At 41.9% G+C, this 71350-nt stretch overlaps 5 protein-coding genes across 5 annotated transcripts; 3 read left to right on the top strand and 2 right to left on the bottom strand.

The window, feature by feature from the left end:
• The first annotated feature begins 30089 nt into the window (after positions 1-30089).
• On the top strand, positions 30090-43306 carry gtf2e2 (general transcription factor IIE, polypeptide 2, beta). Its single transcript, XM_071531729.1, has 8 exons — positions 30090-30283; positions 30906-31070; positions 39203-39285; positions 39949-40056; positions 40634-40816; positions 41228-41321; positions 41927-42042; positions 42262-43306. Exons 2-8 carry the CDS (start codon positions 30911-30913, stop codon positions 42379-42381), a joined length of 864 nt encoding a protein of 287 aa, XP_071387830.1. The 5' UTR covers positions 30090-30283; positions 30906-30910; the 3' UTR covers positions 42382-43306.
• smim18 (small integral membrane protein 18) lies at positions 34297-34611 on the bottom strand. The gene has a single exon (XM_071531731.1). It carries the CDS (start codon positions 34609-34611, stop codon positions 34297-34299), a length of 315 nt encoding a protein of 104 aa, XP_071387832.1.
• A 148-nt stretch (positions 43307-43454) lies between the features above and the next one.
• LOC139654611 (dynactin subunit 6-like) lies at positions 43455-46323 on the bottom strand. Its single transcript, XM_071531730.1, has 7 exons — positions 46198-46323; positions 45932-45996; positions 45654-45759; positions 45423-45511; positions 45252-45299; positions 44644-44786; positions 43455-43833 (listed from the first exon to the last, which is right to left on the bottom strand). The coding sequence occupies exons 1-7, from the start codon at positions 46299-46301 to the stop codon at positions 43741-43743; spliced, it is 648 nt and encodes a 215-aa protein (XP_071387831.1). The 5' UTR covers positions 46302-46323; the 3' UTR covers positions 43455-43740.
• Positions 46324-47274: 951 nt separating this feature from the next.
• Positions 47275-56152, top strand: hgsnat (heparan-alpha-glucosaminide N-acetyltransferase). The gene is made up of 18 exons (XM_071531734.1): positions 47275-47449; positions 48321-48436; positions 48572-48708; positions 49150-49268; positions 49409-49478; positions 51135-51204; positions 51789-51892; positions 52166-52242; positions 52417-52447; positions 53102-53262; positions 53398-53513; positions 53700-53818; positions 53986-54112; positions 54339-54425; positions 54560-54637; positions 54838-54908; positions 55466-55578; positions 55886-56152. Exons 1-18 carry the CDS (start codon positions 47356-47358, stop codon positions 56065-56067), a joined length of 1872 nt encoding a protein of 623 aa, XP_071387835.1. The 5' UTR covers positions 47275-47355; the 3' UTR covers positions 56068-56152.
• A 1494-nt stretch (positions 56153-57646) lies between these two features.
• On the top strand, positions 57647-66353 carry LOC139654613 (recombining binding protein suppressor of hairless-like). Its single transcript, XM_071531732.1, has 11 exons — positions 57647-57714; positions 58545-58583; positions 58754-58849; positions 58986-59151; positions 60387-60561; positions 60763-60900; positions 61136-61248; positions 61486-61626; positions 62315-62470; positions 62628-62731; positions 62824-66353. The coding sequence occupies exons 1-11, from the start codon at positions 57695-57697 to the stop codon at positions 63176-63178; spliced, it is 1503 nt and encodes a 500-aa protein (XP_071387833.1). The 5' UTR covers positions 57647-57694; the 3' UTR covers positions 63179-66353.
• Positions 66354-71350: the final 4997 nt, after the last annotated feature.

Genomic DNA, 71350 nt, shown 5'->3' with positions numbered 1-71350 from the left:
GGAACCGCTTACACAAAACATCCAATACAGCAACAGTAATCGAGCGATGTGACCTGTTGACCTGCCTGTGAAGATCTGCAATGCCACAAAGTGGACTTGAACACGTTGGGTTCACTCATCTGGTATAGGAACACAAAGACTCCAAGACTTCTCGGAAGTATTCCTTTCCAAGCCTGCAGAAAGCAAGTAAAAGAAGTGAAGTCTTTCAAATATATTGAATCTCCCAGGCAAAGTTTACTGTCAGTGAACTCCACCAACATCGTCAACATCAAACCTACACACGCAGAAACACGCATGCATGTGCACAAATTTGCAAACTGTCTTTATCTCTCTCACGCATATAGATGTACACACACACACTCACATGCACACACACAAACAGCCACACAAACATCACCGTGGGATGTGCAGATTGATTGATGGCTCACAGATCTGCTGCGCTAAGCTTCAAATATTTATCACATGCTCTTGTGGTCTCTCATCTACTGCCACATGTTCATCGACCCAGCACCCCTGCTGTCACTCTGTGCGCGTGTGCGTGTGTGTGTATGTGTGTGTTTGTGTGTGCACACGCTCTTGTATGTCAACTTTTGCCATCATGCTCTTCTGGATATTGCGGTAGCAGATTGTTGCTGTGCTGTATGACATTTGTGCAATCATTTTTTAAATGTATTGCGTGTTTTAACATCAATAAAACAATTCCACCTACATTCTGAGACATTAGTAGAATCACAGTAAACAAATGAGACCATCATCAAGTAGATAGTCAACCTCTACCAGCCTTTAAACTGCATCTTACATTGTGTTCCACTGGATTGGATTGCGCAAGAAAACGGCTTCATTGCTTTATGGCACAGATTGCATCATTGCACAAAACAGGGACAATTTTTACTTTGCAAGTGATATAGAACTTAATTCCAATTCCATTATTGTAACTATAGTTTCTTTCTTACCCCATCTGAATGCATATTCACAGTTGTCAAGGGCTATTATTGTCTCTTATCCTTCTTCTTGCTGTTCAAAACAAATGCACACCAGGAGGGGAAGGCAAGGGGACAAGTAGCGACAGCCTCTTTATAGCAGGAAGCAACGGGGTTTATGGGAAATGTAATCTTCATTTTAAGATACACAAAATGTGACACGTACGTAGCACCTTTAAAACACAACAATGTCCTAGAACTCCGTTACCAACTGTGTGTGAAAGAAATCGTTCCAAAGTGTTTGACACTGCTAACGTCACTTCAATGCTCATTCACCCGACTCTGTGACCTCGTTATACAGTGCAGCAGGAGAGAAACGATTTTGTTCTCTGGTGTGTGTGTTTGCACACATACATGCGTGCATGTGTGTGTATGCATGTGTGCTGGAGTGTGTCTGTTACAGTGCCAGCTTTAGGGGCTGCATGCTGGTAGGAGCCTGTGGGCCCAACATCTGCTCACTGTTGGTGGGAGAAGTGCAGCCCATCGCTGGGTCTCTAGCCCACCTCTCTCCTCTTTCATCCATTAGCACTTCTGCACCTCTTTCCTTTCGACATTTCTATCATTTAACCTCAGATATTGTTGTGTCTCTTCTTCTCCATGTATGTTCCCTTTTTTCTTCCCTCTTTCCATCCTTCATCTTTCCATCCCCTCTTTAGTATTCTTCTTTGTCTTGGTCCCTCTTTCTATCTCAATCTGTTTCCGCCTCCCCCTTCCATCCCATGTCTCCCCTTCCTTGCTTTATCCATCACTGTTCCTCCTTTTCTATCTCTCTTCTCTTCCCTATCCCTTCTTCCCCCATCAGCTCCTAAATCCTGCATTCCAAAGAACCATTTTTCTAATGAAGCCATGAAGCAAAATGGATTGGAACACAGCATTAAGACTCTAAACAGGCTGTGCTTTAGGATTCACTGGAAGCAGGTGACCTACCAAATTCACATAAGCATCATTGAATACTGAAATGAGTATACATAGAGTATACACTTGTTAGGCTTGACCTGATTAGCGGCTGGATTCACAGCAAAATAGGCGGTGGTACGGTGCAACCAAAGGTGTTTATTCACCCACAAAAATGACATAAGACAAAAACAAACTGGTTGACAAAAATGAGAGGCATGGCTGTGAGCAGCTCTCCAGGGTCCTACCAACAGCAGAGTCAGATAAACACTGGCAGCCTTTTATACTCTGCCTCAGATAATTACCTGGATGCTACCAACTATAGGGGTCAGTTAAATAGCATTCAACAATACAATATACTTCCCCTTTTAAAATACCATTCTACATATTGAATAACATACTGTACAGTTTAACAGATGTTGCTCTCAAACAATAAATACTGCAACATATAAACAATATACATTTTAGTTCAAAAAAACACACAACACCCCCAAGACAGCACAGGTAAGTGATTGCATGAACCAACAATTAAAAGCCTTACATTGCACCAATGTAGTATTGCACTTAGAAATACAGTATATATTGCACTTAAGTTATATTGCACTTAGAAGTATTGCACTTAGAAATCTTGCACTTGCCCATACCAAATCATGACATTCAACCAAAAAACGAAAACCTATTTCATGTCAGGTTAAGTATTGAACGGTACTGAACTGTTTGCTTCTATAGGTGGAGCTTATCGTTGCCCATGCTGAGTAGCTGATCCAACAGGACAAGATAAAATAACTCACAAACAAACTTAAAATGTTTAGTAAAATATATCCAATAAAATACTTAAATCATGACTCGGTGTGCAATTATTAATGCTGTGCAAATGTTACTGTGCAAATTACGCTGTGCAAACTATGCTGTGCAAACCATTCAATAAATCAAGTGTACAAAACAAATGTGCAAATAGTGCAAAGGATTAGTAACGCATTGCGCCTTCGTTACAACACTTAAAAAACTATTTGAATGTAGGCTCTGTCTTTACATTGTTCTGGATCTTAAATAAAAATGCTCCAGGGAATAAAGGATAGTATACATTTCACAAGAAGCCATTGTGAGTTGACTATATCTAAAATTCTATAAACTGTTATATTATTATTTTGGTTGCATTTTCTTAGCCAAAATTGTACGTTTCAGCTCCGAATACATTTGATATGAAATTGCTGATGAAATATTTTTCCTCATTCGCATAATGTTTCACATCATTCACATTTTCACCCTCCTTTACTCATTTACTGTCAAAATAAGTCATCTTCAACCCCTTTATCAGCTACCACTCACCAAGGCTGCAGATAAAGTGCCTCTTGCCTTTTAACATGCATTTTATTACTTATGTGTTCCCAGTAAATGCAGCACAAAGATGAAGATCTTGTTGGCGAAGGTCACTGCTCCAGATATGCATACAATTACACTTTTTGTCAGAAATATGAATAATTAGAGCCTAACTAACTGGCCAGCCAAGTGGCAGCTTGTTATTTGATGTGATCAATCAGTAGTGCTGTTATAGATAACTTCTGGAATTATTCCTAACTCTGCTCTCTAGTATTGGAACAGTGTCACAAAATGAACTTTTCTCTCCTATCACATAAAAAGAGACTTAAATATTATGAACTATCACAAGCACAGAAAATATACTGGTATAAAAAAATTACATGATCACAGATGGAACTGTAACCAAACAAACACATAGATACAGATAGATTTGATCATACACAATTAGAAATGATCATTTCAATTACATTCCTTTACGCCTGTGGGAAGAGACAGTGGGCACTCAGTCTTTGGCTCCAGTTAGCAGTGAGATCCAGACGGGGGCCGCTGCCTCCAGGGATGAGATCCAAGCTCGGTGGTGCGCGACTCCCAAATTTCTCCCAAATTTCTGGAGTTGATTCCGACTCTGGGAGCTGCTGGAAATGACTCCTCGACTCCCATAGATTAAAACCACAGAAATCTACATTTGAGACGGCTGTGTATTTACCTTAAATACATGGAGTGAACTCTTCACACTCTCCATCATACCATTCTAATCGATGCTCAGTTCAGCATCCATGGCTGCATGTCAGCCTCCCTCTGCTCTACAGATGTGCCACAGAAAACAGAAAGGCCGTGGGATCTTTATCATTGTTAATGTAAAAAATCGCCACACTATGGAGGTAGAATAGTAGACTATACACAAGTAGCTTCATGTTAAAGCAGCTGACCGATTAATTAAGTGGCATGCCTCTTGAACAATTAGCAATTTTATGTACACAGACAAAATCCTTGGTCGAAAAAAGTGTAATGGACAGATTTTAACAGCTAACACTGCTCAGTTTGGACTTCCAGACTCATTGGCTGAGAGCCGTCCCCGGCAAGCTTGTTAGGATTTCAGAACATTTGGAGCTCAGCCCAGAGGAAGCTGGAGAACCACAGTAGGGAGGTCCGGGTCATCGTCCCAGAGAAGATTTTAGACATTTCAACAGCAAAAAGCATAATAGTCTAAGACGTGAACACACACAGGTCTAAATAGTGAACAGTTTGAACAGCCGTCTGTACAGTCGTATCTGTTGCTCTCTCTCGCCTCACTCCTCCCCATCTGAATTTTTCTCTTGCCTTTTCTCTTCTATTTCTTTCCTTGTGCAAAAGATAGACAGAGACACAGTTATCAATGAATATATAAAACTGTATGGGGTATATACTAGAACCAAAAGTACCAGGTTACCTGGTAAAATTGATTATAATCCCTGTTGATTTTAAGACAGTGTCTATGTTATAGGTGTCATAATGCAACAGTATGAAACTTAGCATAACCCATGTATGATTGTAAAGAGCATGCACACACACACACACACACACACACACACACACACACACACATACACACACACATTCTGGTACTCACTGCTGCTCACCCATCATGATTACCCTCCCAAGATAGCTGCTGCACAACACTATAACCTGCACAGATGGCTATGCACCATTTTTTTTCTCTTTCTCTCTCACGCTATCCATGCCTCCCGCCCTCTCTTTCTCACTCTCCTTCTCTACCTCTCCCTTTTTCTCTTACTCCCTCTCCCCCGTCCGTTCCTCTCAAACACCCACATAAGAGCACTGCACGTTCCCTCCCACCCCGAGTTATCTGTAATACTCCACATAAATTCGCTGCATGGTTAAAGAGAGGTGGGGAGTGGTAGGAGAGAGTGAGAGGGAGAGAGAGAGAGAGAGAGAGAGAGAGAGAGAATGCAGGTAAGAAGGATAGAACACCCACATGTATACATAAAGGCACCAGCACAGACTGGCATACAGACACCCACATCCCTGCTGTCACACGAGAACCTTACACCGGTATTGACATTTTTTCCCTTGATATGACAGTTTTCATAATCCTTTGCTGAGACAGTTTTGTGACACTGTGACCAATGAAATCTAAACACACACAGACAGACAGACACACACACACACACACACACACACACACACACACACAGACACACACACCAGCACACACACACACACACAAACCAGGGGAAGTTTAATAATGAAAGCACAGGCTTCACTGTCATTGTTGATCTCAGTGGGCTTCTCCCAGAGCAGTTGGTCCATCAACACCACATCAAATGCACTCATATTGAGATTAAAGTTGCAAAGCAGATTTGGTTTTCTAGCATTCATGTCTGTTCTGGTTATGTGTCACACAATCGGTCCATGTGTCTAAAGCACGGACAACAAATTTGAGAGTGAACAACATATACTGTATATATATACAGTGGTAATCTGAAAGATCCTTGTATTTACTGGTGACAGTTTATCTTGACTAGTTTAAAGTAATAATTGATGACATTTTCATATAAATAAAATTCTGTTTTGATACTCTTTATTGCTGATTGACAGTGATTCAACCACTCAGATCATGAAACCTTTTACATTTGCTGTTCTAAGCACCTATTAGGTAGCTCTTTCCTATGAAAAGATCCTCTGGCACTCAGAGAGTGATGTGTTTTGTCACCATGGCTGAACAGAAACTCAAACTGCATCAACAGAAAACCAGAGGAAAATGAAACAGATTAATCGCTCTGAGGACGGCAACTTCAAGCCAAAACTAGAATGATTACCTACATTGCCTTTCCAAGATGAAAGGCACTCAAAGATGAGAAGGGACTGAGGAGTGATGCAGATGTGTCTCTTTTCATTTCGGTCTGGCTGGTTTCACCATCGTTTATTAGTCACAGTTTAGTAACTTTATCGTTATGTTGGGTCAGTGCCTAAATTGAGTTGCAGCTTGTTAGATCTATTGCTAAGTACTAATGTAGGTCTAATGTAACATACTATAGTGTTACTTTAAGCAGTCACTGTCTTTTGTCAATATAATGTTAGAATCAGTTCAGTATTTGCTTGCAGCTATCAACTGTAGCATAATGTAACTGAACAGTTATCTCATCATTTTATAAAACAAGTTTTATACACATTTAGATATTGTAGATTACTGTCTCTGTAGATATGTAATCTACTAATGCTTGGTCATAGGCATCGGCTTAATTCTGGTTATTTGTCGTTGCTTTACTAGTCTCAGTACAGCAGCCCATGCGTTTGTTTTGGGGTGTGGCAGCAATGATCATTTATCACTTAAGATTCATTAAAATAAAAAAAATAAAAAAAGAATCTTGTTTAAGATTAGGTAAACAATGCCATCTGAATTTAAAGCTACAATATGCTACTTTTTGCCTCGAGTCAACAAAGTGTATTGTTAGTTTCGCCTTCCTCCCCCTCACTTGGACAAGTTCACGCACAACAAAGGTAATGAAGAAGCAGATGGCAAACAGAGGCAATCTGCAAAAAAAAGTCAATGTTTTTGAACGGATCTTGTCTGCCGTACATTTAGCTTCGCTGTTGTTTCAATACTCACTGCTTTCTACCATTATTGTTGTAGCTATGACTTTCCTGAGCTGGGGCTGCACTGAATTGCCGCGACCCAGCTCACCACTAGACACGCCCACAGTGAAAGGTATATGCTCCAAGACGTCACAATTACCACTGAAAAGCCAATTTCAGGCAAACAGCGGGACTTAGTCATGTACACACAGGGTCACAGAGACACACACTGATAATCTATAATATATCCTATTTATTTAATGTTATTTTAATGTAAAAAAAAAAAGTTGCATATCGCAGCTTTAAAATCAGTTCTTTACAACACACAAATTAGTGGTAACATTTACTTAAAGACTAGAAAGCAAAATTCCAATTTTAATAGTGAGAGCATTGGTGTGACCCCCCACGGAAACATGGAGGTAATATAACTGGACTGGGGCGGGTCTGCAAAATCAAAGCGGAATAGTAAGAGTATAGAGGGAGGCAGGGAGAGAGGCGGAGAGAGAGAGAGAGAAAGAGAGAAAACACCCACGCTGCACCTCATTAAACTTCTGAAAGGGAGGGATGAAAAGGAGGACAAAAAAAAAAAGAAGATGGATAAAAATCAGTGCCGGGGTTTTTGACAAAGTGTGCATCTGCTTAAGTATTTACTGTATATGTCTGGAGGCGCTTCTGATATTTGACAAAGAAGAAGCCATTTTGTCGGAGATCACTTTGTGTCATGGTTTGCCAGGCAGATTGAGCTTTTTCCTGCTAGTGCTTATGTTCAATTTATAGCATTTCCATAGGATTTGCATATTATAAAACACGCATTGTCCTGTATATAAAAACAATACCCTGTGGTCATTTAATCTTATTGAAGTTTGTTATCCCACTGCTGGCTGTCCCTGTATGTGCACAGAAGATGTTATGTTATATGTCATATGTGTTAACGGGAACAACAGCGACTGTCATATGTAAATGTTGATGATAAAACAAAGCCGAGTCTTTGGCTGGGAAGGCTTTCTGTTTGTCGAGAGCCACTTCTTCACCTCAAACCAAGAGACAATCAGAGGCATATTTGCATCGCTGAGTGCCTAGTGGAATTTAGAGAAATTAGCATAATCCAGTGCTGTTGGCGTATGTGCGTGTGTTTGCCTGTTTGAGTATATGTGTGTGTGTGTGTGTGTGTTCACTGAAACATTAAGTGGGATTCACCGTGTGTTGTTTCCCCTGACAAATCCCCCAGGTCGACAGTTTTATTATGAGACGCTCTCGCTCTCTCTCTCTCACTCACACACACACATACACACATACACTCACATGTATGCATGCACTCACACACACAAATACACAAATACACACATCCACACAGCATGGCGATAGTTGACTCACTGATCTTCCCCGCTCTTTTGTTCCTGATACACCTGCTCAATTTACCACCTCCCACACACATGCATGCACACACACACACACACACACGCAGACAGACACACACAAACACGCACAAACTGACAAACACTCACAGCACCTCCAAACAACCCAAGCAACTCAGAACTTAGTTCCCATGAGAGCAGCAGCGGGGGGAGAGAAATAGAAAGAGGGAGATTGAATGAAAGCGAGAAAAAAAAGGAGAGAAAAAATCTCTTTTGCTCCTCTGCGCTTGTCTTTCTGGCTCCTTTCCTCTGTTCTCTTCTCCTCCTTCCATCTTTTCCTCGCTATACACTTTTCCTGTTGCTCTCATATCTTCTCTTCCTCACTCCTCAGCCCCTCTATCTTTCTGCTTTCCTCCGCTCTCCTCGCCTTTCCACTTCTGTCTTTTCCTCCTCCTCTTCCATCCATTTGTTTACCATTTCTCTCGAGGTCATATTGAGTTTTGCATTCTTCCAAGAATAGTGTTTGTGTATACCACTGGATCTCCAGAAAGTACCCATGCTATATTTAGCTCCCTCTCTCTCCATTCCTCAGGATAATAGGACAGATATGAACATTGAGAGAGAACCTTGCTACAGCCAGATGTCATCCATTTTACATCTGCCACTGTGGCCAGCTTCTCCACCATACGTGTGTGTGTGTGTGTGTGTCTGTGTGTGTGTGTGTACATTTGTGTGTGCATATGTGTGTGTGTGTGTGTAGCCACTCCGGCGCACATGCTAGCCTGGCCCATTCGCTCCGCTGGCTGCCAAACAGTTAGATTTGCTCTCTGAGCACAGACGTTTTCCCTTGCCAGAACAGTTTGTCCCAGTTTCTCGCTGAGAAACTCTTATAGAGTTTGCCGGGAAGTGGTGTGCATGATTGCATGCGTGCACGTGTGTGGGCATGTACAGGCTTATGAGTGTCTGTTTGAGTGTCGCTGTCTGTACACTCATGTGTTGCTGTGTGTGTGTGTGTGTGTGTGTGTGTGTGTGAATGACGTCAGGTCTTGGGTCCCTAGGGGATCCGGCAGAGGAGGCAAGCGGCATCGCCTGCCTATGGATGAAAAAGCCAAAGTCTCAGAAGCAGACAACATAAGCATCGGCTGGCATTCATGGTTTGGGGGCTGTCTGCAAGGCTTGTAATTATGATAGGCTTCCGTCCATATAAATCCCATCCTCTGACACTACCTCTCTCCCTCTCTCTCTATCTCATACACACACCCACACAAACACACATGCTTACACACGCACACGCACTCTACCACACACATGCTTGTGCTGTTATATTTCTGACATACATTCATCTCTTAGCCCTTGCCCCAAGCTTAGCTCACCATGGGTCCAAGTCAGACATTGGCTTTAGCGTCACACAGTGTTGATTCCAACCCTGGAGTTACAGTACATGCGAGCACATGTGGCCTCCTGCAAATGTGCATCTGCGCTGATGAATGCGTAAATCAAGGCATGTCCACCTTCACATTATGATCCACAGATTCTGACTTTGACTTAAGTCCAGTGCTTAATTTGTAAATGATGAGGTCCTGGAACACCAAGTGGTCGGTGTTCTAGTGAGTCGGTCTGGAGGGAAAAGGTTCCGGAACATGTCAAGACAACAAGCCCATTGGAGGTGGTGCTCAGTACAGCTTACTGTAGACCTAACAGCCTAAACATTACTAAATGACCAACTACATGACCTAGAGCTCTGACTACTGGGGACCTATAACAGTATTTGATTATTGCACAGGCTAATAATGCTCATTTTATCCAAACCGATGGGTTTTTACAAACCTGCCCTTCAAGTAGTGGACTAGATATAGATATAACTGCGCTGTGCACAACATAAAAATTCCCGCATACTTGGCTGTGAGATATACTAATCATACATAAACACATCAAGGAAACTGCAGTGGCTTCAACCATTTACCAGACAAATTCTGGCTTGAGTAGTTACACATCAATATTCAACACAAATACTTTCATAGGATATCTACTTTAAAAGTAGGAAACAATGTCAGCGAATAATGAAATGACAGCAATAAAACGTGTCATGGTCATACCATGCAGCTAGAAGTCAGCCTAGATGCGATACTCAGCTGGACTGCGCTGGTTTTGAAATGCCCACATTGATGTGGGGCTTACAGCCCTTCACTCAACCAATTATATTACCAATTATTTCTGGACACTCAACATAACATGCGCAATTGCCCACATATTTAACTGTGGGACTTACAGGTCCGCACTCCAAATAAGTTCTGTTTTCATCTATGCAAATATGAATTTAGATGTTATTGTCCCAGCAGAGAACTGTAACACGTTTACAAAAAAAAACATGCTTACCTTGTCTAATTTTCCAAAAATAGTCCACAGCAAAATTCAACTGTCTTTTAGCCATGACGATGTCTGAAGTTTACCATAACACATTCTGCAGAGCAGCTCACTCATGTGACATCATTACTATGCGCTTGCTGCTACTTTCTAATAGGGTAATCACCTGTCTTCATATGGAAATGAGCCAATTCGGTTTTTGCAATGGAGGAGAAAGGAAGAGTCAACTACTGGGATTATTACATGGCAGACAAAAAAAAACAAACTTTCATGCCACCAGAGGTGCCGGGTCCACGCAAATAAGTACCAGAATGCAGGTAGTCCAAAACCGCAAGGTGCTGGATCCTGTTCCGGCAGGCTCAAATGAAGCACTGCTTAAGTCCATTTGTACGCTCCTTTCTTTACGCGCCCGAAACCCAACAACACGTCTATAGCGCTGCCATTGGCTTGTTCATGTAGAACAAGCAACCTGAGGGAAATGAATTAGACTGTGCAGCACTGTTGATTGGGCTGTGAATAATTGGAATGGTATTTAAAGCAATTTGACACCTTTTCACAACCTACGCGAACAATATCGCGGCGTTTATGTGTTTGAGTTTTTAAGGGCTCGTCAAAAAAGAAAGGCAGTGAGAGGGTGGCAATCAGGAAGCATTTAAATATGCAGAGTTTAGCAGATGCCCGGTGCGTCCAGCGCTTGCACGTGGATTAGGCCTCGATTTGCACAGCCAGATCTCACATTCTATCCCGGCGGCAGGTGCTGCGTCAGCCGAGCAGGGCGTCTGGGGATGTTGTGGGAATATTTCAGGCCTCTGTTACTCCTGCCGCCTGGAGCAGAAAAGACAACGTTCAATGAACCTTCAATTGCGATGTGATGCAGACAAATGTTTGCGCAAAGTTTCAATGCAATGAACAATGCAATTGGATATAAGAAATATCTCAAGGATTTCTTATAGGTGGAAAAGGAAGAATAGCTTAAATCATTTCAGAATGGAATAGTGGAATGGAATAGTCTGAATAGGAACATTTCCATGGAGCTTCAAGTGTGCCAACCTAATTATTATGGACTAGTTCAGTGATTAATTATTATTGATTAATTAATAGATACATTAAAAACACTTTATGAAGTGATTAATTAAATTCACATTTAAATGACCCAATTAAAACTGTTAACAATTAATAACATGTTCATTAAATGTGTCAATAACTCCATATTATTCTGTTTTTAAGTGATTAATAAATTGCTGAATTTATAAATCAATGTGTAAAACAATTTGGTTTTTCCATTTACTAACGTGTTTTTCTAATCATTTTCTATCTCACAATTAATTTGTTTTCTGCTTTACCATTTATACTTTCTGCTCGGGCCACACTGTATTTTTGGAAGTGTCTCTTTAATTAGAAGACATGTAACCAGTGAGCCAAGCTAAAAATAATGTGAATTCTCCCTCATACTATCTGTACAGTCAGTAGATTACAGCATGTTGCTAACACATTCAAGGTAAGCATAATAAACCCTTTCCAAGTGGGTAGAGAAGCTAATTTATGGGAAACTATTGCCTTCATTTTTAGAAAATACACAATTAAACCTGGGCTATGGCCAATATGAACAAAGTAACATCAGGACAGCAATTACAGAGCAGCAAAAATTGTCTGTTCAAGCTGCACAAGACAAATTCGTAGAGGCAACCGGAGCTTCTCACACCTCAAAGAATAGAGCGACCCATCAGCCGAGTCACTCGCAGTGTGACGCCCTGTAGGGTGACCGCAAAAGGAAGAGTTACCCTATTTGTGCTGGAACAGATGGCTGCCACTGTCCCTGAAATTAAAAGAAAAATAGACTATATCCTTGGCAAACAGACAAGTAGCTACATGTTAGCCTTTTGCTGCCATTTAGCTCCGATCAACTTTCAAATATGGATCATTAGTGATTTCAGTATTGCAGCAAGCTTTCCTCAGAAATGCTTTTGACAGAATAACACTCATTTTCAGTGGCAGCCACTCATTTCCAATTTTAAAGTTAGCTATTTTGAGATTCTTGTGGCCACATTATCATTATATCACCATAGATGTGTGAATGGCACAAAGTTACCCGACATGAAGACATTTCCCTTAATTTCTGTAGATTTGTGACATCACTACTCCCTGCTGCGAGCGCCGCCAAACTGCAGAAGTGAGAGTGCGGCTTTAAAGGCAACGGCTGTGGAAGGAGTTGCTTCATTAAAACCAGCAGAAACCTGGTAAACTTCCTGACTATCCTCCATAAAGGCACAGCACTCTGAAACAGTTTGCCTGCAACTTCAATATGCGATGTACTTTCCTGAATGTAACTCTAAAATTAGGTATGAAATAGCTGGAAATGAGACAATGAAAATGCAGACACACAGAGACACACAGATGCACGCATGCATGTGCGCGCGCACACACACACACACACACATACGGTGCTGACTGCAAAAAAGTCAATAGAGTGATGTTCTTATTAGGCTAACTGACTATGTCTGCCTCTCTCAGCAATATTCTTTCCTGTTCTCCTCTTCTTTATCCTCCCTCTCTTAACCAAACTCAACCGCCTTGTGGGTGTCTGATTGTAACCGTGGAGATGAACTTAAATGACCCTTATCGGCAGGAATGCTAACCTTAGACAGCCAAGCACAGCTGGCAAAGAATAACAATATCAGCGCAACCCCCCCCACACCCCCACCCCCACCCCAACAATACACACGCACGCACACACACAAACACACACTGATAAATTGCATATGCAGTGAGGGAGAGAGAAAACTGCTACGTGTGTTTATTCATCTCCATACTGCTGCAGCGTGAAAAAATCACTCCCCAACATCCCTGCACCTGACCTTCGGCGTTATTAAGGAGCCTTCTTTACTCCTAACACTCTCACTGCTCTTCCCCGAAAAAACCCCCCAATTCATCCATTTTCCAATAACTTCCCACCCTAGGCAATTATGTCTGTTTTTCTGCCACCTCTCCGCCTCTCAATAAAGTGCTCATAAATGGGGAGGGCAAAGATGTGAATCAAGGAAGTGATTTTGAAAAGATTGCCGGGTGTGTGAGGAAATGAGACAGTGAGAGCGTGAGAGACAGAGAGGTAGTTGCGTTAGGAGATGTGAGAAGATAGCAGAAGTGAAAGTGATATTAAAAAGCAGGAGTTAAAAGGAGAGAGAGAGAGAGAGAGAGAGAGAGAGAGAGAAGAGATTGGGTGGGAGGAGTTGTGAATTTGACACGTCTGAAGCATGGGGACTGTGTTCGGCTCTGAAATTGTTTTAGCGATGCATGCAGTCACAGAAAAAGAAGTGTGGAATTGAACCTGTTCCACATTTTTGAAAATGAAGCCTTTCCCAAATAGAATCCCCCGCCAGTTCCTTATCAACTCCCACAAGCACCCCTTATTGGCTTAGCTAAAACTTCTTGACAATGGCACAATATCGTTTACATTCCATCCAGGCAGTCATTAATGAAAACAAATTAACTGAATGATCAACAATACAGTATCAGAGAATATGCAACATAAATTTATCACTAACCTCACATTAAGGACATGGTAACAATAAAGCTAAGGAAACAGATATTATGCTAGATTACTTGATCACTTAGTAATTATAGTCAGAAAGCAGTTATAAACCTAATTACTATTTATGAGTCCTTACCGGTCCATTATTCTGAAACCACACTGTAAGGAGGCACAGGAGATTGATTATTTAGTGTCATAATATCATACATTATTCAAATATTTACAGGTCAGTATTGGTATAATTATCTAAAAGGAAAACTACTGAATAATTTAGATTAACTTTAGGTAGGTGTGTTTTCATTTTGAACAATTTTCAGATACATTTACCGATAATTAAGCTGTTGGTAGATCTGTAACTACAGGCTCATACTAGGAGAATGATAATTGAAATTACAACACTGAAGTTAATGGTATATTTACAGTGACATTTAGAAAGTGTAATGTATATGACTGCTGGGGCTACTTTGTGTTGCTAGCTTTTAGAAGTAGGAACTTCCCACACATAGAAAGGAATTTGAAGTGTTTCCTATATTGTACCATAATATCATTACCTCTAAACATTGTGCTGGAATGCTATCACACAGAACTGGAGCTGATTCTAAAAGTGGAAATGTAGCTTCTACCATGGTTTTCCTTTGACCTATTCAGGATGTCATCAATGTGCGATACAGACGACATGGGCACTTAAAGACGAGGTTGGAACTGCAACGTTAACTAGCTAGCAAACAAAGAGAAGAGTAATTTCTAGCAGATAATGTTGAAACGTGACTCATCTAATCTACTAATCTAAATGTATCACATCACGTTAGCAACATTTAGGCTTAAGCATTGCTGGGACATTGTGCTGTAACCATCAGACCTGTTTGGATCAGAAAAGCAAGAAGCACAAATTGGCATGAGCTGTACAGATTTGTCACCAAATGTTTTGGGAGTCAACACATTAACATTGTTCCCCATGGTTGGAAAAGTCATTAGATTTGTCAGTAGTCGCTTCGGAGAAATAAAGTCTCCATGGGGGGTCTGAAAAGTCGCTAAATCTAGCCAAGTTGGCAACGGTGGTCTTGCATACATCACACGTTCCTAATGTAGACTGCAGCACAGAATGAAATAGGAGCGTATTGGCTCTGGCACTCGCACATCTCACACATCCCCAAAAAAATGAATCAAAAACGCATCTGGTGTAGATTGGCCGTTAAACCACTTGTGTGCAAACTCTTTGATTTTACATTGCCAGTTGTAATACAGGGTTACAGCCAGACTCAAGATGTGTGTGCAGCATTTTTTTTTCCACCAGCACAAACCAGATGATGCTCACAGCAGCCACTTATGCAAATTTTGTTCTCAGCTGCAGTGATAGTCTCATATTTTTCAGAAGAGGGTTAAAAATTTAAATGACAATATGTCGATATGACTGTCAATATGGCTGTATTTTGCATTATGTTGTGCTGCATGACATTTTTATCTTTGCATGATATTCTGTATGCTGTAACAATGTATTTATATTGTCTGTAGTGACACATATGCAGTTACATACTTTGAGATGTAACTGCGATTTGATGGACAGATGGACTAGCCTATGAGGGCAGCCACTGTTTCCTCTCTGAGCTAATGGGGTGGGAGTAGAGGCTGGCCAGTCACCTTTCCTCCAGGATATGAACGGGGACGGCGCCAAACCACCAGGAGAGCCGCAGAAGAGCTGCAGGACAAAGAGAACCTTGTTCTGCTGCCACTACGCCAAGCTGTGTCGGAGCTGATGGAGTGAGGAACCAGAGGTGCAGCGGAGCCAGTACCCCCAAGGCCTCTTCCCACATATCTGGGCCGGTAGGCTGCAGGGAGCGTGCCACCCAGGAACACTGTGAGTAAAAGAATGCATGAGTTGTATAGAGCTAACAGTTGAGAAGTGAGTCGGTGGATGCTTGGGGTGGTGCCAGCTGCAGGTCCTGGAGGTAGCCTCCATGATTGGTGCCTGCGGTGGTGACTCATGGTAGTTCTGCATTATAAATTTACTTCAGCTTTTGCACACTGTGCGCAGGTGTCCAGAGGGAAGGAGTAGCACCAGGAGCAGGGGCCAGCTTGCAGTTGAGAAATGTCCAGGGCCAATTTCAGGTAGAGGGATTGCTCAGGCTTACCATGGTGCCCATGGCCCAGATGAACCGGCTGTGTTATTATCTACTCTGGATGAGTGTTTCTGCCATTGCTGCACCTAAGTGCAAGGTGAACTGTTTTTATTGGTGATTGAAGAAGAGGAGAGTTCGTTCCCTTTTTTAACTTTTGTTGTGGATTTTTTTTGGGGTTTTTTTATCTTTTATGGACTTTTTAGGATCAAGAGGACTGATAACTTACTTTTTTTTAGTATTGCTTAACAGACCTAGTGGTTGTTTTAATTGTGTTTAAATGTGTTTTACCCAATAAATTGGGCTGAGCTGCCCCAGACCCCTCTCCCTTTGGTTAACTGAACACTGCTCCCCCTGGTACTGAACAGTTATGCAAAACAAGTTATTGGGGTTCCTTGGACCTTTAACCTAGGACCTCGGGCTCGGGTGCAGACCAAGGAACCACACCCGAGTTCACCTGTACGTACGTACCTGTGGTACGGTTTGCATCAGTGAGAACGCAGTATACGTACTCATTCAGGAGATAAAAATGAGTGCAGCATGAAGCACGTGAGGCACACAGGTGCAAGGCGTACATTGTTCTTCATTTGAGGAATTTGATAAAGTGCATTGGCAAACATACCTCAGTTTGGTAGAATTATAACACAGTGTGAACCCAGACCACTGATGCCAGGCAGCTGGGGAACAATCGAACTCGGGTTCGGACCCAAGCAAACGTACCAAGTGTGAAAACGACCGTAGTCAGCCCTGGTACATCCCAACCCCAGGAATTACTTGCCTGAGATAGAACTGAGTCAGAGGGTTGAGTCAGAGCCTGTGAGCATGTTGAGCATTGAAATGTATACAGTATATCAACAAGGCAAGCGTCGTTTCTTCTCAGCCTCATTCTCCGCACCTCATTGGCTTATCATTGTACTCGCTTACTGAGCAAAGACCCTGTAGCCCTGACACCCCCACCCCACCCCCACCCACCCCCGCTTGTATTTGTTTGTGTCTGGAAGGCTCATCATTAATCACGTCGCATGATTGCACACACGTGCATGTCTGTGCATGCACGCAGCAAACACAGGCTCACAGGACACACACACACACACACATAAACACGCACACACAGATTCCCCTTCCCTGCCACTCCCTCTCCTATATAGAGGTGAGCTAAGTTACATGGCTCCAGCCGCTGATTAAATAAAGTAATGTCTGTGATCTCGGCAAACAGAAGATTAAGCGTGTTTGTGTTTTAATATACAGTATATCTCATTGTCATCCCTGTAGTTATTTCCTCATTAGTTCACTAGTCCCACTGCCTCCCTCCGCTGCCCACGTCTCACAGTTGGTCTCTGCTCCCTGTCTGACAGTGGTGCGACTAGCTGTTTACAGGTAGAGCTCTCCAGAGGGACTAATAATACCCAGGACGGAGATATCACCACTGCCTACACCACACAACTAGGATGAGCTGGGGGGGAAGAGAGACAGACAAAGCAGAGAGAGAGAGAGAGAGAGAGACAGCGAGCAAGAGACAGAGAGAGAGAGGAGTAGAAGGAAACATTTGGTGGTGTTAACTTTGCAAGAGAGGAGAGGGAGAAACACTAAGAGAGTGTGAGAATGACACAATAGATGAAACGTATTTCAGTGGTATCATCATTTGCTTTAATAAACATCTAATATGTGGGGGCAGCAAGCTGTAAGCTGACAGATCCTTTCTTCAAGAACACGTAAGCCCTTGTTTTCTAACACCTTTTCGAAGCATAACACTGCTTTTCCTAATCTGCTGATTGAGCGTGTATCCATCAGAAAGAAAATCCCACAACACAGCACATTGTAAGGTTAACCGCACGCATACACGTGCCCACGTACATACAGATTGGCATGTGGACACGCGCACACACCCAACATTCATGTCCACTTCATAGCGTCATCTATTGATGCCAAAGTGCCTGGTGATTGCTGGGACTTAGCTGGATGCTATTTCAGACCTGGGGCGTCTGTGTGTGTGTGTGTGTGTGTGTGTGTGGTGTATGTGTGTGTCTGTCTGTGTGTGTTCCTCATGTGTGTTCATCTGTGTGTGTATCTGTGCGCGCGCACACACATACACAGAACATATCCACACAGCAGAAAATGAATGGTTATTGCAGTGTGTTATGAAGGATCTGCAGCTGCATATACTCACCTTGCAGTGGAAGCTCCAATAAAGACGGATGAAGGGAGTGAGAGGGAGGGAGGGGAGGGGACGGGAGGGGAGTGTGGTAGGTGGGAGGATAGACTGACAGAGCCTTATCATGACTATTTAATCTGGCCCAAAATGAAAAAAGAGGTTGAACCTCCACATTCGGCCTCCAAGGCCAGAACATGAAATTTACTGGATTCTCTATATTATGTACAAGCAATGACATGCACTATGTTCTTTTTATGATTCTCTTCATGATCTATGTATTGTTGATTTGAGTCTGGCTCTAGTCTATAACCATGTTGCATGTAATACTCTCTTTTCTTTCTGTGTACTATCTCACAACATGACTCAAAGGGGCATTATGTATATAAATATATGGGCATAATCTATGACTTTTATCGACTTTTATGTCAGTGTGTTGAAATTCCAATGGGCTGAGAGTGTTTATTCCAGATCAGAATACAGGCTGTAAAGTGAGTTTTGAAAGCTAGAAATCGCCATTGATATTGATCAACAACCCCCCGCAGATCTATTATGGTCATTTTGTGCCACTGGACAGTAAAAGTCTCACTTATTGCAGCTTTAAATATCATTGTAAAATGCACAGAGACACTAGAATATGCATCTATCTCTTTTACAGACTTATAAAGGGGATAGCTTTTAAATTATCCATATAATGTCCAACCTAAACAGCCTATTAAGCTGCCCTGTTTGCCTCATTAGTGGAGAGGATAAGAGGGAAGTATGTGAAGTATTGTATCAGACAGATTGTACCCCATAATTCAATTGGTTTTCCATTTTGGTCTGGGAAACACTTATGAAAAGGAAGGGGATTAGGGGAGAGGCTGGGAAAGTAACGTGTGCCAGTTGATATCAGGGGAATTCCTGAATAAATTAAGCACACACACAAACATGCAGGCAAACACACACGCACACACACATACACACACACTCAATCACACACGCACACAAATGACTGACCCTTAGCGTTCCCACGACATCTGCTACCACAGAGTCCAGTTGGCCGAGTAGGAGCGCCACAATGGTCCATCGTAGAGCAAAAGAGGAATTCACAAGGACGTGATAGTGAGTTGGCCCAGAACAGAAATAGATCAGTGGACACGAGTGGCTTTCGTGAAACTGTGGGATTTCATTCTCTTTATTAAAAAGTGATTACTGCAGCGATACTAAGGATACAGCAGTGATGGAGCTAAGTACAAGGCCTTGTGCCAGCAGCAGAGGATGACATCATCATTTTTCAATTGTCTAATACCCAAGTTTCGGGTGTGAGTCATTTAACCTTGTGTTCTTTTAACATCTTAAAAAAACACAAGTGAATAGCTTTATATTTCATCTTGTTCTCTAAAGCAGACTTTTTTAACACCTCAGCGGTGCCTTATCTGCGTCTTTTAATGATGTAGTAGCGTCACTTTGGACATGGTTTATTCCCCTGGAAAACTTACAAGGTGTGGTCAGTTGAGTTCAGTGTCTTAATCATGTAAAAATGATAGGCCGACTACGAAAGAGGGCAACCGTGTAGTGATATAATTATGATTGGGAACTATTTTATATACTGCATTTGGCCTGTTTGACATTGTGTAACCCCCTCCCACACACCCACACACCCACACACATACACACACACACACTGTCCTCTGCACCGAAACCACCCCTACTCCACCCCAAAAGTAAAACTTATAATCGTAGCCTGTGCGTTTGTTGAGGGGAGTCATGTTTAATCTGCTGCTTCAGGTGGGGTAAAATGGGTAAATAATTCAAATCACAAATTCACAGATATTGCAATAAAAATGCCCCAGTGAAAAGTAAAACTGGATAAAATATAATTTATTTATTTTACATTAAGAGACCTATGCACTGTCAAAAAACAAGGAAGGTACAGAGGTGTACATGTAGTTTGATCTGCTGCCTTACTATAAGATTTAGTGAAAACAGTAGTGTGCTAAAGGGAAAATCCTTAAAGCAGAGCATATGTTACACCTATGTTGGGCAGCTTAATCAATGTTTGTTAACATGAACAACTCTCTCCCTCTCAAAGGTAGAAACCATAGAAACTACAAGCAAGAGACGAAACAGAAAATGAGGCAGCAGTGGAAGGAGCGGAGAAGGAATATATCACACTGTACTTGTTTGTAGATGTTCATTGTCTTATGTTTTACTCACTCTCAGCAAAAAAAAATAATGGTATACTGCTGAAAAGTCCCTATGACAAACAGTGTTATAAAACAATGTTTGATATATAGCCTACATTTTCTGTTTCTTTTTTGCAATGATGCATAACAATTCTCGAGCAAACGATGTTACTCTGCTAATTGTTTTTGATGCATGGACGGAATAGCAGCGAATGGTGACAGACTGTAGGCGTGCAATGTTTGCCTGGATCTACTGACATGAAGCGCTCATTGTTGTTGTCACCCACACAAGTCACGTGGTTAACGAATCAATACGAGTGAAAGCAAAAATGGGGGAATTCATGGAGCTTAAAGCCAGACTAGTACAATGTTTGTTGGTGTTAATACTGATACGTGCATACCGAGCAGGATTTTCCCCCTTGAAATAGCATAAACCACCCAATGTTCATCCTACTCATTACGGCCCATTGGTAGTCTGTGACGGCGTCCCTGTCTGTCCGTTTTATATCTAAAAACCATGGCTACAGTAGTATTAGTAGTAGTAGTATACAGAGTAACTGGAGTTCTGGTCAGAGCTAGTGTGGGTCATGAGCTGGCGGCTAGCTACCGCTGTTAGCATAGCTTCGTTGTAGTAGAAATGCTGATACCTAGCTAGCTAAGCTAACTGCCACCTACCTGTCCAACAGAAAACAGGCCAACTCTGCATCGCTCTTCATCCCCATCCTCTCCAATACTCGCCAATGGGTGAAAGCCAACCCAAGATTCACTCTCGGTTTGGAACGAGTCTCGTCTGCTTGGCGTTTTGCCTCGCTGTACTTGTGCACTTCGTGTCTTGATGAGCTGGGGAGGAGAGGTCAACTTTGAAAATTGTGTTTTCAAGTGACAACTGGCAAAATCCTACTCAGTATGCCTTTGCACCTGTGTTTTTGTACACATGTGGAACCATGGTTTCATAGCATTACCGAAAATAGTGCCTGATAGTTCTGCACCACAAACCCTTGAAAACTCAACCTTGCCACAGTCACACTGTAATATCAACAAGGTTGGGTCTCTATTCACTGTGAATGGAACAGCTGCAGAATGTGGCGCCGGATAACCTGACAGGAAAGTGCACTGACTCTGGTTTCTAACTTTGGGAGACATGTTCATGTACACAAATCAAGACTTAACTCTAAAAGACTGGGACGAATATGTGAATTCATTTTCAAATTTTGCGTGCAGAGGATGTTGTTTTAGATGCAATAAGAGAATAGAGAATGGGACACTGCGGAGAGAGTTACACACAAATATGCTGTACGCACAAACACGTGTGTACATATATACCTGTGTACACACACAGACCACATACACACACACATCACTGATGTGTTTGAAGGGCTTAATAGTAAAGGTTTTTAATGAAACACACACACACATCTGCCCACCCACATTATAGTCCCCCCTCCTCAGGAGTTGCCCCTTCTGTGACATTTGGAAAGGGCAAGAGGTGCACCACTCACACACACACACACACACACACACACAGCTCTGACCTCCACACCATCAGGTGTCAGCGTGGCCCCCCATACAGACGCTCAATACTCAGATTAGCATGAGAAACCAGGATTAGCTCACCCCTGCAGAGTTTGGACACCACACAGTCATTTCACCTGGCTGTCCTACCGCATAGTGCCACCCACACAACCACATCTCACTAACAGATGCGTGCATGTGCTTGCAAACACACATACACACACACACACACACACACACACACAGTTAGTGTTAGGTTAACGTTAAGGTTAGTTTAGGGTTAGGAATTGGGTTTAGGGTAAGAGTTAAGGTTTGGCATGTAGTGATGAGGGTTAAGGGTAGGGAATGAATGTAGTCAATGAAGGTTCTCACAAGTATAGTAGTATAAACGTGTGTGTGTGTGTGTGTCTCAGAAAGAAAGAGAGGAAGAGCCAGGAGGAGAACCGTTAACCCTTGCTGTATACTCATGAAAATTCTCCTTCTCCAGTTACATAAACAACACAACGCATTAATGCTGCTCCTCATCCCAGATTCACAGGCCTATAGGGCTCATTCTGGGACACTAATTCTGCAAGGAAAAAGCAGCATACTTGAAAAACTGCCTTGGCAACAAATCTCTGCCCCATCCTTGAGTGTCTATACTGTCTTACATAACGATGCCTCACCAGCTATCGCCCAGCAAGCGAGCGAGCGAGCGAGCGCGCCCTGTTCGGATTCCTTCAGAAGCGCCTCTTCCTTCCTATGAATAATCCCAGATTTCGCAAAGGATGGCCTGCATTGGACCAGCGCGGGCTCTGCAGTACGTCACTCACACCAATCAGTCAAAGTCAGATCATTGATTTCTTTGAAGCAAGGTTTGAAGGGAGGACATGCTGAAAAGTGTTACAGCCTACTGGCCTGGTTTAGACTGGGAATTCTTTGCCTCCTCTATTGAACACGCTTTCTCCTATGATCTTATCTTATTCAACTAGGAAATGTAGATTCTTATGCGGCCATGGTTTACTTTTTAGTTTAGCGGCTGAGCTCTAGCCCTAAGACTGGGGTCATTACAGCAGGTTTGGCTGTTTCCATCTCCTCTGTCTGTCTGAGAGGCTGCAGCGTCTCTGGCTGGATGACTCACTCACTCGGCTAGAGCAGCAAAAATGCTGTTCTACTGCCACCTTGTGGAGACTGTGGCTGCAGGAGGTCAGTTCTAAAATCACTTCTACTTAAAAAAAAAAAAAGAAAAGACATTAAAACTCTGCGGTGGTATTTTTTCATTCCATGGTAAAACATTTGCTAACGAAAAACTGACAGTCTAGAGGTTTTAAACTGCATTGCTTGAAATAATGAATTATTAGCATTAAGCACATATGAACTATTTAATAATGTATTCAGAATATAGATACCTTCAACTTTAATTTCATTTCAGTGCTGAAGATTTATGACACAAACCCTGAAATGATGATGAAATGTGTTTTATTGCACATATATTTGTCATACACACCACACCTGGCTGACATGGATGCTGTCTGCAACACTGTGATGAATGTGTATTAATAACATATATTATGCCGGTCAGGTTTGTCAAGTATTGTGATTATGATTTCCTGCTGAATCACCCTCCACCATAGTTCTCACTGACCCAGAGTTCATTAGTCATAGCCATTGTTTCCTTTGACTAAATAAAGGATGTGAAATGCAAGCTAACCCCTTGATACACACTGCACCAACAGATCACACTCACAGATAACACTCACAACACACACACACAATATGGAGCGCCTCTTCTCTCTGTGGCGTTTTAGACCGACCCATACACTTGAGCATGGAGGAGCATGTGTGAAAGAGAGAAGGAGAAAGAAAACAAGTGAGAGAGACAGTGTGTGTGTGTACGTGTGCGTGTGTGTGTGTGTGCCTGTGCATGAAGTGCTTTCATTCCAAAAGCTGTGACACCCAGTCAAGTGTCAGTGAAGCCCAGAGGTGCTGACAGGTAGCACACACACACGCACGCATGCGCGCGCACACACATACACACACACACACACACACACACACACACACACACACACACACACGCTCTCTCTCTCTCTCTCTCTCTCATACTGCTGTAATTGAAAGCTGTCACTTTGAGATTTCCTCCTCCACGGGGATTTGCACTGGCTGGCTGCAGCTCCAGGACTTCACTCGTCTCTTCTCTTTGATATTACTCCTCACCTCTAGATTAGACTGTTGACTCTCTCCCTCTCCCTCTCCTTCTCTCTCTCTATCTCTCTCTCTCTCTCACCACTGCTAAAGCAACTCTCCCTCTCACACTTCTCTCTCACACACACACAAATACAGTAACGACTATCTTTTAGAATTTCAGAGGTGAAAAACAACTTATGGGGAGCGCTCGACTTCTACTGACTCATAAGTAGGACATGGGGACTACTACAATGGATCAGATTTATTCTCCAATTCCATAGCGACAGCATTGGTCTAATTGGCCACGGTTATCTCTTGACTAGGCCAGGCTGTTGTGTTTGCTGCGGCTTGGAAGTGATTGCAGTTGAACTAATGGTGAGGTCGAGCCATCCGAAGCGGAATAATTTATGTTGGTCACTTCATAAGTCCCAGCATTTTCTGATGTCTAAAAAGTCGAAAGCCTCTCTCCCTCTGTCCCTCTCTCTGCTATGACTAAACAGTGTAATTCATTCATTATGGATTAAGCCCTAAATTAGGTTAGCACATATTTAATCATTCATGTGGGCTCTCTTCTTTGACTGGCCTGCTGAATCATTAATTAGGAGTTTTGGAGATGCTAATTTGTTCTATGATCTGCATGAACATCTGAAAGTTGGATGAACTGATGTCTGTGTTTTGATGTTGTGGGTACCTGCACACAAGGAGCTTTCTGCAGCATTTGTTGTTAAGGACTGAGCATGATTCTTTGAATAACACTCGCAACCAAGGACTTGTGTCCACCCGCCCACGCACACAAACACATCAGAGGTCAGACGAAGATTTTTTAATACCAACATCTCATGCATTTGATATGAGATGCAGTACACACAAGAACAGATGGAGGATGCAGTATAAGAGCCTCATAGCCTCATAGTTTGTCTCATATGATTAAAGTAGCAGGAGTTTCACACCAGAAATTACCAGCTAATGCAAAATCTAACACTTACACACACATTCACATTTTCATATCCCTAAGCAGCTAATGAAATACTTTGTATAGTGTAGTGCATTTGTATAGAAAACTCTAGCAAGGCTCTTAAATGCATACAATATACATAATACACATCAGAAACAAAATCAAACAAAGCAATCAAAGGACTGCAACAGCCTGCGTAAATGCAAATAGCAAAAGCCCTTGTAACAAATACATGAAAGCTGGAGTGCATAATAAAGGTAGGCTACTGCAGCAGACCCTGCTTTAGTTTTGAACAGTTATGGAGGCACATTGCTGTCGTGTCGTGGTCCGGAGGGGGCGATGCTTTTTAAAGAGGACATTTATGTAAAGAAAAGAGACGGTTGCGTTCGAACCAATAGTTTTTTTGGTTGGTCTAATTGGTCTAAATCAGACCTGAACTTTGGACAAACTCTCAAATACACTTGTGTGTGTGTGTGTGTGTGTCTGTGTGTGTGTCCGTGTATGTGATGTATGCATGCATGAATTTCATTGTAGACCTGCTGATCATTGAACAAATGTGTGAGTAAAACTAATCATGTTATTGCAACTAATGGTTGTAAAGAGTTTTAAAAATGTTTTAATAAGTGCTATTTTGTTTGGCTACTTCCAAGAAAGAAAAGTAAAATATTGGGTCTTAATGCACACTATGAACACAGAAAGTAGAAAAAAAGTATAGAAAAATGTCATAAAAAATGTCACTCAGCTTCATTTAATGTGCAATTCCCAATTGCATTGGACTATGCACTTACCATTGTAATCACCTTAGTTAAAAATATATAACCATTGTGAATTGCAGTACCATAGAAGTCTGTCCCTGTTTTAATATATTCCTCACAGTAAATTGTATTTTTTCAATGCTCTTAGGAATACATTTGAGCTGTGAACTATTATTAGAATTACTGATAATACTTGGAATAGTGTAATGTCTGTCTGCCTGTCTGTTACGATTTTAATTTTCTTTACATGTGCTGTGCAAGTGGAGATAGAAAATGTTGTTTTTCTCACTCACCTGGCCCTCCGCTGATAAAGCCGCTGACACTGAGCTTGTGATTATCTGCTTCAGTGCCGACTTGAAAGTTAGAGTAGACAGCTTCTCCATAGTTCTCTTTAAAATCCCTCGTATGAGACAATTTCTACACACCTAACAAAAACAACAGCCAAAACAATATATGGTCTTGTGATTTTGGAGTTGAGCCTTCAGTGAAAGCCAGAGGTGGTCATACTGGACCTTAGCTGAAATAACCAGTACTCTCCAATTTCCAATCCAAAACCATTTGTATACGTCTCCCAGGCCTATATGTCAATTGTGAGCATTTTCAAAGAATTTTCAGAGATGGACAGAAGCTAGAGATGTGCAGAAAATATGTGCTTTTTCTTCCTTTGGAGACATGAAAAATATGACTTAACCCACCAACCTCTCTCCGCTTTCAGATGCATCTTTTTCAGCAATTAGTTCCTCTGCAGGGTTGGGGTGAACCAGCAGGGGGAGTGCTGCTAGAGCCAGAGTCCAAATCTGTCAGGATGACTGAATAGGAGGTCAAGAAAGAGAGGAGCGGAATAGGTGTGGGTGAGAGATGGAACAGCGATTCAAGAGAAACTGCACACAAACACCAATATTCTGTGTATTTTTTGTAAAAAAAAAAAAGAACAAGTTGACAGAGAAAATGAAATGTTAAAGGTACTTTTAGTTTAGTTTAGTTTAGTTTAGTTTAGTTTAGTTTGGTTTAGTTTGGACCAATCTTCAGAATCATATCTGTGAAAGAATAGTGAAGTTACAACAGTGACATAATTACCAGTTTCAAAAGACAGACATTGATGGCATGGATTCAGAAATTTGGAAATTAAAGACAAAAGCTATTCAGTACTATTTAAAAAAACAACAACTATATTTTAGATATAGATGATCTGCTAATGAAGTTGAGAGATCACTTGCAGATTTGAAAAATTATACTTACCAACTGTTTCCAGTCTAAACTTCAGTTTTAGTGCAAATATGCAAGGCGTTCAGAGTATCTTTTATAATGAGAAGCCTTGGCATCAGTAGAGACTGTGACTAAGTCTGTCAACATGTTGCTGCAATCGATTCAACTTTATTTTTAAGCAGATTTCTGTGGGAGGCAGACTGGGCTCAAGCCAGAATCCCTCATCTGGTCCCGCAAAGTTCACACGAACCTGCACCAGCCTAGATTCCCGATCAGCCTGCACACTCTCAGTTCTCTATATGAGACAGAGGAGATCTTGACTAGGGAAAATAGTCTCGTCCGAATTGCCTATGAATCTGCATCTCTCAGCAACGTCAAAATAGATTAGTTAATTTGTGCTTTTTTTTTAAATAATAGGCTACTTTTAATTTAAGGTTCAAGTAGCATGCATAGCAGTCAAAACAACAAAAGAGAATAGCAGAGCATTGTACAGCAGCAATAAGTAAACACAAGACCAGACAATTGAAGGTACATCTCTATTACCAATTCTTTAGTATTGCGACAAGCTGTCTCACCCAAATGGATCAACCATGTTTATTTATAATAAACATATAAATGGTTGCCATGCTTTGAAAATCCCTTTAAAATTGTTGCGTAGACCAGTGATTCTCAACCTTTTTTGTATCAAGGACCCCTAATTTAGTACACATTAGGGCCACAGACCCCTATTTGATGAGATTTTGTCTGTCAGACCCAAATCTGAGAATATTTTTATTGTTAGATATGATTTTGTCCAGAATTCCATGACTGTCTGTATTGTAGGTAGAGAGATAACAGAGATCATAACAGTCATTCTTCTACATTGTCTTCTTGTGTTAACTTCTTGTAAATGAAATAATGGTGAAGTTTAACAGTTCATCATTTTGCTGTGGACCCCCTGGAACCTCCTCAAGGACCCCTGGCAGTCCCCGGACCCCACGTTGAGAACCACTGGTGTAGACTATAGGTGACATCTGAGGAGTTCTCCAATACTGATTTCCACATTTCTTCTTCTTCTTCTTCTTCTTCTTCTTCTTCTTCTTCTTCTTCTTCTTCTTCTTCTTCTTCTTCTCACCCAAGTCACGTTGCCATTGCCTCCTCTATTCAATAGAGTGACTGGACTTAAGGCAAAAAAAGTTTTACACATGAACAAAATGATTTTTTTAAGGAGTTGGCTGCGTGAGAATCGTTTCCAAAAACGATGTGTTTGGAGCCGATGTATTCTCGAGGATAAAATTTCTCACTTGGAGGTAGCGGAAAAAGTGTGAATTTGAAAGTGAGAACTTGTTCTTAAAGCCTTGGAATGGGCGCATGGTGTCACCATCAAAGAGCTTTGAACCCTTTCTGCTGGCAGTCTTTACACACAGTCATGCATCAAAGAGGGGGAAGGCTGGGTTAAATGCTGCTGGTGCAAGAAGGGATACATGGGCCTTTAATTTGAAGTGGAGTGTTCGAGATATTTTGTACCTCAGACTTTCCCTTTTTGTTGCTGAGAAAAGGAACATCCTTTAGGTTAAGTATCCCACAATTTATTAACTCAGTATCAGTCCATGTGTTTTCAGGACTGGAGTTTATCCATTCAAAAATAAATTGTGCTTTTGGAATTTAAATGATTTCCATTGCTTCTGATTCTTGCATATTTGTTATAACATTGTTTTTTTTCCTCGCTGTTCTCCTTTTAGTTCATTTATGTGTCTGCTTTTCACCTTTATTTCTATATTTTTGTGTGTTTCTTGTGTTGATCTGAGGTGAGAGGTTGGGTTTTTAGTTGTTTCACCTGCAGAAGTTTGTATTTATTCTCTTCATTCTGTGTCTTATCATTTTGTTTTATAGCTTTTTGGTCACTTCACTACTGTAGTTTATTGCTGTGCAAATAAAAAAAAAAAACAATCTACAGTTGTGATAGAGCTAGAATTAAAAATGATGCATTTTGATTGTTTGGTTTAGAAAAAAAAAAAGACTAGAGACCAGTCAACAAAGGCTTTTTAATATGTGATGTCAATAAAAATGATAAACTGGAGCTGCTGCATTTTGATTTAATTTGACTGACTTTGGCATCTCAGGTCATTTTAAGAATTTGGATTTGAATGAGGTTTTAACCAGACAATGTACCGTGTCATTTCACAGCCTGAGTATTGTCACTGTTCAGAAACTCTATAAGAAACATTCCAGAGACAAGTCTGCACTCAACACTCTTGAAATATTTGAATTCTCCTTCAGAATAGACTTTTGCTGAAAAGCCTCCATCTGAGATGCCTGTATATTCTTTAAAGTCACAATGAAATTAAAAATGACTTTCCACCTAAGTTCTATTGGGACAGTTTTTGATGACAAGCTGACATTTACATAAACCGCAATTTCATGGGTTCCGAGATTGCATAAACCACACAGCATATAAAGAAAAGCCAACAAAGACTGGACTGACTGTATGAGGCAGTTCATCTCCTTTGTGCTTCCAGGTGTTATTTATGTTTTATCAACTGAAAAAGCTTGATTAAACATACACCCTCAAAAACAGATATTATCTTCTCCACAAAGAAAAGCAACAAAACGTTGTCACCATGAAAAATAAAATGTATTCTCTTTACCATAAATGGCCACTTTGGCAAAATATGAACAGGTAGAGCAGCAGCAAAATGGCACACAAGACACAAGAAATAATTTGGTACACCATTACAGTGGGGACTTTGAAAATTACTAATTTTTAAAAGGCTGAATTTAATTTAAAGAGGGAACATTATTGATATTAGAATCGTAGTAATTTTGTTTTTTACATGGTTCATATTGTTGCATCTCTATGTATATTTGGCAATACAAATGTATGTGTGTGTGTGTGTGTGTGTGAGAGAGAGAGAGAGAGAGAGAGAGAGAGAGAGAGAGAGAGAGAGAGAGAGAGAGAGAGAGAGAGAGAGAGAGAGCGAGAGCGAGAGCGAGAGAGAGAGAGAGACGTCATGACGCCATGACGGCGAAGGATTAGCTGTCGATATCCGAAAAATTGAACGAGGAACGGAAGTGCAGTATGACAAGATGAGCTAGCATGATGTCTCAAGTTAGTTAGCTAACGGTAGCTACATTGTTTAAAAAGGGACAAAACAAAGAAGCAATTGGCGCAAGGAACAATATTCTCTCTGGTTTACAACTGGTGAACTAAGCTTTCCCCCATCAACTTCTCTGGAAACAGGAACAGTGTCTCAGTGTCAGGTAATAGTAGCTTGCTAAGCTAAACACATTTACAAGCTAACGCCGATGTTTCAGAACTTGTGACGTTCATTTGCTGTGTTATGTTGTTAGTAAAACACCCAGCGTAGTCAGCTAATGATCGCTAAGAAGACATTAACCAGCTAACCTGCTATTTCGTGAGTTTATAGTTACATGGTAACGTAAATTGAAAGCCAAGCCGACTCGCTCGTTGGTAGATAGTTGAAAGTGATACCGTAGCTACCAGCTAACGTTAAGTTACCTGTGATATTTTATTTTAGCAGTCATCTCTCTAGATTTTCCTTCTTATCTGTCATACGAGTTATACTTAATACAATTGCACCGATTCAGATTTGCATATAGCCTATCGTCTGTTTACTATGTGCTGGCAACAATTTCAATGTAACTAGTACTTAACGTTGGTCTATCCAAACTTCAAGGCTGTGTGATTTAAAAGAAACTTTGTAACTGATTTGTATGCGATCACTTCCTTACCTTCTGAGCTCTTTCACCAGAAAGACAGTCGTCTTGAGAAGAGGCTATTTGAAGAAAAGTTATCAAACAATAAGGTTCGTCTTTTGTTGTTGAAGTTATAGCTGTTTTTATATTCGTTGTGTGTTGCCAGTCAGGATGGATCCAGCCCTACTGAGGGAGAGGGAGCTGTTCAAGAAGAGAGCTTTGTCTACTCCGGCTGTAGAGAAGAGACCAGCTGCCTCAGACTCTGGCTCGCACAAGAAGAAGAAGGCCAAAGTCGACAAGGAGGGTTCCTCAGGGTCCAAACACAGTGCTGGTAAGTGTAGCAGACTCTTCATCTTGGAATGGATCCTAATATTGCTGACTGCTATGGTGAAGGGCTTCTTTCTGGTCTGGTGTTTAAAGACTGCATTACAGTAAAGTCATAGGCGCCTGAGCAATGGAGCAAGTGGAGCAAATGCATCCCCATAAGTTATGGTTTTGCTACCCCACTTTTTGTCTTTTTAAAAATAAACGTATCATCATACAGTCCCCGCAATCAGGTGATTATATTTAAGCAGTCTATATCAATGATCATTTTACTATTTTCAGCAACTGACAAAAACAAGTAATAAAAAAAATCACATTTTTGGACCACCCTTTGAGTTGGTTCAGTCGAACCCGTCGCTGATCGTTTGCCACAACATGCTTTGGCTGTCAATCACAGTCTGTCAATGAATCCACACAGGAGTCTGTTACAAAGGTAAGAAACATGCCATTTAGCTCAACTGCGATCATTGACTGAAAATAGAACATAGGAAAAGATAGACTAGCGTATGTTGAATGAACCTGCTTGGCCCACTGACTCCAGCCAAACTTTAAACTAGCTAAAAGTAGGATTGAACTGTCGCCGAAATGCCAAACCGATTTGCAAGTCAACGTTAGCTAACTTTGCCAATCAAACATGTTTAATATTATCGGAAGGTAGGTGTGCTCTCTCCAGCACCAAACAAGCAGCAAACCGGGTAGTTACTTTGGTAACGGCCGACAAAACTCCTCAAATACCGTCACACACACATGATAGACGGTGAATTAACAGTGAGTTATCACAGTTATGAGTCGGTGTTTAATTCGGCGTGTTTCTGATCCCCCAACCAGCACTTATTTCAGGGAGAAATCTAATTTTTGAAACGGTTCGCCTCTCATTCCCACGGTCTTCTCCCACTAAAATAGCGCAGCTAACCACCGGAGGCTGGTAGCGAGGTGAGCCGACAAAATCCAAAATGTAAAGTTTGTATGGAAATACAGTTTATCTTTATGGATTCTATTGATGCCGAATTGACAAGAAGACTGTCTACATATGACGCCTTTTATCTTCACATCTGTTTCTAGAGTTATGTGTTTTTACGGACACGTAAGGAATTGTTAATATGTCATATTTCTTAAAGGGAGTTTGACGTAATATTTTCCCCGGAGAGCACAGGGAGCTTCAGTTTAATTCAAACTGCTAATATGTATATTTTTTTACGTTTTGTCGCCACTACAGAAATACTAGGTAACTGCTAAAGTATGATAAGGTTGTCTGACGTTGACTGCTGTTAGTTATTGGTTTGATTAATGGTTTAATAATGTATGTTTGTATTGATTACTGACGGTGGCTGATCAGGCTAATTATCAGCTAATTGTACTCAGTTTGGCTGTTTCTTGACTTAATCCAATAGGTTAGGTGGTGTAGAAATGCAGGAAATTTGTTTTAAATTACAATTTTTTTTATGGGGGAGGACCCCCAGACCCCCCTGCCAATTGTGTATCTTTCCAAGTTTGCTCCCCCATTTTTAAACATAACCAGGTGCCCATGAGTAAAGTGATGTAATTTTCTGAACTTATCAGACTGTTCTAGCTGTTCTATTATTTGCCTTTACCCACTTAGTCATTATATCCACATTACTGATCATTATTTATCAAAAATCTCATTGTGTAAATATTTTGTGAAAGCACCAATAGTCATCCCTACAATATTGTCGCAATATCGATATCGAGGTATTTGGTCAAAAATATTGTGATATTTGATTTTGTCCATATCGCCCAGCCCTACTTACAACTGAACATTTAGCCCACTTCGTAGAAAATACCGAGATATATATCGTGTATCGCCATTCAGCCTAAAAATACCAAGATATCATTTTTGGTCCATATCGCCCAGCCCTATGACAGCCTGAAAGGATTTTGTCCAAGTGAAGGCCATGTTGTGCCATGTTGAAAATGTAAAGCAATTGTCCATTGTTTTCACTGAGCTTTTCAATCCACTGAAAACTCAATTTGTGTATAGCAACATTTATTTGGTTTTCCTGACACAGATGAATCAGATAAGTTTAGTAACAGAACAAACATTGATTTTTCTCTCAGCTAGCACTAGACTTCTTTCTGAAAAACACTCTATGTATCATACTGCTTCCATTGTATGTCTCTGATTTTGTCAGAAAAAAAAGGCCAAAACTTCACTACATAATTTCTGTGACCATTTATTAGGCATGTTGTGTTAAGGCATATGAAATCATACAGTGTGCTCAATATGACGTGGCAAATTACATCACTGTGCAGCATCCAAGTGTCACTTGTCAAAGGATAATGTTACAATGCTAAACATGTTGACAACACTGGCAAACAGAACAGAGAAAAACTTTACCCAAACTAATGATGATGTCCACCAAAGCTTGATCAGCTTATTTGTTGTTGATCAGGCCTGGTTGGGGAACTGGGATATAGTGTAACTGCAAATCATTATTTATAGTAGAACAGCATTTCCCATCTGTAGACATTTGATCTTGTCTCATAAAAGCTCTCACTTGGAAACAAGGGATAAATCCAGCAAGTCACAGTTATGTGCAACACTTGAAACAGGGTAGATATTCATTTCTTGTAGCGATGTACAAGACCTTTTAAAGAATGCTTAATGTTTTTAGTCCTTGCTCATACTAAACACTGATGAAGTGTTTGTTTTCTTTGATATTGACAACCTTTGTACATTCATCTTCATTCTGTAAAAAACAAAGTATATCCTATTCCTATGCTTATCCTGTTTCTATTAGAATAAGCACCACCAGAATATAATAGATTCTGCCGCAGTCTTAATCTTTAAGCATTGCCATGCTGTGTTTTTCAGGCCAGATTATTAGGGTGTTTTCTCTTTGCTCTGATGGGGTTTGTGGTGTAAAAATGGCTTTCAAGGTCTACTCTGTGTGTTTTGAGGTGGTGGTGAATGTACAGGTGTGAAGACATTTCCTCATAACTTGAGATGAAGACCCAATTAGGCTCACTCCAAATCACAGAGAAACAAAGATTGTCCCCCTCTGTTTTTTTTTTTTTTTTTACATTCTTTTATTACCCTGTCTTGTCCCTTCCCTCCACTCCCCTCCACATCCTCTCAACTGTGAGCAATTAGAGCTCTATTAGGCAGTTTTAAAAGTCCTGTTCTTAGGGGATCAAGGTCAAAGCTGTGGTACTGGCCAGTTCAGCATTGAAACCCCGCTTCCTCTTCTTCCTCATCTTCGTCCTTGCTCCCCCTATACCACCTCGGTGTGGGATTCTGGCTCCCGGCGAAGGTTGCTCATCAGCTTTCCGAAGGTTCCCGGCCCCTCCTCCTGTAGCTGGCGATGGGTCTTTCCTTTGGCACAGCACCCACAGTCCAATAGCTCGTATAGCACAGCCAAGGCAGCCAGAGACAGGACAGTGAGGATGAAGAGGAGAAGGATGACGAAGCAGGCCACATTCCAGCCGTCGTGGAAGGGGTAGACCTCCTGGACCTGCAAGGAGACCCGGGAGAGAGGGAACGCCTCTGGGAGACCACTGGGGTGAATGGTGGCAGTGATGTTGGCCATGACTCCTGGTTGGAGGGTGCAAAGATAGGGAGAAAGACAGTGTATAAATATCTGCAGCTGTGACAACATTTGGTTCTGAGGGGCAACGTGCGGTAGAGGATTAAGCTGCGGCCACACTGATCCGTCAGAAAACGGACAGAATTACTAACGGATAGATTTCTGTCCGTTGGGTTGTTTTGGAACGTCAACGCTATTTTTAAAAAAACACCTCTGATTTGCGGTGACAAATCGGTCCGTCCAGAAAAAGTTCAACTGGGTTGAACTTTCTGTCCGTCAAAACGGCCGGAAATCTGACGGAGACGGACGCGTCATCAGCGCTGCCCAGACAACGAACAGCTCTCATTGAAAATGAATTGAAATGAATGGAGACGGACAGACACAACAGATCAGTGTGGCCGCGGCCTTAGGGCCACATGTGAAAAATGTTATTTGAGTTGTGAGATTAATCTCAGAATTCTGACTTTATTCTCAGAATCTCAGAATTCTGACTTTAAACTGTGAATTCTGACTTTATTCTCAGAATTCTGAGATCTCAGATAATCTCAGAACTCAAATACATTTTTGTGTGGCTCTAATCCTCTTATGTAGCAATGCTAGGTGGTGACAGCATTAGGGTGCTAAGGAAGTCAAAGTCTGAGAGTGATGGCTTGTAAAGCATGAATTTCCATAGTGAGAGGGAAGGGGGAAATGATATCGATCACGAGGGCGGCAGAATACTTGCTATTTAGAGTATGATGTTTAGGATTTGCTCTATTCGAATGTAAATACATATTTTTCAACCTGATTTACAGGGTTCTACAGTGCCACCATTTTAGTAGCATTTGCTCCTAAAAATAAATTCAAGCAGCCTATTAAGTTGAAAAAGGAGCACATCAGCACCTTGAGCTTCCAAGTAGGGGCACGTTTTCACAGATCATGTGCCTAAATTTAATTTTCAATTGCACAGCTTATGTGCTTCTTGGAAAAATGTTGCAGTAGAGCCCAGGGACTCTGTACAACAGGAGAACACCATTCCCTCCCTGGAAAAAAAATGCCTCTTGCAGTGAAAGGGTTAGTCTTGGGTCATGCTGTATTGTTTCTTTATGTGTGTGTAATTTATTTTCTGTTATGGCAATATTACATCATGAACTCAGTATCATATAGGCTATGGCATTGTAAAATGAAGTATACCCTAGCCTAGACCTGTCATCACAGATAGGGTTCTTAGTAAAATTTGAAAATTATGCAATGCTACAACAAGAGGTTATGAAGCAAAAGAGCACAAATCCTACTGAGGGGGCCATCTGCTTGGAACAAAAATAGACCTAAAAGAGAAGCCTGGTTGCAAAGGATAGCTGCACACTGCAATATAGCTCCTTTACTTGATTTGTAACCCTTTGGCCATAAGGTCTTCACCACGCCTCACAAAAACCGTCGTCGTCAAGGTGTTGCAAATAAAGCGAGGGAGTTAAAAGATCTTGTGCAATGTGCACGTTGTCGAACCATTTTTCTCTCCTCTATCCTTTCACACATTCAGCCCACGCCTACCAGTTTACCTCCTCAGGAAGCAGCATGCCACTATCTCCTCCCACACATGCACGCGCGCACATACATAAACACGCACACACAAACACTCACTGAGACACTTCAATATCAAGCTCAAACACTCATACCCAGGGGCTACTGACCCAGTTTGCTTGAGTGAACTGTAGAGACGAGGAGAGGAAGATGGGGAGCAAGTAAGGAAGGGGGTAATGGATTAGCCCTGAAGCACTTCTCTTCAGACCAGACTAATCCTGAAAAAGTCCTTTTTTTTCAGATGTTGCTCACAACACAGGCTGATATCGGCATGTGTTAAACTGTAGGATAGACCTACGGTGGGGTAGCTTATCAAGTATGACCTGTGTGTGTTTATGTGTAGAGAGAGAGTGTTTTGGCGCACACACTGAGATAGCTGAGTGCTCCTTGTGTAATGGTAGCTGGGCTATCCACTTCACCTGGCACCATGTAATGTGATACAACAGGCCTGTTGTAGTGGCTTCAGTTGTCTCAAGAAGAGCTTACACATTTTCACATCGGGAGAGTCGGGACCTAAACTCATGAAAACATATTACCTCTTGAATCATGCGGGAAGCTAAATCCAGGCATGGGCTTACAATGTGTTTGGGTTCCAAAACATTGCTAACAAACATAATCCTAAAGAATGGCTGTGACCCAGTCTGTTGCTTGGGTTGTTTGATATGTGAGACAAATAAGTGAAATGTTAGTATTTTGTCCTCTTTGACTTGGAAATTTGAGATGTGCTACCTTTTCATAGTTTTTGGAACATGTACTGTTTACATTGCAATCATCCATGCTTTATGTACACATGAAGCTCTTTTAATGCATTGACTTTGATTGGAACCATATTTTTTCAAATTTTCAGTGATGTGTTTTCAGTGCGTTGTAAAGTCAGTTCAACTTTAGTGTACAATGGAAGGTGAGAATCAACATCTCTCACTTCTCCTGCATGCTGGCAAAATGTAAGCTGTAAGGTTTGAATTGGGCTAATGGAGAGAGGTAAGACAGAAAAGTATTAATGACTTATGAGACGTCACACAGTTAAGTACATTTCCTGCGAACTGGTAATTGGGTTACAGGAGCAAAGTGCTGTTTCCGGAGGCATACACGTTTATGTACAGTGTGCATGCTGTGGCCTTTTCTCATCAGTCTCTTGATGTAAACTAACTCTCCCCCCTTCCCTCTGTGGCATCCACCCATCCCACACCCGGCCCATAATTTCAACTTCACTTCAACCCATTGCCATGACGACAACCTCTTTTACACCCACCTAATCTGTCTCGCCTGGATTTACCCCCGCCCCCCCTCCCCTCCCCCTTGCCTCCCCCCTCCCTTCTCATAGCGTTCACAGACATTAAGGACAGATTGGCTCCCTGTAGCATCTGTTATTGTAGCCTAAATGAAGCCCCACCCCAGCACTGCTCCTTAAGGTGTTCTAGGACCACATATTGCTCTCTGGTTGACTGCACAGGGGCTGCCTCCCACAACACACACACACACACACACACACACACACACACACACACACACACACACACACACACACACACACACACACACACACACACACACACACACACACACACACACACACACACACTCTCCTTATGTCTCTGGCTGGCTCCTCGCAGCTGTCAGTCCCTCATTGATTTCTCTAGAGAGCTGCAGTTTGAATCCAGTCAGGCATCTCCACAAACACAGACAAGGCACACACACACACGGACACGGACACACACAGACATACACACAATTCTGATGCTTGGTATTCAAGCGGGAGAGTGCAGACAGACAGATCCATGTTTATTTAATCCAAAGGGTGTATACTCAACCCTGGCCTCAATATTATATTACCCTCATAAGATCTTTCAGCTTTATTTCGTACTTGCTGGTATAATGTAAATAACACACATAATTGCTACATTTGGTGATGCCATGCTTTGCCTTTTGAAATTCTCTCTAATGTTAATGTTAATGGTATCGGTCTCTATTGCAGGCAGAGATGTATGATCTACTCTGTAAATGCTTGATTACTAACCAAAAACCCACACAGTGAGACACACACTGAACCTATAGCCTGTAGCCTAAATCCATAGTGTGGATTCTTCTGATCTGTTGATCTCAAACACATTTTACACACATTCTTCTGATGGACACATGTCATTCTAAGAAAAATGCAGACTCACCTGTGTGTCTGGATCGGTCTCAAGAGGATGCGAGTCAAGAGATGCTCTCTCCTCTCTCTGTTGCTCCACCTATTGCTCTGTCTTCCACTCTCTCCCTCCTCCGCGATCTCTCCTCAATCTCTCAATTTTCCTGTTTAGTCCTCTCTCGTGCACTTTTAGCTCTCTCTCGTGCACTCGCGCGCTCTCTCTCTCTGCCACTCCTTGCAGCTCTTCACGTCTCAACCTAACGGCACAGGCTTCACTCTCTGTCATTGGCCATTTTGTAGGCCTGCCTCTGCACCATTCGCTAACTGTCCTGCCTCAATTTCAATGTCCCGCCCCCTAAGTGGTACACAGCAACAGCAGCTCCTGCCCACACCATGAATCATTCATGAGTCAATGCCTTTGGGCATCTCTGATTGGCTGGTCCTCAGCCCAGACCTCAGACAGTCTCCGGGAGGGGAGGATTAGATTAGATTACTCTCAATTACTGTAATATTCCTGTAATATTTTTTAGGATGTTTTTGGTACACCGACTAGGCTATAAATTGTTGTGCTATCTTTCTGTATTGTCAGCAGATGTTATGAAATTCAAAATAAGTTTTATGCTGGTGAAATAAAGAATAATGAATGGCTGTTTGTGTGCTATTTGGATACAAGAGAAGTTGCTTCTTCCAAAAAATAATTAAGTTTTGTTTTTGTCTAGTGATAGTTTTGACACAGGCAAAAATCATGTAGATTGTTTGTGTTTTAACAATTTCTCAAAGATGAATCTTAAAAAAAAGACCAAAACTCTGTTCTGTCCAAACAGTCCACCAGTGTCAGTCTTTAGGTTAAATAGTGTGACTTCTAAACATGTTGCCTAAACTTTATTCTCTTTTTCTCCACAGAGTCCAGTAATGGCAGCTTTAACCTCAAGGCTAGCTCTGGCTACAAGTTTGGCTGCCTGGCCAAGATAGTCAATTATATGAAGGTATGCCTCTGGAGACATTTTGTCCAATCTAACATCAAATGTACTTGTGTTGTCTTTTCAAAAGAGCACCTGTCAGCATGTCTTAGACTCATCCCTTGTTCTTCATGGTCATTGTTCCTGTCCAATTGTGTTCCTGCTCTCACAACAGCATCTCTTAATTGCTGCATTTTAAACTTGTCATCTCAATCAAAGCTCTTTTAAAAATGTGATGACTTGTTTTGTATTGTGTTAACCCAGTGAGTCACTTGTGTCCCCAGCGTAACATTTGGTCCCCAGTCTTTCTTTTGGGAATGTAAACAGCTTGTTTACCATTCTGTGGCTCTGCAGCGAGGCTGCTTGGCCCTGTCACACTAGCTCTCTGACTCATCCCTCGCTGCAGAACTCGCACCCATGTTGACAGATTTTTTTTTGAATGTGTGATTAATTTTTTTGCAGTCTGTTGGATATACATATAGTTTTGAAGGGTGCAAATTACACTGACAGTAGCCTATTAGGTACAAAATCACTGTAGAGATTTGACTAAGTCCTGTCAAAGGTATTGGGGCTGAGAATTGCTTACATTAGAACACCAAATTTAGTAAGGGATGTTTTTTTTGTACTGTTGTCGAATCTGTGTGTGTTCATTATCTAAATCCATGTGCATTTCTATCTTCACTCTCTCAGACGAGGCATCAGAGAGGTGATACACACTTCTTGGCCCTAGAAGAGATTCTGGATGAGACCAAACTGCTGGACATCGGCATGAAGCAGAAACAGTGGCTCATGAGTGAGGTGTGTATGTGTGCACATGTGTTTACGTGTGTTCCTCTCATACTGTAACGCTAACATTTATCATCAGGATTACACTTGTCCTTGTGTAGCACCATTTCACTGACCCCTTCCACACCTGAAATCCACACACCACTTGCCTTCCTCTCCCCTCACAGTCCTTTGTTGGTTGGTGTGAGCATGTGGCAACTAAACATGAAAGCAGAAGTGTGTTTGCTTCAGCTTGAAAGGTTAAAAAGTTGAATTCATTCGAAAGAGTAAAAGATCTTACAATATGACCGCCAGTAGTAACTATACTCCATTATTCATTTCTAGGTGGAAAAAAATAAGTTAAATATCTTAATGTGCGACGATTATAAAAAGATTGAATACATCTGCACATCTCCTAATGTGTCTGAACATTTTAAAGGTGGAACAGAATCTCTTGCTGAATTAAGAGTCCAAAGCTTTTTAGTTAATAATAATAATAAAGATACAGTGGGCACACCTTGAGTGTGCTAGCACCCAGCTCGTCCACTAATAAGCCAGAGACCTGAAACCTTAAATCCCCTCCTTCACCCATCCTCCCTTCCAATCCCAGGCCTTGGCCAACAACCCAAAGATCGATGTGCGGGATGGGAAGTATGCCTTTAAGCCCAAGTACCACCTCAAGGACAAGAAGGCTCTGCTGCGGCTGTTGGACAAACACGACCAGCTGGGCCTGGGAGGAGTGCTGCTGGACGACGTGGAGGAGGGGCTGCCCAACTCGGCCAAGGCCATTAAGGTAACACATACATATTACACACTTTGGATATACTCAAATATATGTCTGTGCATAGATGCCATGATGTGTACATCATGTGGATTAATGCAAGGGACACACTCATTCACACCCATGACATGAGCAGTTAATTGGTAATTCAATTTGGTGGTGACTAAACCAGACTTGTGTATTCACACAGTGTGAGGGCACTTTCACATCAGGGGCCCGGATCCGAGTACCCTTGACCCCAAAATCCAGTTCATTTGATTAGTGTGAACACTGTGTACTGGACCCGGGCATGGTTCGTTGATCCGTGCGCGGGTCCACTTGAAAAGGTGGTCTCGAGTACGGTTCATGTGTACTCGGGTACGGTTCGCCTAAAATGAAAACAACCTAAGAGATGGGAAGTTGAACCCATTTACTCTCCCACAGGCTTTAGGGGATCAGATCATCTTTGTGACCAGACCAGACAAGAAGAAGGTCTTATTCTACAATGACAAGCACTGCCAGTTTATGGTGGATGAAGGTGAGCATTGGTCAGGTTTGTCTGTCAACTGTTGAAAGATTTGATTTGATTTTGATTTTGATTTTCCTTTTCCTCTGGCTGTTCCTATGATGAAAGACTGCCTGATGCAGGTTTAGACTCTAGTGATACAGTTATTGATGGCCCATGGTGGCCCACTGATTTTTATTGAAAGCAGCGTGAGTTTAACTCGGGCATTGTAAGATGGTCCTTGTCAACAAACCACATAACTCTGCAGAGGTTTTCTTCAGACTTTTTCCCCAAACATTTGATATGATATGAAACAAATTAGGGAATATTATTTGAAAATCACAGTGTTTATTGTACTTTATATTACCATGCAGTTCAATGCAATGAACATCAATTTGATTATCTAACATATTTTTAATGCATTCATAGATCATTATACTGTATATCGATATCAAAATCATTTCTTAGGATTATTATTATTAGGATTATTATATTATGATATAAATTTTGTCCATATTGCCCATATCACCTTCATTTAGTTTATATAATTTCATAGCTTTGGTCCATATCTTGAAATAACTTGCCCAGTTGTTTGATCAGTGTAATTTTACGGTTTCATTCTTCCCTTTCAATCCTAGAATTCCAGAAGCTGTGGAGGAGTGTTCCAGTGGATTCCATGGATGAAGAGAAGATTGAGGAGTACCTGAAGAAACAAGGCATCTCCTCCATGCAAGAAACGGGACCAAAGAAAGCGGTCAGTGTCTCTTTTAGTCCCCAACTTTGCTTGTTTTTCATTCTAGCCCTTGTTATCTTCTTTCTGTACATTCCCAAACTTAATTAGGTGGAACGTCCAGATTTATTTCACTTGAAAGGATGGCTTTGAATCAAAATTTGTAATCTCAGACTGATTACAATGATATTCATGCTTATTTTGTCTAAATGAGTGTTGGTTTTGTTGCTCTACCCTCTGCAGTTACCAGTTCAGAAGAGGAAGAAGCCAGGTGGACAGAAGAAGAGGCGCTTCAAGACCCACAACGACCATTTGGCAGGAGTGCTGGAGGACTATTCAGAGGGTGTGCCTGGCAAGAAGTGAAACCCCTTCCCTTGCCACCTCCTGCAACCGGGAGGAGTGATGCAGAAGCTGCAGTCCAGAAACCACTGGAGATGGGAGAACCCGACCCTGGCTCTACTACAATACAAAGACTTTTTATGGCTGTCTCAGTAGTGTCAACCAACTGGCTTATTTTTCCTTTCCTTGCCTTGCACTCTTCCCAATGATCATTGATCTTTGTAGTACATGGATTGCATAGAAACTGTTTTGCGGAATCCTGTCCAGTTGGCTTATTGATCAGTGATGGCAGAAAGAAACTTGAGGAATGGGAACCAGTCTAATAGTAAGACCATTTAAGACACTGGATGCCCATGGCCAAAACTACCATAAAGGGGCACAGCCATTCATCTTACTGTTAGCAAAACGCAGCCATGAGCGACATGTGTAAATATATTTTTTTTCTTTTAAGTTTTACTGAGTATAACACGGACATTGTGTGTGAGATACGGTGTATGGAAAGTTTGATTTGAAAGGACAGCAGACTTCATCTACTGGCGTCTTTCCGTACTCTTTCCTGAGAATTACAGAAGGCGGCGGCTTTTTGTTGCACAGTGCATCATTGAAAATACCGAAGTATATCCAGTATTGTACATCTTTGACAATTCTGCTCATAGAATTTCAAAATTAGAATTATTTTACTGCGACATCATGGCATAGCTGTTCTAAATACCGGAATTCCGTCTGCTCATTCTGGTAAAGTTACACTATTGAACAGGATACTGACTCAGTGCTTTAACTACATACATTGCAGGGACATCAGGTGCATTGGATCATAACAGCCAGTCTGACATCCTGCTTTTGACTCATTTCATGTGATCTTCTCCGCATCAAAGCACACACTTACATGCTGTTTTTTTTGTTTTTTATTGAGGCCTTGTCCGAGTCACAATAAAACATGAGAAAAGTACGGTGTGTAAAGGGAATGAAAATACTTCCAATTTTGGATGTAGTGTTGATATTCTTCTCATTTCAACATACAGGTATACATTGGAGATTTGCATGCATTTTCCGACATTCTTAAACTAGTTGTGAAATTCAGTACTGTCATCACAACTCTGTCTACATGAAATACAAAACCACCAGCATTTTTGAGGTTATTTTATTAGTCATAGAAAACATAGCAAAGTAAGATACAGATAAATGACTTATCTGCTCTTAATGGTTAAAGTACAAAATTCTTTTAGTGACAAAGAAGAAAAAAGTACTGACAAAGTTAGCTACATTTTGCATAATTATATACTGTACATTCAGACTTCCCTCCAGTAAGATGTTTTAAATATGCCAATTCTCGTCTTGGTAAAAAAGTCAATCTGTCATTTCTAATAAGTGTGAAGTTAGTTTTTAGCTTGTATTGTGGCTGGCTTTGACGGTTTTCTTTAAATGGTGGTAGTTTGGCAAGATCTTCATCAGAAAGTCAAGCTGGAGAGTCTGGGGCTGGAGAAGATGAGAAAGACAAAGGAATTAATACAGAAAAGAGACAGAAGAGGCACTTTTCATAATTTTTTCCCTTTGACCACCTTCACAGACATTGGGCATGTCCAGAAAATCTTGTACCTGCTTACTAGTGGGCTGTTATACTACAATGAATTTAAAAAGATTCGCAAAAAATGCTATTGAGGGCAATGAAGTTGCAAAGATGGGAAAGATTTGTGACATTTAACGTGTTCACATTGTGCCTCAATTTGTCTCGTTAAGCATGTGCATTTGTAGAGGTTTTATTCCATCTCTGAGACAGAAACACTCCTGTTGGTGTCCTCACTCCCACCATTGCTCCCATGCCGCCAGTTTTTACTACCATACACAACAGCCTCTTGTCCAAAATCACCATCAAAGCAGGCATTATGAAGTGAGCCACTGCTCATTATTATTCCATGCACAAGGCCACACCTCAGTGGGGTTAACTCTTGTTGATAGTGTCGCTCACATCTTAGGCTTTAAATAAAAACATAAGCTTTGATGAATAACTTGGTTAGAAATTTGGCATACTCTACAAAGTTAGATGCATCTAACCTGTCTAATCTTAAATTCATATAAACTCATGACTACAACATCAACACTAACATGTTGAGGCAGGGCAGGTCTGCTATAGAAATCCCTAATTTTCAGTTTTCCTCCTCTTCACTGACCTTCACGGAGTGTAATCTGACAACAGTCAGATGAAGAGTTAGCTAAATTCTTATATCTAGCCCTTATATAGGGCTACTTTTCTCCACCCAAACCTCCCCCCTGTGTGTATCCGTGTACCTGTGGTCTCTCTGTCTGGACTCGTCTCATACATCCAGAGCCGTAGATGACCGTGTTCTCAGGTATGACCTCACAGGTGTTGACCTGGCAGAAGGCGCCGATGATACAACCACTGGTGAGGATCACATTCCTCCCAACGTCAGCTAGACGACAGAACAGAGGACATTTGATACAGTGACTTACACTCTCTCACACACACACACACACACACATTGTAACAGTACAACTCATCAGACCTAGGTCAAATAATTACTTGAAATACTTCTCACAGTTTGTGTGAAGTAACAGGTGGGTGGGGTTTGCCTTTTAGTACAATTCTGTTTTTGGGTAAGTAGGTTATCATTCACATAACAGTATTTTGGAAGCTTTCAGCCATCATTCTCTGACTGGATTAATTTGGCCTGGTGCAAAATATTACATGTGACAAACTCCACCCATCTGGCCCTTTAAAACAGAGTAAAACAAGAAAAAGGATTTGCAAACACTATTTGACCCAGGTCTGCAACTAATACATCTAAATACTCCGTTTCCCAGTGTTACATGTGTGTCTTGCCCACAGCCCTACATAAACACATAATGAAACCCAAACATAGATGAAAACAACTCACCTTTCGATTCTATCACATTGTTGTCCCCAATTTTCAGGGCTTGCGACACTATTAGTGGTTGGTTAAGGGAAAGTTTGTTTTTGATGACTGAGCATCATCACATGTTACAACATAAACTGACTTGGCCTACAGAATCAGCTGGGTTCATGATTACGCCAGTCAAAAGGATACCACATCCAACTTCAAACACATTGTTGATACCAATGGTCATGGTCTTTGGTTCCACTCCCTCAGACTCTGGTGTGATGTTCTCTGGGTAACTGTTGGGCGGATTAAACAAGCAAGCTTATAGTTCATATAATGCTAGGAAGGGTGATACAGAAAAGGAAGACAGTGTGTAAAAAGGTGGCTAAAATAGAAAAGTACATGTTATACACTGAGATAAAGGGGATCTTGCATCACCTATTAATGATGAGAGCTTGCTCCTCTATTAAATTGCCTTCTCCAATCACGATGGGCCCTGCCTCTGCGATGATACGAGCTTTGGGGTGGACCACTGTCCTGGCGCCTGGGGAAACACAGGAAACATGTTTGAAAATCACTGGATCACACTTGATTAAAACCTGTAAAATTAGACTGGATAGCTTAAAGATGAGGGGATTAGTTACATAAAGAAATAGAGGATTTGTCAAGTCAGCATTGATTACTTGCGAGTGGCCAACAATGAAGTATCTTCTTACCAATAGTTACATCTCCTCTGATTTCACTTTCAACACAAACAACTGCTCCGGCAGCTATTTTGACACTGAAAAAGCAAAACAATTAGCGAGGAGCTGACAGGCAAAAAGGCTGAAAGGTTTTAGCTAAAGTTTAGCTAACGTAGCCAATTTGTTAAGCTGTTTAAAACTACATGATTGATTCATTGTTGTGGTTTATGAATCCGCGTGTGTGTAACAGTGCCATTCAACGACGTAAATGTGATTCAAAAAGTTAAAAACTATGTTACCTTCTCTGAACATTTAGTTTATCAGCCATGGTGACAGGGTCGGGAAAGAGCACTTCTTCTACTTCTACTTCTTCTTCTTGTTCTAGTTTAACGGCGGTTGGCATCCAGCTTATTGGTGCATTACCGCCACCTACTGCTCCGGAGTGTGGATCAGACAATAGACTTACACTCTAAATCCCAATAGCACTTCTTATTCACTCGACAATCGATTTCAAATCCTTGACACAAGTGTGCGCATGCGTAAAAGCGAGTTTATAAAAAAAGCAGCTGACTCCAGTCAAAGATTGTGTGTATTAGAGATGAGTCACTCCGTCTCCTAGTCTGTGAAAGTGTACGTGGAAGTGTGTGAGCCGTGCGCTCTCCTCCAAGTTTACCTCTGGCAGGCAGACATGGCATAAAAACCATAGATATAACGGTTTAATCTCTATGATAAAAACATCACCGTTACCATAGCAACCGATCTGATAGAGACCATTCATTGAGGCTGAAGTTGTGATACCTGAAACAAGGTTGTTTTTCTCATAAGCTACTCATCACCAAACACAGCTCTGCGAACTACTTTCAGTGAGTGTGTACTTTGGTTAAAATAAATATTGGATGTTGACAACGGAAGATACCTGCGACAGACTGAGAGCAAACTCTGGTCGTTTCACGATGACGTTTGTGATACTCGGACGTAGCGGAACAGTGGGCGCTCTGTGCATTTGCCTCCTCTCATTTCTGACATCCTAATTAGTTTCAGTCGGCCAAATCAAGCATCTGCACGGTAAATTGCACCAAAGTTGCGCCGCAGCTTTGACGCCTGCTTCCATGTTCACCACTCCCTTATCTAGTAGTGATATTTGATAAGAGATGCTCGTTTAAACTTGACCAAAGTGGATCCATCAGGTCATTTTTCAATGCCCAAATGTCCATATAGAATAAAGTCATTGAACGGTAGGAGTCACGTCGCATCAATACTTTCCAGTAGATAATTTAGGGCCACAATGACGGACACGAGCCAGGTACGTTTTTTGTACTTTGTCCCTTCTTGCTCCCACTACAATGTCAAAACAAGCAGGGATCGGAAGTGGTATGTATAATGGCAAGAGGAAAGTTAATAAAAAAAACAAAAGACTCATCTCCGACCGAGGGGGGAAAGAGAGAAGTGAGAAAGTAATGACACAACCAAAGAAACACGAGCTGCTTTCTCTTGCAGTTATTGCTTTGGTTGTGGCCATTAGCGTGGCGCCGCTGACAGCTGGAATGTCTTGTAAGTAACAGAGTTTTTACCTAAACTGCTTCTAGCAATCAGCTACTAGCTAGCAAATTGGTTTCACAGCAGTTTCACCCTTTCATTCATTTAAATCACTCCGCAACGATTACAAAACTTTCGCTAACATATTGACGTTTCACCAAAATACGAGGGTTATTAAATTATTTACCTATTGAGGCATATGATATGTTAGGTAATGGCTAGGTTAGCAAAACCCTGAACTCTACATGAAGGAAACGACAGACAGTCTAGGAAAGAACCGCAGACGTTTGAACTTCCCTCCCAGATTGCTTTACGGATTAATATAGCATGTGACCACGGGGCTCTGCAGTCACAACCTCAGCCCTCTCACATCATCACATGCCTTCCTCCTCCACAGTAGCTGGCTATTGCCTGCTGTTAAACGGGGCTACTCACCTTTCTTTTAGCCTAGCTAGCCACCACACAGTGAGATGGTTTAAGGTACCCGCTAACGTTCACACTGAACCACGGTGCTGAGGTAAGTTGCAGCTTGCTAGCTACGCAGCTATAGCCTCTAAATGGGGATTACAAAGCAAAAGCCCTCACGGTTTGATTGCTCTGACTTGTAATATACAGGACAACATGGAGTCAGGAAAGCTGGCCGTAGCCTGCCAATGTGTTCTCGGTTCACTTCATAACCAGTGTAACAGCAAGTATAGTTACTCAGCTTTGTTTGAAATGACAGTATCGACCAGTCTAGTAAGCAGTGGCCTCACTGTGGCTTCTCTATTGGGTGTGGTCTGCTACAAAAAACGTTGAGCTGTAGCCTACACTATCTTCCCAGTGCATTTCCTCTCTTCCTATCATGTTAATGCATTTGTATGTGTATCCCTCCTCCTTATTCCAGCTGGTTCCCATCATTGTAAGGCTACAGCCCTGAAGATGGATGAGGCATTTCTGACTGTCAACAATGAGCTGGGCGATGAGGTGGTGGTGTCCTGGATGTCAGAGCACTGCTACCAGGTAGACTTGCTGCCCCCACACACACACACACACACACACACACACACACACACACCAAATGTTCTCCAATTAATGCTGTGATGCTGTGGATACCTGACTTTTTCTGATCATGGTGATGGTTGTCCTGTGTGGTAGTGTTTGTACCAGCACCTTGGGGTGGTGCCCGCGGGGCCGGCTGCTGGCGTGCCCAGCTCAGTAGACTTCACTGTGAGCGCACAACATGGGATCACTCTGCAGCTCAACAGCTCCCCGATCACCCTGGAGCTCTGCACGTAAGCTACTGAACACAGACGCACACCAGACCTGGGTCAAAAAAAACTGTTAAGTATATTCTGGTGAATATCAACCTGGAAGTGATGAGTTGGATATTCAGATCTCTCTTACAAACACAGTAGTTTGTGTTATATGCACCTGAACAAACATTATTTCAATGTGTTTGAAGATCTAAGATGATTTGGGGAAAAAAAATAATGTCATTGCCTAAACAAATCGACCACTAAAATTCAACATTTTAGTAGAAATATTTAAATAGATTTGACCGATTTTCAAGCATTTTTGAAGAAATAATTTTTCAGGTGTGTGCTGTATGTCGACACTGTGTACATTTGATTGATGACATACACAAATGGATTCTGCATGCAGTGTGTGTGTGTATTGGTCGGCCTGGTCTGGCTGGCTTGCTGTCTGATTAGCATATTGTCTCTAATGCCTAGGGTTCCGTTCCACTTCGGGGAGCATGGGAACTATTCTCTGTGGGTGAAAAATCTGAACGACTCCTCAGTAGTCAACTGTTCAATGGTGACTGATGCAGACCCTGTCAACAGCTACATACGTGAGTCTCATACACACATACATGCATAAGCCCATATTAAATAGACATATTGTCATATATTTTGATTCTATTCATTCACACCGACCCCCCTCTACAAAGAATATACTGTGTTTGAGCCATGCACCGCTCTCTCCCCACAGCGATCTTGATAGCTTTCATGCTGTTTGCTGGACTGGCCATAGTGTCTGCCATTGCAGGAACAGTACTGAGGTAAACTCCCTTTACTATTTATTTAATAAATTCAGTAAATGCCTAAGTAAAGCTGTGTTGTGTGGACTGATTGAATACCGCAACGGTTCTCAATTTTATCAATGCCATTAATTCGTTTTATGTATTTATTACTGATTGGAAGTGTCACATAATGGACCTCATGCAAGAACATTTTTGTATTCGTATCTTAAATTTCTCTTACTTTTTTCGTGACGTGGACTCGTACGAGTGTGCCACGTCAGATTCACCAAACGCTCGTATCTTCAGAAAACAGTCGTAAATGACCTGCGTAAACATGATGAATTCCACCTGTTCTAAATTAACGCGCGTTCATGAGAATTGTGAATTTGCATAATTGACGCCCCAATAATGCCATATAAGGTTAGGCGTCCGGCCCATATGTCGGGAAGCTTCATTCATAAAACTGACAGGAAGACTAAGGAGAAATCTACCAGCTCTGAGATTGAAGTCCTACTATTAGAAATAAGTCACCCAAAGCATATAATATTTAATATAATTCAATAGTGGAATCAAAGGCCCTGCTAAAGCCAAGGAATGGGGGGGGGGGAAAGCAAGGCGATCCATGACTGCAACAGGAGGGCCAAGAGGAATTCTCTGTTACACAGACTGATGAAAGAATAGGCCAATACCTGCCATAACTGGTCATATAGCAGTGTCATGTGTTCAGCAGAGGTCGCCCTGGACAGCGACTTGCACATCAACCTGGTAAGACCTAAATTTAGATTCACTTGCACTTACCCACATTAAAGTTATCACCTGGAGTAAAATAGCCTATAAATCAGATTTATCTCCCTCTATAATGTATTTCGCCCAATACAATCTAACCTTGCCTTTGTTTCATCTGAGTGTTTGTCAAATAACCTGGCAATTATTAGTGTTTTTTGTTTTGTCTTTGTATTGAGCGCACTTCTAGGCTACTAACCCACATGGATACTGAGATTTTATGCAGCTTTGGTAAAATAAATTACGCACTACCTTCTTTTGAAAAAGCCATCAGTGCTCCCTTGCTATTTTTCCTGTTGCTGTAACCACTGTACTGGTTAATCTCAAAATGATTATACATTACTTTACAGTGTCATTTATATATTCAAACTCAACATTTCTTCAAAGTGACAGAGATACAATCCATTAGTCAACAACAAAGTTTTTTTGTTTTTTTTTTTGCTTTGGAGAACAGCAGGTTGACTGTACGTGACTCGTACGACAGGTCTGGACCACTCGTACATTTTGTTCGTACCTAAGAGAAAATTGTAAATACTAGAAAATTGGTGAATGCGGCAAGTTCTCTTAAATCGCTCGTACGAGTGATTTAAGAACGAATCTGTTCGTACGAGTGGTTCTTGCATGAGGCCCAATGTCTGGTATAATCATACAAAAAGTGATAGCAAAGTATAAACGTAGCAAAATATAAATTAAAATGTTAAATTTGATCACACGATTTTAATGTTGCTGATGTAATATTTGTGTTCGGCAGTGGTTTTAGCATTTGAACAAAACTTTAATCCCCATCTGAGTTCATGCCACAGCACAGCAATTGAGAACGGCTGCTGCTCTATTTCTTATGTCCTGAGTGGAAACTGTGAGCACGGGTGTATCAAGCAAACACTCCTAACCGGCTGATAACGTCTTTTCCAGGCTTGATGTAGTGAAGAACATCCTCTTCCGACTGGGTAGTTCCATGGAGACGGAGAGGCTCATCAACTCTGTGAGTGTTTCTGTGGGACAGTGGTTTGCATGGAGGGCATGTTTATGATCACAGACCCCAGGACCTGATTTGGCCAAGGATGGTTCTGTAACTACACCGACCTTGGTGCATGATTACTACGGTTAGACTGATGTATTGGTTTGCGTGTATATATAGAGCTGCTAACCACCTACAGTAATTTCATTAGTATGGGTTTAAATGAGTTTGAGTGTCCCATGATGGTCTAAATGCTGCTACAGAGGCTTTTCCACCCTGACATGAATACAAATCTGGGGGAAGTACTGAATCCTTATAACTTCTTGGCATATAAACGGTGAAATTTAACGATATTGAATACTGGCACAAAAACAGCTATCAGCTACTTCTGTCTCGATATTGGCCTTCAAAAACCCATATTTGTTGATTTGAACCCCAAATGATTTTTGCAAGGGATAACCTGTGCTATTATGTATAATTCTGTATAATGTCGTCATGTCTGTCTCAAATCACATTTATTTGCTGTAACTCATGGCAGATCTGTATTTGTTTTTAATTCCAGAGGGTGCAATGAAGTGTTGATATCTAACTTTTCTCCCATCATCCAGGAACTGGGCTCCCCAGGCAGGATAGTGGAGCCAGTGACCGACAGCATCCTCCCTCCCCCTCCCACCCCCAGCAAGAGGCTGCGCTCCCTGGACACATTCAGAGGGTAGCGCCCCCCCCCCCTTTTTTTTTCAAGAATGTGCCCGAACTGTAATGTTATCATGGATCCAGTGTTTGCTTCTAGATGGATTATCCTTGATATATAAAGTGAACTATTGAATTATATTTCTTTTATCCTTATTTGCTTTTATTGAATCTCTGATTTAAAACATGGTTAGTATGTCCATGTGCCTTAGCTGTTGTTGTTTGGTGTGATGCTGCACACCGGATGGATAAAGAATTGCCTTTCAGTAATGTTGCATTTTCCATCTCCTCTCAGTCTCTCCTTGGTCATTATGGTGTTTGTGAACTATGGAGGCGGGAGATACTGGTTCTTCAGACATGAGAGTTGGAATGGTGAGCCCAGCTTTGTCTCTTATTTCTTTTTAACCATGTCACAAATTTTGTCACGTATCTGCCTAGCCTTGGCCACACACTCTACCTCAATACCACCAACTACTGCATTGTGGGTTTCAGAAATGCTACATTTGGTCACGTTGAAGCCAGTACTTTCTGTTTGTCTCTTTACAGGCCTTACTGTTGCTGATCTGGTCTTCCCTTGGTAAGCTCAGCTTCTACAGTTTTATTACTAACAGATACATTTGACAATTATTTTTAAAAATCTTTTTTAAAAAATCCACTAAAAAAAACAAAAACATGCAAAGTAAATGTATAGAAGTTGTCCTTATGTGATAATAATGTTATGGAATAAAAGAGTGAAAGAACCAAGGACTCATTCAACCCCATTGCAATCATATTGTGCAATTTACACATGAAATGAAGTAGCGTGTTTTGCTTGTGTATGAGATATGTCCATATGGTATGTGTTTTTGTTGTGTTTTTAATCATGTTATTATTGTGTGTTTTATTGTAAACTCTGTCTGCAAACCAAAATTTCCTCAAGGGACAATAAAGTTTTGAATTGAATTTAACTACAAGGTAACTAGGTTTGGAACTAGACCTCAAACTAATACTTCCTCCACCCCTAAAAAATCCCAGGGGAAACAGTGCTGTGCCAAATAAATAAACCTTATCAGCTCCTTTGTCCTTTGGGTAAGGCTTTGAGTCAAGAAGTGAAAAATCCAATGTTCACATTGTGAGTGAACCTTATCTCCTTTCCTCGCTCTCTTTCCCCTCATTCCATCCTCCTTTCTTTTCTTGCACCACTTCTCTCTTTGTCCCATTCCTCCACTCCCCCGTCCCTCCCTCCCACCAGGTTTGTGTTCATAATGGGGACGTCCATCGCCCTGTCAGTCAACTCTCTGCTGCGCGGAGGCTCGACTCGCTGCTCCCTGCTGTGGAAGACTGTGTGGAGGAGCCTGCAGCTCTTCGTCATAGGAGTCCTCGTCATCAACCCCAACTACTGCCAGGGACCCTGTGAGTATACACACATATTTACAGACGTGCATGTATTCAGGTGTAGCTATATTAGCCAAACCCTTTAAGACAGCTCATTCTCTTGTTCTTTAAACTGGGTGCATGTGTGCTCACTCTCTCCACCCTCATCCACAGTATCTTGGGACAACCTGCGGATCCCAGGTGTGCTGCAGCGCCTGGCCTGGTCATATCTGGTTGTAGCCTGCCTGGATCTGTTGGTGGCCAGAGCTCGCCTGGACACCCTGCCCATGGTCAGTCAACGCCTCCATTTTACCCTCATGCTTTCATTCTCAGTTCCATTTTTTATGTTTAATTGGCACAGCAGTTAATTTAAACTCTCTCTTGTTAACTTATTTCTGCTAAATGTATTTGTGATCAAAGTTATAGGTATGTGCATCGTTTAGGGGCAGCTTGTTGTGAGTGTCTATATTTCCCAGGATGCATGGTGGTACCCTGGCGAGATCCTGCTGTACTGGCCAGCGTGGCTGGTTGTGCTTCTATTGGAAAGCATCTGGCTCTGCTTCACTTTCCTCCTTCCTGTGCCAGGCTGCCCAACGTGAGTCAAACGGATCTGTGTCTGTGTCTGTGTCTGTCTATGTTTGTATGTGTGCACATGTGCCTTTTTCGATCATGACCTATGATGTCAACTCCTCCAGAGTTTGCCTTAACCTCGCTGCCCATCCCCTGACTCTTACTTTAATAACATTGATCTTTTCTGTGCAGTGGCTACCTGGGTCCAGGTGGGATTGGGGACATGGGTCTGTACGCCAACTGCACCGGTGGAGCAGCTGGGTTCATCGACCGCTGGCTGCTGGGAGAAAAACACATCTATCAGACCCCCTCCTCGCGGGTTAGTGACCGGCAAAACAACCAAAAACATATCAACTATAGACACATTTACTCTTTTTATAACTTGAGGTGTTTTCCTATCAGTTTTTTCTCAAATGCGTCCCATTTTTCATAGCTAGTGAACCTTTAGAGGTAGTGGAAGGGTAGATTGTCTCATAGCAGGAAACCATACTTTTATTGTATAACTATATTCAGAATAATCTTATCCTGTTTGCATTTCAATCAAGGTAATTTATGCGACTCGCATGCCATATGACCCAGAAGGTGTTCTGGGCAGCATCAACTCTATCCTCATGGCTTTCCTTGGACTACAGGTTTGTTATCTGTCTCTTGTCCCTCTCTTCTGTCTCTTGCTCTTTTTCATATTTCCAATTCTGAGGAAACTATCATCTAGCTTGTTAGAACTACCAGACTAAATAACTTTATGATTTATTTTTCATTCTCCCAGGCAGGAAAGATTATCTTACACTACAAAGATCTCCACTCAAAAATAATGTCTAGGTTCCTCATATGGGGCCTTGTATTGGTAAGCTGATTATCTTGCTACTCCACATCTTTACAGTATATGTGTAAATCTGTCAATGATATAATATAATGATTCACTGCATTGCAATGTAGTATCTCTGTCACAATGCTTGTGTCTTTTTAGAAAGAGATAAAAAAATTTCTGGACTCTTATCCTGTCCATGTTGAGTGTTGTTGAATATTGTCTGTTGTACCACACAGGGAATCATATCAGCGGTTCTTACCAAGTGTTCCAGAGACCAAGGCTTCATTCCTGTCAACAAGAACCTATGGTAAAGATCATGTGTCTTTTAGATGGGACACTCTTGCTTGCGCTTGCTGCTTGGTACAGCAAGTTGTAGTAGCGCAAAAAAATAGGAGCTTTTATTCCTAGCTTGTCATCTTGTTAGTGTTGTATTCCCTTGTCGTAACTATTGGACACAGGTGTTTCATCACAATACGCAACGTAAAAGTGTAACTAGGTTGAGTTTTTGGCACAAGGTCACTGTGCTGGGTGAAGTGCTGTGCCCGTGCATTGCTCGGCACAGTGGAAATTCGTTAATACACGGGGCGAGCCATTGGGAATAATGGGTTTTAGAGTGCAGGGGTGAGGTTATGGTGTCCTGTATGAAAGTAGCTTTAGGCAGTGACTGTTTTCTTGATATATTATGCTAATTAGAGTAAGAGTAATATCATGCTTTAAAAAGAGTGGGGTCCACAAAGTGGGGCAAAGGGAATCCCCAGACAAATTAAAAGTCCCCAAACAGCAGAGATATCCTTTAGAGTTACATATTTGCAGTAGAATGTGTCTTTAATGGTGCTGCACATTTTCTGCCCATGTGACTTCTAGGTCTCTGTCCTATGTGACAACACTGGCCTGTTTTGCCTATGTGGTGCTGGTCCTGGTCTACTACACAGTGGATGTGAAGAAGTGGTGGACTGGAGCCCCCTTCTACTACCCCGGTGAGCACTGATCTCTATTGCCAGGCATTCACCAAGAGCAGGGTTGGATGACACAAACATTTATATGTTGCAAACATGCTGTAGTCTTCAACAGTCCATATCTACAAGTTTACACCATCAGTAAACTGTGAGTCTGTTCTCTTGAAGCCAGCAAACTTCTGGCTTAGTGTGTGTTTTTGGGTAATCAGAAACAAAATTAAGTTACCAATTTAACATTTTTCTCAGACTTTGATTACTGGTGTGAATATACCCTTAAATGACCATTGCGGCCCGTGCCTTACCTTTCCACTTGTGTGCATGATTCCAGGTATGAACTCCATCCTCGTGTACGTTGGCCACGAAGTGTTTGAGGAGTACTTCCCCTTCCGTTGGCGTATGGCCAACAGCCAATCCCACGCTGAGCACCTCACCCAGAACCTCCTGGCTACTTCCTGTTGGGTTCTCATCTCCTTCCTGCTCTACAGGAAGAAGATTTTCTGGAAGATTTAGAACTGGAGCCCTAAAGACTGAGGGGGCGTTCAGACATCAGGAGCAGAGGACCATGTTTCATGAACCCAGCTGGAGTTTTGTTTTGGAGGTTTTTTTTATAAACATTTGGAAAACCGAGAACAGGAGAATGTGTGCTCTTAACATGTTGTCATAGCAGCAGTTCTCTGTTTCTAAATGTTTGTGGGTTATTAGTTTCAATAAGTACCTCTTTTGTTTCTTTAAATGTTCTAATTTTGGGTCACCGCTGTATTTGGCCCCAAATGTTTATAGACTTTCTCCAAAGATTTCCTGATTTGGAGCAGCATATTCCTGCCAACTATCTTAACATGACTCAGGAAGAATTGTCCTAGGATTTGTTTGAGAAGTTGAGAACTAAGAAGACTGTCGTTGCTAGTTTGCTGTTTGTCTATATGTAATAGACATTTACTCTGTGTGTGTGTATGTGTATGTGTGTGTGTGGTGTGGGGTGGGGGGGTGGGGGGGTGGGGGGTTTATGTCACAGGCCTGGCCTTTTTCACATATTAGCCTTGCCAATGATTCACTTTCTTTTGCCAAAAGTATCAGATAATTGAGTACCCATTTTTCTGCACTTACTATTTACAATGTGCCATGAAAGTACAGAATATTTATATAATGCTATTGTACAATAATTGAATCGGGGGGAAAAAATATTTGAAGATTTCTTGTAGTTTATGTAATAATGGTGTGTTACCATTGCTCCTCCATATAAATATGTTTCCCTATGGTTTGCCAATGAATTTAAATGTAAAATTTCATAAACATTTTATGCAAAATCATGTACATGCTGTAGAATATCTCAATTCTGTAAATGTGTTGGGAAAATTGCACATCTGTTACTGTCTTCATTGATGAGTTTCATTTCGTCAAACTTTTACACAATGTTGGGTATTTACCATTAAATATACTTTTATTGTAATAAAACTTGATCTATTAAAACGATCCTAAATGAAATGTATAGTGTTGCCTTCTTAAGGAGGGTTTTTATGGTAATGTGGCTTTATTATGCATGTTCATTTCTTTTTGATCAGTCACCAAGTCTCATGTAAGCCAAGGACATACTTTCGCTGAGAGCGCATAGGCTATAAATTTATTTGTATTTTCTTATCAAGCCAGCATGAAGAATAATATTTTCCCAGTGTCATGGCCTCAGTTCATACTTGTTTTATCCTCGAGGTGTCTTTTCTAGCCCTTCAGTGCAGAGAGGTGTAGTTGAGTTTATTGCTCAATAAGGCGTGGGAATCGAGTTACAGTGCGGTGCCTTGTGAGAAAAAAGACGAGCAGGTTATGAGGGTATCTCTTCATCTCGCGATAGGATTGGTCTACCTTCATTCATGTCTATTGTGAGAGTTTTTCTGGTCTCGCGCGACTTGGTAACTTTCCCACGCCTGTTGTTGTGGCGTCTGCCCTCTGCCCGTCGCCCCCTCCCTCCCTCCCTCCCTCCCTCCATCTCTTCTCACCCCTTTACCCCGTCACACCTCCCCCTCTTTCTCTCCCTTCTTCTTTTCCTTCCAGTCTGGTTCTTCTGTTGTGCCGTTGGCTTTGGTAAGGGGCTGGGGGAGGGATCTCGCGATTGTTGGACTTTTTTGGGGGGGAGAGTTATTGGAAGATGGCGCCCGTTGTGACGGGGTAAGTGTTGAAATTCAAAGCAAAATGAAGCTAGAATTGTTGAAAAGTTTAGTTTGGTTGCTTTAGTGAGCTTTTGCGATTTTGTTGCGTTTTTGCAGAATGTTTCTGGAGTGTTGATGTCGCTGCCTGTGGCCTCAACAAACTGGACCCACACTAACTGTTACATGCTACTTTGTCTGTGGCTCAATGTTGGGCCAGTTGTTCTCCAAAAGTCGCCACTCTTCTTCGCAGTATCACTTACTTTCTCTACCTTACTTGCTGAACTATCGTACGATATTAACTTAATGTCTTTCAGAAGCGAGTTTTATCAGTCTCTGTGTTTGACTTCCTGGCTTATTTCTTTTGTATGTTATGATATGTACGTGCGGGTCGAGAAAGTTGAGTAAAACAACAAAGTAACAATGTTACTTCTCAGACTGGAAACTGTTACATTAGAGCACGGAGTAGTTTGATTTCACTATTATTCACTAGAAACTAGCACAGAGGGAATGTGAAAGGACGACTGCTCTGTTCAGAGGTTTTACTGTACCACTGTGGGCTACTATTAACCATCTACAGTATTACACAGTTGAATGGCTCTATACCAAGCCATATCTCACAACAGAGGACACAATCTGGGTTTATGGTCTTATGTTTATTTATTTGGGTCCTTGATATTACAATGTTTGGGCACCCTGACCACTGCATTAATCCATTTCAAATGTCACTAACTTTGCCATCCTAGTATTAAACCTTCAGGCCAATGTATTGTTTTTATGAGCTCGGCTACATTTACCCCTGCATTGAAACCATATGTACACAACTTCCAAGTTAATGTTTTGGTTTTGCAGGAAGTTTGGTGAGCGACCTCAACCTCAACGTTTGACAAGGTAAAAGCAACCACAGGCAAAATCACCCCATGCATAACCCCAGTTCTAGCAAGCCCTCAGTACAAAATGCTTTAGGGAAACAACTTAACTCTGTCAAAGTAGATGCTGTTTTCATACTGGCACAATGTGTGCTGCGCTGTCAAAATGCTATCTTGTGTTTTCCCCCTTAGGGAGGCTATGAGGAATTACTTGAAGGAGAAAGATGATCAAACAGTGCTTATACTACACGCAAAGGTTGCACAGAAGTCATATGGCAATGAGAAAAGGTTGGTGTGTGACTGTTATCAGCTGCGTTTTTTGAATGTGTGTGTGTATTGGAGAGAGAGTGAGATATCTGCAGGTCCAAATAGACACACTGAGCCACCTTGTGTATGTGTTTTGACCTCTTCTTGTCTCAATTAGGTTTTTCTGCCCTCCACCATGTGTGTATCTGATGGGCAGTGGCTGGCAGAAGAAGTTGGAGACTATGGAGAGGGAGGGCTGCTCGGAGCAGGAGGCCCAGCCCTGTGCCTTCATTGGCATAGGCAACAGTGAGCAGGAGATGCAGCAGCTCAATCTGGAGGGGAAGGTCGGTACACATTCGTCATAAAGCATTACTACAGTGGTTTTATTGATGTGTCTTTCTGATAATGTGTGCAACCTACACGGCACACACACTTCCCCTGGTTCACTCATGCTAACATCATACAAGTTATTTAAAAAATGTCTCTAGCTCTCTGTCTGAAATTTTGTTCCACCACTGATGCACCAAAGTATACACAAAATAACCACAGCATGCACTGTACACATGTGAACCGCTTCCCTTTTCACTTTAACCATATCCTGTGTTGTTCTTGCAAAAAGGATAATTCTATGACTGCAGTTTTTGTAGATGGTTTTCCAGTGCTTTTATCATGTTAAGGGATATTTGCTATTTCTCCCGCTTGTCGTGGAGTTTTGCAAAGTAAATATTTTGAGATAAGATAAGATAGCACTTTATTAATCCCCTTGGGGAAATTCAGAAATTCATAAACGCTGTCTAAATATTATGAGGTCCTCCCAGTAAAGAAGAGGTCGCCAATTTTATGATGTAATTGTGTAAAATCAAACTTTATTTTCCATTTAATTTTATGAACTAAAGCTACCAGAAGCGTCTTGCTTTGTTTTGTCTGTTGGCTTGAATGGGTTGTGATTCACAGAATTTGGGTTTTAAAAACAACTGCAGTGAACATCAGCTTTTGGTTGAAACTTTTATTTTGGAGAGGAAAATTAAGTAAGACGGCGCCTCCTGTCTTATCTTGTGGTTTGAATCTGTGAGCGGAAGTTCTTTCAAAATGTAAAGGTTGATAACCTGATATTAGCGTTGTGATGAAACTTCAAAACACAATCAGCGGCCTCTAGTTCACATTGATGGGTTGCCTTTACCGTCTGAATTGGAAGTCTCCAGAGTTGTTTTCTATGCTGTTTGGAACTGAATGGGAGTGAATGAGACTGAGAGGTGTGGCAAAACTGATTTAAAAATATCTTTAATCGTGGCCCATGCATGTAACACCTGTCACAATTGACGTTAAAGGGATGGAAAATGTAAAACATTTGCAAAAACTCAAACTCAAAATTTATACTCAGAGTTGATATTCTTGCATGTCCTCCTGTTTTCCTTTGCACCCTTTCAGCTGATAAACATGCTATCAGAGGAAGAGAGGGAGGTGAAAGAGGGACAAGCAAACAAACACACACACACACACACACACACACACACACACACACACACACACACACACACACACACAAAACCCCTAACCTAAATCTGCCCCTCCCCATTAGCACTTCTGCACAGCTAAGACGCTCTACATCAGTGACTCGGATAAAAGGAAACACTTCATGCTTTCTGTGAAGATGTTGTATGGGAACAGCTCCGACATAGGAGTCTTCCTCAGCAAGAGGATCAAGGTCATCTCCAAGCCCTCCAAGAAGAAACAATCCCTGAAGAATGCAGACTGTGAGTGGGAATATGTGTGAACGCACGCATGCACACACACGCGCAAGTGTAAAGTACAGCTGTATGGTTTCACTGCACGCTGACATTTTGGTTTCCTGTGACAAAGATCAAATATATTGTTCAACTCTGCGGTTTCTCGTTGACCGTAGATATACTTCCTTATTCTCTCTCTCGCTCTTTCGTTCTCCCTATCTACTCCAGTGTGTATAGCGTCAGGGACGAAGGTGGCGTTGTTTAACCGTCTGCGCTCCCAGACGGTCAGTACCAGGTATCTTCATGTGGAGGGGGGAAACTTCCATGCCAGCTCCCAGCAGTGGGGGGCCTTCTACATCCACCTCTGTGAGTCACACATTTTTTGTTTCATTTTCTTTCTATTCCTTTCAAGTTTATTATGACCTTATTAACAGTGCTTAACAGTGATCGTGTACTCGTGTTTTAATGATATTGTTTTATTTTTTGATTATGTTCCTTGACAATTTGCAATCAACCTCCACAACCAATAAATGACACTGATCAGGGACACCTATGTAAGAGCTAGAGAAAGGATTTATAATCATGGGGATAAATTGTCTAGTGGACGATGAGGAGTCAGAAGGAGAGGAGTTTGCTGTGAGAGACGGTTATATTCACTATGGCCAGACGGTCAAATTGGTCTGCTCTGTTACTGGCATGGCCTTGCCCAGACTGGTATGTGTGTGTCTATGTCAGTCTGTTTGTGAGAAAGTGAGCAGTGATGCCACATGTGTGTTTTTAAGTGCATGTAAGCATTTGTAGTGTGTGGGTATTTGTAGGTGTGTGTACGCAGTGTGTCCCAGTGTGTCCCAGTGTGTTTGAGTTGGTATGTATCAGTTTGTACACATTTGCGTTATGTAGGGGTGTTTCTGTGTTTTTTGTGACGGGTGTGTGTTTGCCTCAACTCTCCAGGTCATTCGTAAAGTGGACAAGCAGACAGCATTGTTGGATGCAGACGACCCAGTGTCCCAACTGCACAAGTGTGCCTTCTACCTGAAAGATACAGACAGAATGTATCTCTGTCTTTCACAAGAGAGGATTATCCAGTTCCAGGTACGCAAACACACACACACACACACACACACACACACACACGGACACAGCCTCTTTTACTTTGACCAGTTTTCAATTTGTCAAATGTTTTCTTGAGTTCCCGATATGAACTTCTTCCAAATCACTATTTAGATTTTCATAAAGATTTTGCTTCTGTCACCGTTGTGTGTTTGTGGTTGCTTCAATAGGAGGAGATATCTTTTGTCAAAACTCACTTTTTTCCCTTATCTGTGTGCAGCTAAACATTGCCTATATGGAAACGCCACTGAAGGACTTCTTAGTTAAAAATCAAAGCAGAAAATGATGTTTGAAAGATGCAGCAGCGGTTTAAATCTTTGAACTGAAAGTAATTTTGAGAATGTCACCTCTGCGATTATTCTCTCAGTGGCTTCTTCTGAAAGAAGTGTTGTCAGCTCAGCTAAAAAGTAGTGCTATTTCTTTCTGTAAGCAACAGAATACCAAGTAATGTCCCGAGAGCTTCGCCTAGTGGAGGTGTGTGCTGTGAGATTAGCACCCACATGAGAAGTCTAGCTATGTGTTTTAATGAGCCCAGGTTCCAGGACAAAAACTGAATTCTAATCTGGGTCCCTGTCAAAAAACATGGGCAAGCTCCACTATGGTACCTCAAGTGTTTGCCCTCATTAGATATGGAATTGGGAAATTGAATTTATGTCTGACTTCTCTCCAGGCCACACCCTGCCCCAAAGAGACTAATAAGGAGATGATTAACGACGGGGCTTCCTGGACCATCATCAGCACTGACAAGGCAGAATACACCTTTTTCGAGGGCATGGGACCTGTCCCCACACCTGTCACACCTGTCCCTGTGGTGGAGAGTCTACAGGTACACATGTGTTTGTAGCTGGCACTTAATCACTTTTTGTCTCTTATGCACAGACATTCAACAGCAGGTCGATTACCCGGTTTCCTCTCTAAGCTTCGATTAAGCTTGTACGGGCCCACACAGACTCAAAACCTTTCCTGCATGTCTCTGTGTCTAGTTAAACGGAGGTGGAGATGTGGCAATGTTGGAGCTGACAGGACAGAACTTCACCCCTAACCTCAGAGTCTGGTTTGGAGACGTGGAGGCTGACACCATGTACAGGTATGGGTCTCTGCGTGTGTGTGTGTGTCTGTGTGTGTGTGTGTGTGTGTTATCCTTGCACCACTCAAACCTTGTCTCCGTCTGCCCCGTAGGTGTGGAGAGAGCGTCCTGTGTGTGGTCCCAGACATCTCGGCCTTCAGGGAGGGCTGGCGCTGGGTCAGACAGCCGGTGCAAGTCCCCGTCACCCTGGTTCGCAGCGATGGAATCATCTACGCCACCGCCCTCACCTTCACCTACACCCCCGAACCGGGCCCCCGACCCCACTGCAGCGCCGCCGGGGCCATTCTGCGCTCGCACAGCACCTCTTCGTCATCACCAGCATCCTCATCTTCGCCATCGTCCTCCTCCTCGTTGGCCGGGCTCGGGGACGGCCAGGGGGCCTACGCCATCAGCGACTCAGCCAGTAGTATGTCGTCAGGGGCATCGGCCATGTCGGTGCTGTCATAGTAATACCTATTTGTGTGTGTGTGTGTGTGTGTTGTAAATGAATGAGTGAGCAAAAGTGTGCAAGTACTTCCCAAAGAGGCTCATGGACCTGTGAAGAACCGCACACCAAGTCAGTAACTCTTCATCAGAGAGCAGTTGTGTTCATCAGGAGTGCAAAGAAAAAGACAAGTTCACAGAAAAGACTTGGGATAACTAATTCTTCTCTGTAGCCCCCTCATGTGGATTGTTGTGGATATGACAGAAGCCCCATTCAGGATCTTGAGATCCAAGATCTTCTTCACCTCAACAAAGATGGATCTATTTCCTCTGGCACCCGACTCTCACTGAAGCCTGTTTTGTAAAAAAAAAAAAAAAGAACCGTTTTGTTTTATATATCTGTGGGTTTGGAAGATATTTTCACCATGCTTACTTTCTACCGAGGTCATGTTTTTTACATAAGAGCTTGATGATTTATCAGTTGTGTGCAAGGGAAAAAGCTGTTGGGGAAAATACGTTCTAATAGTAACATAGTTTCTACGGACCAAGGAATATTATTATATTATTTTATTCGTATGATATTTTATAAGCTTTTGCTGAGGTACATTTTCACATTTTTTGTATGATACTGCATAGTAAGTTCACTTTTGTTACCAAATAGAATGATTTGTCATTTTGTTGGCCCTCATTTGAGTTTTGTCTCAATGGGGAGGGCAAGGTGGAAATGGTATACCTGTCCCAATAATCTGACTAGGGCCCCTCCACTTTTCTTCTTGCCTCTTTCTTTAATTTGCTCTATTGTATAATGGAACTGGATAGTAACATGCGGACTTAATCTCAACAGTCATTATGCAGCCTTCACTATCCTACACCTTCCACAGTGATGCAAATGAAGAGATGAGGCTAGATTTAGAAGGAGACTCGTCAGACGATTGAGACATGCCCATATCTGCCTGCAGTTGTTGTTTGCCTAGCTGCCTTAGATCTTCCAGGCCATTGGCCTTAATTGATCAGTCTCTTACTAGACTTTTTTATATCAAAAAGATGTTTTTGATGAGTGTAGTGTATATGTGTATGATATTAATGTGTAATACACTATCAGTGTATTCCCGGGAGACCGAGGCCTGTGATTTCTAATCAGTTTGCTGTTTTTGTACCAGAATGCTTAAACTCAATTTTAAACTTAGTCCCACTCTGACCCTGGCCACATGCACAGAATTGTGCTATGGCAATATGGTGGTACCACTTCTTTTTCACACCAGCGAAGCCTTTCAACAAAAATGATTCATTTGGGAGAGTTTTCCCCTCTTTTCAGAGGGAGACGTGGAGTAAAGAAGAAAGGTGTAATGTAAGGAGAGGAGCTGAGTAAAGCTTACATCTGTCCAGTCCTTTTTAAGATCTGTCTCTGTGCATATAGCATGGTAGTTCAGAGGGGCCTTAAGTTTCCTTTTGAGTTTGGGCCAAAGTGTTGGAAGAAGAGCTTTAACACCATCTCTGCCTTGTAGCCTGCAGTGCTCCCCTCGCAGTTCACCTACTGCTCAACAAAGTGTTGCTGGGGTTCAGCCTTGTTGAATTGGGCTTTGTCCAACATGGTGACTAACTGCAGAATCACTAGAATCACTTGCACTGCAATCAGCTGTGCAAGACAGGTAACCTTGTGCCTGGGGTTTTACCCTGGGACTGGCCGATAAATGCTCTGTACAGAATCAAATCCCACCACATCTGTTCTCAGTGTGTTTCCTTTTTTCCTGCCTCTCCGTTTACTTCAGTAGGGTGAACATGTAAATGGAAAGCTTGGACTGACTCTCCCTAAACTAGTCAATGAGAATTCAAATGACCTTTGCCTTAAAAACCACTACCTGTGTGAGAGAGCTCTTCGTCTTGCTTACTGTTTCTATCATGTATTTAAAGATTGAAAGATTAAAAGTAACAATTAAATGTGGTAGGTTGGCCATCTTACTGCCAGTTGGTAGTTTTCATGTCAATGAGGTAATCACTTTGTATATTGTTAGCACATATTCAGCATGCCTAAGATGCTACAAAGTAGATCAACTGGTTGCAAAGCTAAGTATTTACGTCATGGCCTCTGGTCTCAAATGGGTGCATTGTAACTTCCTGTCATTTGTATCATTGGTGCTGTAACACATTGAAAAGGGATAGTTACTCTTGTTATGGGGATAGGTTACTACATCTTTACTGTATAGTGACTAGAATTTAACTGGTTTATTTTTTTCCTGCTCTTCGGTCAATTTGTACATTCACATTTTAACTAACCATTATAAGCTGCAAAACTAAAACCGGCCTGGGATCTGATGTTATGGAAGAATGTTCCCTCTCATGTTGGTACCATTGGTTGTAGAGCTTTTCCTCTCTGTTACAATGACCACTAACATTGCTCTTGCCTAAGTGTACATTATGAGGTTTTAACACTCATACATAACAATCCAGCAACATGTTTGTGGTACCATTTAGCCCCATTTGAATAGTCTTTGCCTGCGTTCTCCATTGTTTTCTTTTTATGTTCTCATGAATATACAACAGTTGGATTGGTGCAGGTATGTCACTTGATTCGATAAAATTATGTTTCATATAAATGCTATCACAGCAGGTTGAAAAAGGATGCACTTTTCAGTATTCCTACAACATTGTAGCCTGATGCCCGACACTGTTTCTGCAGAGGTCGAGGGATGTTTTTGGTCACTGGCACATGCACCTGACAAAATCTCAGTCCATTCCAAAATATTGAGTTGTTGCTTTAATGTTTGATCCTGAATAATTAGCAATTTCTTGAAAATTTAGACTCACAAAGATATTGGATCCCCAATCTACCATCTTAGTGTCTTCCTTGTTCCCACATTCTGAACTGCCTTGTTTTGGTTGTTGAGCATGCAGCTCTGTAGGGCCAGGTGTAAAGTAAGATAGTACTGACACATCAACTAAGAGCTAGCTTGCAAAACGAATGTCATCGTGTCGTCATCCAGGCAGCTTTACAGGCATTTTCCTTACTTTTGTATTCACAGAAAAAGTGCTCTTTCCTGTAACAACTTGTCTGTTGTCTCTGACCAATCACTCCCTCCTCTCTCTCCCTGTATCATCCCTCCATCCTGTCAATCTTGGTCCTGTTGATTATGTCCCTTTAAAAGCGAATCAATCTGCCAGTGTTATTCAATGAAAGGTCATGAATTAAAAAAAAAGCTGAAGTTGGCATATCGCTTGTCTGTTTTGGTGGATGTTTGTTTCTCAGGTGTTTTCACATGTTTTACGTTGGTACATGGGTCTTTCTTTTAGCCCATTTTCTTTTACTGTTGCAGTTTCCTCCCTCTCTCTTGTCTCTCATCCTGAATTTCCCCTAGGGGATCAATAAAGTGCATCTTATCTCATCAGCAGTGAGCAGAGCAGGTGCGATGGGAGCATATAAAACACACACTTGCATTCTGGCACAGAGCGCCTGCTGAGGCCTTGATGGACACTTGTCACCTGCGCATGCTCCACAGGCTAGGGGTCAAAACTGCCCCGCTGTATTTTTAGACTGGGAGGAGGATCGCTGGAATGAAACCTGACACTTGTTACTGTTACCATGAAACTGTGCGTGTGTGTGTGGGGGGGTGGTGGTGGGGTCTGTTTGTGTCCCTCATCCTCTTGGTGGTTCGAATAATAGTTCAAAGTTTAAGAAGCTAGACCGTGAGTGTGTGTGTGTCTGAGTGTGTTTCTGTGGAAGTGTGCGCGACTTAGCATCAAATACCAAGCCAGATATGGACATCAATGGAGAAAGCAACTGTCATTCCCAGACAGCCAGGCCATGACATGACATATGACATGCTACTCCTATCATGATAGTCTTGCTGTAAGACAGGGATTGTCAAAGTGGGGTCCGGGGACCCCCAGGGGCCGTTAAAGATTTCCAAGAGGTCCTGCAGCAAAACTAGAACCAGTACCACCACCACTTTACCACTTTTTTAAGTTAACAATTGGACAGTAAGAACATGATATAGGTTCTGATAACAGGTTTCACTGCTATCCTCGTCATCGTTGCTATCCATAAACAGTTGTTCAGTTCTGTAACAAGTCATGTCCTGCCAGCTGTGTGTGTGTATGACAGAGAGAGAGAGAGAGAGAGAGGGAGAGAGAGAGAGAGTGAGAGAGAGTGTTTCCGTGTCTCGCCGTGTTTCCAATACAAGGGGTGAGAGAGGGGAGAGCAGACAGCGCTATAGGATGTGGACAAGTTCGGAGAGCTGACTTCTCTTATGAAGACCAAAAGCTGAGATAAAACAGACTCCAGCTGGCTGGACACGGGGAACAGATGAATGTGTTTGTACATGACTCAGGATTATATGTAGCCTTAGCCTATATATATGCACTTTCCATTTAAACGTCTTCTAACCTGAAAAGGATATGCCCATGCGCCCTTAGAACTTGTGTTCCCCAGATCTACTCTCCATGCAACTGGGGTCGGAGTGGTTATAACATGGGATTTTCTTACTGATGGATTAATCTCAGGACATTTTATCCCGGCGTCTTTTATTAGGTCCAGTATGGATTTTTAACGGCAAAGCTGTCATTTTCCTGGAATAAACGAATCCATTTTTGGAGCAGTTTTTACGCACGGCCTTCCTGTGAGACAGATCTGGATGACTCTGCAGATTCTCTTTGCAAACTTATCTTGGAGTTGTTGTTGTTTTTTTTTATGATTTATAAGTTTTGTCGTATAATGGAATTCAAGTTGCACACTAATCCATCTTGCCTGATTCCTCAAGTGAATCATTAGTATCACATCTCGCTTCTGTGGGTTCCGTTAATAGCAACACAGATCGCTTGACACTTTTTCGCGCACTGACACTGGTGCGTGGCGTTAAACGGGGCTCGGTGTCTGTAGTGGCTCCATCTGTTTTGTGGATTTTCTCATCCCTGACTGACAGGTCCATCTAGCCTCTGACATGGTGCCTCTCTCCCCGGTGTTGCTGCTCTTTCTCCGCGCCGCGCTCTTCGCAGCCGCGCAAGGCGTCGGGGAGCTCCACGGTTTCGCCTTTCCCGGTGGGAGCGCAGGCTTCGACCCAACAGGTACGCGCCGCTGCGTGGAGCCAGCAAGAGAGAGCCAGGGATAAGGAGAGCAGATCTTATAGCTTTACATTCAGAATAAAAGGTTGACTTGAGTCCCTGCATCTAATATCATTTGAGGGCAATAGTGAATATTATATTGACTAAATCTCTGGGGATAAGCGCAGCAATGAGTCAGTCATGGCTGACAATATATTGTTATTGTGTCAATGGGATCATTTATTAGAGGCAGGTCAAAAGACATACATAGAGTGAGCACTGGTCCTGAATGTGCAGTTTTTAGATATGGCTTCCAAACAAACTTATTTATGCTTCATCTTTGCTTTCCATTCTAATAAGAAAACAACTATAAGGTTTAATTTGGACTCCCCTATGTTAAGGAGTGCCACACCTTGCCATACCCAGTTGATGTCCATGAACTTGTGACATCCTTTCAAGTTGTCTTTGTGTGTGTGTGTGTGTGTGTGTGTGTGTGTGTGTGTGTGTGTGTGTGTGTGTGTGTGTGTGTGTGTGTGTGTGTGTGTGTGTGTGAATCTTGCATATGGTCCTATCTGGCTATAGCCTAATGCTGTGAAAAGAACATTATGGGGAAAAACAATTATTTTCATTAACTTCTTCCCCCTTACATGTATTCTTTGTTTTCACATTGGTAGGCTTTGTATCACACTTAAACATTTTGCAATACTTTCGTCAATAAGGATTTTATTTTGAAAGTTTTGACCAGAAGTATGATTTATGTTTTTTTGATCTGGCTGGCTTGATGCTGGTACAGGTTTGTGCCCCATCCAGTCCCTGACTCTTCAGCTTCAGCTCACCTGTGGAAAGGGTTAAAATCGGGTCAGAGGTTCCACGGGGACACAGATAATGCTCACTGTCCCAGAGCCCCACTGATATTTGATAGCCCACGCAGCAGAGAAGTCTCATCACTGTCGAGAAACTCCGGCATCTGAGAAATGAGGGGTTTTAAACAAGAACCAGGGGATTGATGTCAGTTCTCGGTGCTTACTGCTGGTGTAAACCTATACTGGTAATGGGGATGGCCTGAGGAACATGGATACAGCCACATCTATAGATAGTAGTTCGAAAAGGTCTATCTATCAATCCACATCTTCTCATGTATCTGATCTTCTTCAGGATATGCTTCAAATCATCGTCTTGCAGAGAAGTGGACAGATAGGATATACAGTATCTCTCTACAGTCAAATCACACACGGCACCAATACGTGTAGAAATTGGAGAATGAATCAATTTGGCTCGTTGCAGTCATTTATTATCTATTTGCATCTTTTTGCATCGCCCCAGACCTTCTCCAAGCATGCCTGGCGCTAATCCACACATTAGTGGCCGATTGCACTAGATCGTCTTGCATTAGCCTCTACCCTTTTTGTCCTGTGCTGAACTGAATTAAGCAGACGCCAGCTTATAGCTCCTTTTAACCTTGTGGGCTGTGAGCGGCTAGCGTTGCTGGAGCTGGCTTTGGCAATGGAGCTGACCAACAGACCTTTGACCCCCAACCCCTCCCAGGCCCCTCGGTGCACCAAACAGCTCAAGTCATCGAGAAGGAAATGGACTCTGACTCACTGAGGACATACAGTATGACAGACTAGACTGATGGCAGGCCACATGTCACCTTCCCATGTATTAGACCTCCCATATATTAGACTGAGTGACTCATATACACATGCACTGTATAGGCATTTAAACACACAGCGACTTGACAAAAACTTTCAATCTCTTGGGAAAGTTCAGCAGTGTTGACTTGCTCCAGTGATTCATTCTACCAGTGAATGAAGATATTTGTGCCTGAAATACTTGAGTGCATGACTGACTGGACATTGTGCCCCTGGTACATTGTTAACATTAAAATATAACATAAGCTTATAGTTGTATTTCTTTGGGGATAGTGGGGCTGATAAATTTGCAGGTGAAATGTGTAACCATTGGATGGATGGAATGCCCAGTTTTAGGGATAGAGTAGATTGTAGAGGCATGAAACTATTTTTATTTGGATTGTTCATTTTGATAAATGTGATAATGATATTCACTGGACCAATTCCTGATTGTGTTGGCTAAATTCCCATGTTGATGTTCCTATGTTCTATTAGCTGTGGTGGCAAGCAAACTTTGATGGCCCACCATATTTTGAACAGATGAAATATGTTTCTGAAGTACAATTGCAGGGAAGAGCGAATGCATGAATGTAAACCCTCCATCCCTCCTTCTCCTAGCTATAGATGCATTGTGTTACTCCTGTATGAGCAAAAATAATTACATTCACCCCATATTGAGCTGAATGATGAAAGGACGTTTCCTTGTTCCTGGCCTGTCCAGACATCTGTATGATGGTGTTTCACTTTTGGAGGAGCGATGAACATACAGAAGGAAGCAATGTTACCCTGTATCTGGCCTGTGTAGATCCATGCTGTCTCCATGCTGTTGGAGTGATATACAAAGAAAAAGTTGCTCCCTAGACCAGTTGAGCTGAATAGTGATTGATGAAATGTCATTGCCTTCCTGGCCCATGTAGACCCATGCATGGTGGTGTCTCCTCCTTGTATGAGCGAGTCGGACCGCTTCAGCCTGGAGGCCCTGCGGAACATCCACCAGATGATGGACGATGACCAGGATGGAGGGATTGAGGTGGAGGAGAGTGTGGAGGTAGAAAACTCGCTCCCCTTTTAACTTTTTTACGGCCTTTGGATAGCTGGTGTGTGTGTGTGCATGCACGTGTGTTTGTGTGCATGCTTGCATGCAAGAGCGAGATGGGGCAAAACAGGGGTACAACAACAGGTGTCCTGGCTGGTGGTCCAGTCAAATGTTTCTTAAAGGATAGCAACGGTATAATTTTGCTTTTGGCTCAGTGACAAAATTGGTTTGCACTAGTAGAATAACACTGGTGACCTTCACAATCATACTTTGACTTTATAACTCTTCTTTATGTTGTTTCCTCAGTCACGCCTCTCCTATTCTTCAGCCAGTGCTATCAAAAACAACTTGAAGAGACACACTGCTTGCCTGAAAGGTGTGATCCATCATTGTGAAAACAGAGCAGGGATGGAATATTTCAAATATATCAAACATCACTTGTTTGCTTATGTTCATTTTTCCTACTAAAAAATAAATAACCATGTACAAAATAAA

This window comes from Centroberyx affinis, unplaced genomic scaffold (genome assembly GCF_046629955.1).
Source record: "Centroberyx affinis isolate AG114_WGS23_722 - 3 ecotype Tasmania unplaced genomic scaffold, CSIRO-AGI_Caff_v1 ptg002119l_1, whole genome shotgun sequence".
In the NCBI taxonomy this organism is placed as follows: domain Eukaryota; kingdom Metazoa; phylum Chordata; class Actinopteri; order Beryciformes; family Berycidae; genus Centroberyx; species Centroberyx affinis.
Note: the sequence above shows the minus strand (reverse complement) of the source record. Positions and strands in the feature narration are given on the sequence as shown.

Excerpts from the sequence above, each read along its gene's own strand:
- gtf2e2 (XM_071531729.1), top strand. The coding sequence starts at position 30,911 with ATGGATCCAGCCCTACTGAGGGAGAGGGAGCTGTTCAAGAAGAGAGCT. Across the intron at positions 39,286-39,948 it reads AGATAGTCAATTATATGAAG|ACGAGGCATCAGAGAGGTGA; the intron begins GTATGCCTCTGG and ends TCACTCTCTCAG. Across the intron at positions 41,322-41,926 it reads CCAGTTTATGGTGGATGAAG|AATTCCAGAAGCTGTGGAGG; the intron begins GTGAGCATTGGT and ends TTTCAATCCTAG.
- smim18 (XM_071531731.1), bottom strand. The coding sequence starts at position 34,611 with ATGGCCAACATCACTGCCACCATTCACCCCAGTGGTCTCCCAGAGGCG.
- LOC139654611 (XM_071531730.1), bottom strand. The coding sequence starts at position 46,301 with ATGCCAACCGCCGTTAAACTAGAACAAGAAGAAGAAGTAGAAGTAGAA. Across the intron at positions 45,512-45,653 it reads CAAGCTCTCATCATTAATAG|TTACCCAGAGAACATCACAC; the intron begins GTGATGCAAGAT and ends TCCGCCCAACAG. Across the intron at positions 43,834-44,643 it reads TCCAGACAGAGAGACCACAG|CCCCAGACTCTCCAGCTTGA; the intron begins GTACACGGATAC and ends CATCTTCTCCAG.
- hgsnat (XM_071531734.1), top strand. The coding sequence starts at position 47,356 with ATGACACAACCAAAGAAACACGAGCTGCTTTCTCTTGCAGTTATTGCT. Across the intron at positions 48,709-49,149 it reads ATCACCCTGGAGCTCTGCAC|GGTTCCGTTCCACTTCGGGG; the intron begins GTAAGCTACTGA and ends TCTAATGCCTAG. Across the intron at positions 52,448-53,101 it reads GCTGATCTGGTCTTCCCTTG|GTTTGTGTTCATAATGGGGA; the intron begins GTAAGCTCAGCT and ends CCCTCCCACCAG.
- LOC139654613 (XM_071531732.1), top strand. The coding sequence starts at position 57,695 with ATGGCGCCCGTTGTGACGGG. Across the intron at positions 57,715-58,544 it reads ATGGCGCCCGTTGTGACGGG|GAAGTTTGGTGAGCGACCTC; the intron begins GTAAGTGTTGAA and ends TTGGTTTTGCAG. Across the intron at positions 62,732-62,823 it reads GAGGCTGACACCATGTACAG|GTGTGGAGAGAGCGTCCTGT; the intron begins GTATGGGTCTCT and ends TCTGCCCCGTAG.